The sequence below is a fragment of the Scomber scombrus genome, chromosome 16, assembly GCF_963691925.1.
Source record: "Scomber scombrus chromosome 16, fScoSco1.1, whole genome shotgun sequence".
In the NCBI taxonomy this organism is placed as follows: domain Eukaryota; kingdom Metazoa; phylum Chordata; class Actinopteri; order Scombriformes; family Scombridae; genus Scomber; species Scomber scombrus.
In genome coordinates, this window is record NC_084985.1 from 21863272 (window position 1) to 21935360 (window position 72089).

General features: G+C 39.6%; 5 protein-coding genes across 5 annotated transcripts; 3 read left to right on the plus strand and 2 right to left on the minus strand.

Moving 5' to 3' along the window:
* The first annotated feature begins 6629 nt into the window (after positions 1-6629).
* On the plus strand, positions 6630-9393 carry irx4b (iroquois homeobox 4b). Its single transcript, XM_062435457.1, has 6 exons — positions 6630-6674; positions 7126-7314; positions 7633-7745; positions 8198-8354; positions 8568-8721; positions 8816-9393. The coding sequence occupies exons 1-6, from the start codon at positions 6630-6632 to the stop codon at positions 9391-9393; spliced, it is 1236 nt and encodes a 411-aa protein (XP_062291441.1).
* Positions 9394-15650: 6257 nt separating this feature from the next.
* On the minus strand, positions 15651-18082 carry ndufs6 (NADH:ubiquinone oxidoreductase subunit S6). Its single transcript, XM_062436040.1, has 4 exons — positions 17918-18082; positions 17555-17608; positions 16668-16790; positions 15651-15790 (listed from the first exon to the last, which is right to left on the minus strand). The coding sequence occupies exons 1-4, from the start codon at positions 18059-18061 to the stop codon at positions 15722-15724; spliced, it is 390 nt and encodes a 129-aa protein (XP_062292024.1). The 5' UTR covers positions 18062-18082; the 3' UTR covers positions 15651-15721.
* Positions 18083-18313: 231 nt separating this feature from the next.
* On the plus strand, positions 18314-20451 carry mrpl36 (mitochondrial ribosomal protein L36). The gene is made up of 2 exons (XM_062436250.1): positions 18314-18462; positions 19968-20451. The coding sequence occupies exon 2, from the start codon at positions 19979-19981 to the stop codon at positions 20345-20347; it is 369 nt and encodes a 122-aa protein (XP_062292234.1). The 5' UTR covers positions 18314-18462; positions 19968-19978; the 3' UTR covers positions 20348-20451.
* Positions 20452-23750: 3299 nt separating this feature from the next.
* lpcat1 (lysophosphatidylcholine acyltransferase 1) lies at positions 23751-44982 on the plus strand. Its single transcript, XM_062436171.1, has 14 exons — positions 23751-23837; positions 33394-33533; positions 33852-34066; positions 35334-35446; positions 35723-35783; positions 38580-38638; positions 40586-40620; positions 40865-40919; positions 41040-41122; positions 41260-41385; positions 42328-42481; positions 43745-43843; positions 43925-44066; positions 44652-44982. Exons 1-14 carry the CDS (start codon positions 23751-23753, stop codon positions 44783-44785), a joined length of 1503 nt encoding a protein of 500 aa, XP_062292155.1. The 3' UTR covers positions 44786-44982.
* Positions 44983-62271: 17289 nt separating this feature from the next.
* nrsn1l (neurensin 1-like) lies at positions 62272-64484 on the minus strand. The gene is made up of 3 exons (XM_062435363.1): positions 64425-64484; positions 64166-64318; positions 62272-62676 (listed from the first exon to the last, which is right to left on the minus strand). The coding sequence occupies exons 1-3, from the start codon at positions 64482-64484 to the stop codon at positions 62272-62274; spliced, it is 618 nt and encodes a 205-aa protein (XP_062291347.1).
* Between the last annotated feature and the right edge of the window lie 7605 nt (positions 64485-72089).

Here is a 72089-nt window from a genome sequence, read left to right on the forward strand (position 1 = left end):
ACGCACACACTCTGTCATTCACGGCGCACACATACACACACACAGTTTCAGAGTAATGTGAGCCCTCATTCATCTGCCCACGTCGTTTAGGGTAATAGAGCTTAATGGAGTATATTAACCCTGTCCAGCTTGCATCCCTTCTCAGATGTGTATGTGTGTGTTTCCATGCACGTGCACAGGGAAAGGGGAAACCTGCCAACTGTTTATCAGCAAGACACACACACACACACACACACACACACACACAGTGGGGGAGCAGAGATCTGGTTTCCCACTGTCACAGATGCTTACCCGCCTCTCCATTAGTGATGTGATTGGAGTGGACATAGAAAACCAGCAGCCTCGTTCCCACAGGGGCAATCTGAGGAAATTATTGCCCTGCTCCTCTCTCGGGAATGTCAGCACTCCAGAAAGAAGCACTTAATCGACTACTATCATACGCAACTCTGTCAACCGCACAGCGTTTGTTTTTGAGCATTTGGTGTGGATTAATACTTTGCGGAATGGTGTTTGATGGTACGTGATCAGTCATGGCACAGTGAGAGGCTCGCGGGAGCTGCAGGGGATCAGACGCTCAGCAGCGTTTACTGGGAACGTGACAAATAGATGATCACTGGAGAATGAAGATTGATACAATAGTCAAGATCTCTACTCTGTCTTTCTGTGTGATACAGGGAGAAAATCACTCAGAAGAAGGATGTTGGGGTGCACACTGCTGGTGGCCTAAAGTCCTGGGAGGTCCAGTCTTATATGTAACATGAAATCTACACACACACACACACACACACACACACACACACACACACACACACACACACACACACACACACACACACACACACACACACACACACACACACACACACAGTGTGTTGTCTTTGGTTGGTCACGAAACTATGGGTGACCTTTTCACCCCGGTCAATACAACTGCAAGGTGAGCCCGCTGCACTGGATGAGACCATCACCGTCACCATTACGTTGTAGTTCCCTGAACCACCAGAGGATGGCACCTGAGCTCTAAGTAGCAGTGCTGCAGTACTTTCTCTAAAGCACAGGGGAAAATGTATCCCTGAATCCACTTTCCATAATATTCCTAATCTAACAATCTGAAGCGGACACTGCTGCAATGTCCTGAGATGAAATGTGATCTCTAAGTTCCTAGGATTCCAGGATTGTCTTGGCTAATTCACTTTCAACTTCCATTTGTCTTATTCTATCTACTTCATAAGCACATTTAGATAATTCTTAGTTTGCTTTGATCTTATTAAACAAAGAAAGAACTCAGAGTACAAAGATTTACATATGATTTAACCTCAGTCATGTTATTAGAGTCTAATTGACCTTAAACATAAGTAACATTACTATGTAGGATAAGCATGATGTGCATTTCTTTGTTGCAAATGACTTTTTGAAATATATTTCTTTTTGCTTGCCCTGTTAAACATATAGGCCTAAAACATGAAATATTTCCTTATTCTGTCTAATAATAAAGCTTTATGGTCATTTCTTTATTTTGCAACATGCTCAAACACCTTCAGTTTTCAAATTTACTGAGGTCAGAAGAAAAGGAAAAACAATGTTTTGAATTAAATGGTTGATTTTGAATTTATTACTCTTATTATTATTATTTCACACCCACACTCAACAGTGGGATCTGTGAGACTCCAGACAAAAAGGAAGTGAAGGCAATGTTCACGTCAGTGATCGAGAAAATGTAAAAATTATTTTTAAAATGACTCATACGAGCAGAAAGAAGATAAATGGCCAGAAGTCAAGTTAGACCAAGAGAGATAATGGACAAATAAACAGATAGAGTAACAGTCTGAGGATCAGTGGAAGAGTTAAGGTAGGTTAAAGTGTTTGTTAAAGGCTGTATTGGTCCCTGTGGACTGAGGCTTGAAGAGCTGAATAATGTATGTCTGCTCCCAGAGTAATGAAGTGGAAGTGATAGGGAGGAATACGGCTGGCCTCTCGGGGCTCAACGCAAACTGTACACACTCTTAAGAGCTGCCTGTAGCCTAAACCTGTCTCCCTCTCTGCTTCTGTCTGTCTTCGTCCACTTTTCTTTCTCTCCCTCTCTCTCTCCTTCTCTCTCACACACACCCACACGCACTGCTCAGCGGCTAAAAGGGTTAGCTTGTCTCTGTTCCCGTATCCTACATCATTGATGAGGAGGACCAGGGCATTTATAGTATCCCACACAGAACTCAGCTGCTCCAGATCTTCCATGAAGCTCTTATTAGACAGGAGCAGGGCAGCAGCAGATATCACTGCTGGGGCTTGGCGATCAGACAGGTACTTGGTGTTTGCAGCCTTGTTTGTGGATCAGATCGACTCTGCTTTGCTCTTGTATTTGGTTAGTGTTATTGCGCTAGACGAGGGGGCCGCTGTAGGCCGTGTCTTGTGGTGAAAAGGAAGGGCTACTTTCTTCCCTCATTATCCTTTTATTGCTTGTCCTCCTCTGTCCTCTTCTTTCTGTCTGAATAGGCTTCCTGTTTTCTCAGAGAGCAAAAGCTGGGACTAAAAAGGTGGAAAAAGTTACCTTGTGTTACCCCTTTGTCCGTTTGTCTAAGGGTAAAACACTGCGAGCAGAGGAGGGCTTGCATGTTGAATTTCTCTTGCATTTCTCTTCATTTTGTCTCACTTTAGCCCAGAACACCTTAAGATTTATGATTTAACATACCCAAGAGGAAATATTCCCAAGAGCAGTTTTGTTGTTGTCAGGCCTATTCTGGTTCTTGCTTAAAGTTAGATGAGAAAATCGATATCATTTTAATCTGTTCAATACAATATCCGCCTTCCAGCACCTCTAAAGCTTATTAATTATTGTGTTCCTGGGGTATTATCATCATAGTGAGGTCCCCAACAGTTGGCGAGACTCCAGGAAGTCACTACCCCTGACTGACACTGTCCTCCCAAGAAAAATGACAGCATTGGTCGTTCCAGCAAATCCCCCAAAAATGTCCTATGTTGATGTTCCAGTGACAATGCCCTCCAGCTGCCAAAATGATGAGTCTTGTCTGTCAGGAGTAAAGGAGGAACCTTTGTGACTTTATGGAGACACAAGGTCTACCGAGGAATGAAGTTGGGGTAGATTGGTAATTCAACAAAAAATTAGTGGTTTCTGTAAATCCCCAAAAATGTCATGTTTACATTCAAGTGACAAGTGACAAAGCCCTCTAGTGGGCATAATTATGACTCTCTTCTTTTGGGAGCAAAGGAGGAACCTGTGTGACATTGTGGAGAAACAAGGACTACCAAGGGACAAGGTTGGGGTAGATTGATGGGTCAACAAAAGGTTGGCCTTCAACGTGGGTGATCACTGTTCTGAAGGGCAACAACAAATGAGGAGGGCTTCATCCTGAGCTAAGAAATACTCTGGCACATAACCATGTACAAAACCACAAATTGTAATTTGTACTCGTAGATTTTTGGATGGCCTTATTTTGCCCAGACAGAACCATGCTGGCTATTTCTCCCCTCTAGAAACTAAAGCAGCTGGTTTTAGTTTACGGTACAAATTTAAGAATGGTATCAATCTTCTCATATAACTCTTGGCAAGAATTTCAAACTATTCCTTCAAGTTTTGAGACATAAATATCATCAAATACCACTTTTCTTATATTTCGTAGTTGTCAGACTATTGTTTTGTTTTTCTGACCTGGAGGCTATACAAAGAACGATTATTTCCTCTCCAGTACAACTGTCTCGTCCAAACTCAATAGACAATGAAACCATGTTTTCACTCAGGTTGGTAAAAACATTCTCACTTCAATTTGGGCCCATCGGCACAATCCACTTAGATCTGTTTTTAAGGTGAAATAGCTAAAACCGAGATGAAGGCTCAAAAAGCATCTACATGTTAAACAGCGATTAAAATTGCATAGATTTCATACTTTACGGCAGAAAATATTCAAATGTGTTGCACTGTGATTGAAGGAACTTGTGATTGGAGTTGTTTGGCCCTCTCTTTCGCACACTCTCCGCAGTGCCTTGCCTTCCACCTCCTCTCACATTAACATGTTTCTATCATTAACCCCCATGCCCCACCTACTGCATAATAGCTAGAGCAGGATGCAGGGAGGAGAAAATAAGAATGTGTTTCCTTTCTTTTCTTTTTTTTTTCCTGTGGAGCATCTTGAATGAATGATTGATGTGAGGGGAGTAAGATCAGAAAGATATAATCACGGTCTAACGAACGCAGAGCCTTAAGAAATATATATATGGAGGAATGCCATAAATTTATAAACACAATATATATTAATATATAAGTAGTCCATTGAATATTCAAAAAGAGGGAAATAACATAATCTATGCACCTCTTTGTGCAATGTATGCTTTGTATTCATTCTTTGTGTACAAGAAGAAGGTAATAAAAGCTTGGAAGTTAAAACCATGACTCTATAGTCTGTTCATCTATACCTCACAACTCCCCCCCCCATAAATTATAAGAAACCAAGATTAAACACAGTCATGTTCATTGTCACAGGCTAAACAAATTGCTATTTTCTTTGAGTGACATATGTTTTGTGTGAAGACGCGCAACGTCGGCACAGGAAGATAACTTCATTTCCAAGCTTTGAGCACAGATGAGGGAGAGACAGTTAGTCTGTGTTCAGTATATGAGCACCTTTCACGGGACAAATGGAATGTCAATCAAGCGGCGGTACACAGATGCCTTCTCCCCGGTGGGCCCGGAGATGCTTTCTGGTGATGCAGCTCTGTTGTTCCAGCCTTACTCTGGGTGCACTGGGAATATTTTGTCCTTTTACCCCTCCACATCCCCTTGCTCCATTTCAGATCCCCTGACTATTAACAATTTCTTCTGCTCCCTAAGTTTGCCTCTTTAGGTTTTCCCTCCTCAGCACTTCCATTTCTTCATGTTGATTCCCTTACATGTAAAGGTTGGTATCCAACTCTCTTTACTTCTTCTTCCTCTGCATAACTTCTCATGGTTTTCCCATTTTGATTCTCCCCTCCATTTCCTCCAATATAAGGGATGGTACAAAAATTATCGGGGTGGGGAGTGGGGCAGAACAGATTTACTGTATGTTTGAATTTATAAAAAAGCAGGACCCTCTCAAAACATTATCAATATTTCCTTTGGACCTTCCTCTTGACTTACAAAATAAAAACAATACCTTCCTTGTCAATACCACAAAATAGTATATTTATGGGTACAGAATGAGCTCTGTGGCTACTGATGGAGTTGAGCAACGCAATATTTTCCCCAAAACCTAAATACAACTTAATTAAAAAAGTATATTCATTAAATCTGATGATGCTAATGCCCAAAATGTATGCAGTCATATTACTTGATGCTTGCGTTACATGGCTGGGCCCATTTCTTTCAGACAGCATCCAAAGAGCAACAAAAGTCAAACATTCTCTTTAACAATTTGATCTTCTTGTTGTTTTTTTGACAAAAAAAACAAAACAAACAAAACTTTCCCCTTTATCTGATCCCCAAATAATTTGTGTACAGTTCCTAAATCATTTTCCCTCTGTCTTTCTGTCATTCTACCCCTTTCCTTCCTTTAAATTCTTAACTTCTTTTCCCTTTTGCACCAATTTATCTAACGATTTTTTCCCCCCACCACATTCCCCTCTTACATTTTCTCCATCCCTTTTACACTTGCCCTATAGTCTTTCCTCCTCTCCTACCTATAAAAACACTGGAGGTGGATTGAGAGGAAACGAATCAAATGTTTCCACTTCACCAGGACGGCTTAAGACTTTATTATTAAAAACATGACAAGCCATTCAGTTGGTAAAGGTGCTTACTCAAGGGAATGCAGAAAGTGTTTATCCTTTGATTAATTTGCTTGGAGGAGACCCGAAATTTCCCCACTCATGAATATGTGGATGACAGGGAGATTTCTCTGTGGTGACAAGTTATCTAAACTACAGGGCAAAACGATTATGCTAATATCAGGTTGTAGTCATCAATCATCTTGTGTCAATGTGGTGTCAACGCATCACGTTCCTGATCCCCCCCTCTGGCCATAGCTGTGTGTGTGTGTGTGTGTGTGTGTGTGTGTGTGTTTGGAAAGGAGAATTGATCACATTCTCATTACGCCTGGGGACTGTTCGGAGGGGGGGGGGGGGGGGGGGGGGGGGGGGGTTGCACTTGCGTCGAGCTGTTCTCCTGGATAAGGGCTAAAAGAAAACTGGGAGGGAATTAATTAGGTGAGTTTCTTCTTCTTGATGTGAACACCGGGCTAAAGCGCGCAGGGTCCGGGCTGACGTCAGAGAGGCGCGCCTTAAAACCAAAGAGCGCATCACGGAGAGATGCATGGTTTGATCACACACTCTCTGCTTTGGATTGTACGATAGCAGGAACACTGTTAAGGCTTCAGTATCTAAGCGAATGAAGAGAAACTGCAAGGGGAAAGCCGGGAAGTTACTTTTAAACTCGGTTCATCGCGGTGCGTAAAATGAAAGTGGTGCGTAAATGTATGCGTGCCTCTAATTGGATACGGTGGTAGATAATATCCAAATTTTACTAACTAGAAAGTTTGGCTGGTAAACTAGCTCTGAACTAGTGCCAGAGGGAAAAGTCTACCTTTGGCACGGATGCTGTTGGATGTCTGCGCTCCTGCTTTTGCCTATTTGATCTCATTTGAGCCATGGCTTACTCTCAGTTGGGATACTCCTACTCCACTACACCGCAGGTATGATACATATTATAAGCATGTTTTTTGTCGTTTAACTTGTTGAGTTATATCTGACATTAATGGGATTGATAACCTGATCTAAATACGAGGAATGGTTCATAGACAACTCACAGAATAGCCATTCACACGCCTTTCGACTCTTTTTTTTCTTTACAAGATATGACCTCTAGCATAGTTGCAGTTCTTTCCTGTACACGTTTTAATTGTTTTTTTCAAGAATTAACTGAAATTATAACATGTCGTGTTATAATTTCAATAACATAACGTTAACATTGTAGATGTAAAACAGCAAAATGTAAAAAGGTTTTTGTAGTGTAAACTAAAAGTTTGTTGATTTTTTTTTTTTAAGTTTTAGTTTGGAAGAATTTTTTTTGAAAAAAAATCTTTCTCAGTGAAGATCCTGTCTGACAAATTAAGTTAATCTGACAATTCTCCTCTTATCTCAAAGTTTCTGATGGGCTCCAGCCCCCTGTCCGGTTGTCTGGAGCCAGGAACGACTGCGTCCCACCCGGTGCTTCGCTCCCCGGGCCACCAGCTCACCACTGGCACCGGCATCGGTGTCTACAGCGGCCCTTATCCAAAGAGCCAAGGTTACTACAACACCTGCACCAGTGATGCCACCGCTCTCTATTCCAGAGTGAGTTTCACCTATCATTTATAGTTTATTCTTATTCTTATTCTTTTGAATTCATTTAAAAATGCGCAATTGCGCAGATGTCATTAATGACGTATGAGGGATGAAAGGAAGAAAATGTTTTATTTTTTAAAGAATTTTTCCAGGATCATAAATCATTACCTGAGATAGAGGAAAAACACTTCACAACAAATAAAGTCACTTTCTGGCTAAAAACCACTCTTGAGTACAGAGTACACGCTTATGAAAATACTTTGAAGTATTTTATAGTTTGATTAGACAGAATGTACACTAATGTTACATATTTTCCAATATTTGCAGGGACCACTTGAACCCAAAGACAGAGCTGCCTCTGTGCATGTGGGGACATCTCAGACTCCTGCCTACTATCCTTATGATTACACATTTGGACAATATCCTTATGACAGATATGGGTAAGTCAAAGTCTGTGGTTTGGCTAATAACTGCTTCTATTGCCTTTAAATCAAACATTATTTTCTAAAATCAAAACTGTAATATCATATTATCAGACATTCTCCCCTTAGGACTGCTGACTCTGATGAAAATGTTATAGTGTTTCTCTTACAAGTTCACAGTGACCATAATGATGATCGTCAATGTCTTGGCATCAATACATACACACTATACACAATAATATCCTTAGTGGGACTTAGTTTCTGGGACTGGTACAGGTTATGCAGTGTGGTTTTATTGTAGCCTATGTGGTATGTGTTGTCTCCTAAAGCATCATTAAAAGGTTTTCAGGATTTCAAAAGTCAAAAGTTCCTCTTATTTCTATAAAATTACGAATGTATTTATAGCAAATGTCTTCTTATTATTTCTAGAGAAATAGTAACGTAATAATGAATGTCACTATTTTTTTCAGGTATTCCTCCTCTGATGGAGCATCGCGTCGTAAAAATGCCACCCGTGAGACGACGGGTACCTTGAAAGCCTGGCTGCAGGAGCACCAGAAGAACCCCTACCCAACTAAAGGAGAGAAGATAATGCTTGCTATCATCACCAGGATGACCCTTACACAAGTAGGTCTTAAGTGAAATATTGAAGATTTAAGGGCACTTTTTATAAGTTTAGTTGTCCGATAATGGGTATATGTCCTATATCTGCACCTTAATATTTTTTTTCCCTTTGTCCTATTTTGTTTCTTTCTCCCTTAATTACTGTATAACTTCTTTCCTTTTCCTATACCTATGGTTTTATTTTCCTTTCTGACTTCCATTCCTTCTCTCCCTCAGGTGTCAACGTGGTTTGCGAATGCCCGCAGGAGGCTGAAGAAGGAGAACAAGGTGACGTGGTCACCGCGAGCTTGTAAAAGCTCTGACGACCGAGGCTGTGATGACGACAGTGATGAGGCAGAGAAGCCACTTAAAAATGACAAAGAGCTTCCTGGTAAGCGGGACCCAATCCCTATGTGCTTGGCCTAAATCAGCTATTTGTAGAAAGTTTCATTAGCATACTCAGAGTTTTCTGCATCATTCCTCAGATCAACCTTGTGCAGACCTGCAGAGTGATCTTGAAGACTTCGACCTACTGGAGTCTGATGCTTCTGACTGTGAACCAAAGCCACAGTTTCTACCAGAGGACAATGACGCAAACCCAAGCACAAACATCCCACATGGGCATCTCATACACAACCCAGACTCACTGCATGGTACAGAGAGATTGACTCCTGACTGCCCCAAACTCACATCGGTCCAAGACCAAAACAGCGCCTTTTATCCTAATCCAGATGTCCGAAACTCTGACACCAAGCCAAAAATCTGGTCAATCGCTCACACTGCTGTGTCTTTGGATCCCAGCTTGCAGCTAGAATACCCTCCCTGTATGTTGTCGTCGACAAGGTCCTCATCTCCTGGGTATCCATCAAACATGGCGCTAACCAAGGTAGACACGGAACAGGATTCACCAGTCACCACTCTCAGAGAATGGGTGGACGGAGTTTTCCATGGCCCCCCTTTTCAACAGCCCAAACCAGCTACATTGTGGAAAGGCTTAAATGAAGCCATGATAGAAAGCAGAACACCAGGACAATCCTTTGTTAGGTCTACGACATCTTTGTAGTGCAACCAGGCACCATAAGTGGTGTTTTTCATAGACTGCTGGACTTAAAACATAAAGTATATATTTTGTTGTTGTGACTTGATAATTGACTGTTCACTAAGCTCCGCCCTCCTTTGGTTACTGTTGCTAAGGTGGGAAATTTATCAGTCTGTATTTTTAGTAATTTTTTAAACAATGGGTCTTTCATTTCAGTCAGGTACATAAAAACAGGTTTCTCATTTCTAGCAAACAACAGTTGATTTTGCCATCTGTATCGACAACTATTTGTAGCAGATTTTATTAGTTTTAGTTAGCCTGCAAATTAATGTTAATTAATTGATTTAAAACATACCAATTTACTTTTTAATATTTCTAGCTGACTCATTTTGAATGAGAATCCTCTAAAAGGGGTCTTAACTATGCACTTAATGACTATATGCATATTATTGTGATAAAAGACTGAGACTAAAGCCTCATGTCCCACGCAGCATAAGTCAGCATCCCCACCAGTTATAAAAGATGTGCAGGCTTTTAGGAGGAGGACATGTGTGGAAAATGTATTGCTATCTTTGTATGTTGGCTGGGATTACTGGAGTGTAAATTTCTCCGAACCCAATGAAGGGCAGGACAGAGCTGCTAACATTAAACCAAACTCTGATAGCATCCTGGACCAGCTTCCACACAGTGGATGTGCTTTTCATGAACAGGGCGTTTTGTAATGTAACATTAAAACCCTAAAAATTCATGTATGTTATTTATGCTCCTTGGGTTTGGAAGCATTATCAGCTTCTGTCAGGAGTAAACTAGTTAGCTGGACATTTTAACGATTATAGCTCAAATTGGAATTGGTTAACGCACCATTTAATCTATTCCTTAAATGTTTCTCTTGGGTATTTGGTTTTGGAACGACTTTGATACAATCTCTGAAGTCTTCAAATGTCAACATCGTTTTTTACTGCTGTCCCATGTGCATCGCTTCATCAACATGTGGGGAAGTCTAAAGCTTGAAAGGCATGCCATGTCTAGTTATGGAAGCGAGGATCGGACAATTGTTCGGGGTAGGGGTTTAGCAAACAGTCAATTGACAATGTATGATCCTACTTTTGCATTTTGATAGGCCCTAACTCTCTTGGGCCCCATTAATGGTCAAATGTCTACAAACTGTCACCACACACTTCCCTGCAGTAAGGTTGTACGGTTCTCACACATGAAAAATATACAATATTGTACACTTGCACTATAGCCTGCACACGCACTGAGTCACAGAAATAAAAGGTGTATTCCGTAGCATGGCAAAGTTCTCTGAGTGTGCCCTTATATTAGCTGTCCATTGTGCTGAAACCTCTCGTGATATCAGTGTAGATGATGTAAATCCAGTTCAGGAATAGTGGAATATACCTATGCAGTCTTGAATGTGTATGCGAGTGTTTATATGCGTGTGCGTGTGTGTGTGTGTGTTTTGAGGGAGTGAAAGGGGGGAAGTGGATGGTATTCAGCCGTGACTAATGGAAACACACAGAGGAGGGTGCTGCTAAATTGTTAAATCGATGCCACTTCCACCCCGGCTCCAGATATAGCTGCAATCAGTGATGCGTCCCTTTTCATTAGGCGGCTCTTGACTTTGTCAACCTGGGACTGCAAGAAATTCCGCCACTTGCAAAATGCTTCATAAAACTTCTTAAGTAATTTTAAGTGAGTGTCATTCTAGGCTCATTGACATATCTTCATCCACTTCGGTGAGTTTGAAATACAACCAATAATAATAAGAAACCTAACAGAAATAGAGAAATAATGCTTGCATCATTAGCCTTAAATGGTTTATAAAAAATACATTTTCATCGGCTTCAATTATTAAAGAAATGTTGACAAATTTGGCACTCGCACCATTACAAAGCAACACTTTCTAAAACAAAGGACAACAAGAAGAAGTGAGAAGTTTTTTTTCCTTCTTCACCGTCTTTCTCCTCCTGTTTTCGATTTAGGAACAGTGATAAAGTATTTATCAGAACAGAGGAGGGATCTGCCCAGGCTTTGTATGGAATTAACCATTTCAGATTAAATAATTCAGGATGAATTCAACCGAGAATTTCATTCTCTTTCTGCCTCATGAATAAGTAAGTTTTGAGATGATAAATAATGACATCTGACTTCTTATTTTTGTAAAGTTTTCTTTCTTCCACTTGCTGTCACACAGGATCTCATTGTGGTAGGCTGCAAATATATCTTTTATATTTTTGCCCACTTTTTTTTTTGCCCTTTACAAATAATACAACTGCTTCCTTTTTAGAAAATCTTGAGTTGAATTTGACTTCAAAAGGAGAAAATGCAGAACTCGTAAAGGATACTGAATGGCAGTCCGATAAGAGGTTGACCCAGTGCTGAGTGGGGTTAAGAGATATAAGGTTATACTTGTTCTCACCTTCAGCTGTTTGTGACATGACGTCTCTTGAGCCTAAAGCATGAGGGAATATGCACAAGTACATATATACACATTAGCATCGACAGTGTTCTTTGATATTGGAGTCAGATCATTTCATTAAGTTTTTAATGAAGAATTTTCTTAATTTTCATCAATCTGTGTCTTTCTAGTTTTTCTAAATAACATTTATTTTAAGAGAATTCCTCAATCCATAGAAATCAGTGAAAAAAGGCTTCCCAAGCGGGTCATTGAAAAAAAGGAGTGAAATGCATAAAAGCAAGAGGATGTAATATTCTCAATATGTGCATGAATACAGGCACTAAATGGCATGAAGAACACAGAACAGCCTTGGATCTGCAGCTACTGAAGAGAATCCCTAAAACTTGAAAACATGTATTATCAAATCTTGCAACTATTTCAATCCATCAAAATTTTGACTTAATCAATGATCGATGAAATTATTTGCTTAGAGTCACATTTTAAAGTGAGATCAGGCTTAGCTGGGACTTTAAACCTGCAAAAGTGAAGTGATGGAAGCAGAAAAAAGCTCGACACACTGGCACAACACCTTTTAAGTTGACATGGGCAAACTTGTTTGCAAGCAGACCGACAGACAACTAAGACACAGAGCAACATTAGCAATCATTCGTACTGAGCAATAGTTTGGATTTGTATGCAATATTTTCGACACGTTCACAGGAAGTACTTCTGATGTGTATTTTTGATTCATGTATTGAATTACGCACAACTGAACAATTCAGGCAAGCCTTCTGCAGCCAAAACAACCCTATGAGAGCTGTGGGACTCAATCAAAGACCAATATAGCTATATGAGCTGAAAGATGCTTAAATGTTCCATTGAGCTGAGAGGAACTACAGAGTTTGTAGTACCATCAATATGAGCAACATATTTCACATAATCAGGTGGCCCATTGTTAGTATAAAGGGTTCAATCCCTTACTTTTGAGTAAGAGACACTATCCATCCACAAATAATATTGTTTTCCACTTACAGAAAGTATAGCTGTATTAAGCCATACTTTTAATTGCAGTACAAAATACAGTCAAAACTACACATAGACCAAATTTTTGGCTATCAAAAATTCCATGTTAGATTTACCCTCCATCGTCTCTCTCACTTCCACCTTTCACACCTTCTAAGTTTCTCTGCTGACCTCTCACACTTTTCTCCCCTTACGACTCCCAGCCATCCCTTCCCCTCTCTCTCCTCAATCTTTTCCTTCCCTAACCCACATCCCTCTCTCATTCCTCATGCTGCATACCCCTCCTCCCCCCTTTTCTCTCTCTTACTCGTCTCACCTCACCTCTGTCTGTTCTAGACACACAGGCGAGCCACTCAACAGCCAGTCTGACACGAAGGCCTGTTCCCTGGGCCATATAATGTGATTAAGCCACAGTGACTTGCTGTACAGGTCGGGGGAATGTTAGACCCGCTGTTTATTTGTCTGGCTCACACCACCAGCAGTTATTTGCCCCTTTGAGTCTTGTGAGAGAATTGATATAGAGGTGAAAGGCAAAGAACTTTTTTCCCACCCAGAATGATGAAGGTTTTTCTTTGAATTAGATTTACATTTTGACTCATTCCTATTCTCTTATTCTGTGCACTGTGACCCCTTTTTCTGAGTCGTGTCTACTTGTTTCAGTTGGAATGCCCACACAGGAAAGTATTGACAACTTCAAATTACTCCTCTCTGCCCCTTCCGTCTGACACCTATTTCCTTTCAACACTGTCTGTGTCTCTGTCGCATACCCAAACACACACACATACTGGTATACTTATACACACAGTTCTAAGTCTCTCGCGTCTTGTCACACACACTTTGGTTTTCCGGGGCTATCAAAGTGCTGAGTGCAAACTCTCTCCTCCAAAAACTGTCACATGTCGCCAGAGGTGTCTCGCTCCCTGTGGTAACCCTCTGAACCCTCTGGCACAAGAACAAGTCATTATTTCCATGGTAAAGGTCAGAAGCTCTGTCACCTGACTCTAAAGTGGAGCTGAGTGGAGTCGCCTCGAGACAATGACCAAAGGTCAGTTTTCTGTTTTGCCTCCAAGTACAGTAAGTATAGATTTGAGGACGACGGGCTGCTCCCAGATCTGCCTAAAGCCCCCTCTGGTCCCACTGGCTTCCAGACATGGAGGTTCAGATAATTGGCTGCAGGGAGCTTCATAATGAGCCTGAGGGTTTGTAATATGACACATCTTCAAGGAGAAATATTTTAATGGGGCAATTACAGCAACAAGGAGGATGTTTTGTGTAGACTGACTGATTGTTGTGGAGGGGCGCTGTGTTAAGGAATTCAATGGCATTTAACTCCATTATCTATCGGAGAGATTTTCAATATGAATACGGCCTCATTTGAGCTTATCTTTGTCTGAATGGTCTGACCTAATAGCACAGGTTGCATTATGCTTAAGAGTTGTATTTGCAATTATTATCTAATATTATGCAGAAAGGAAGTGGATAACTGGATGTAGCCATGGACTCATCTGGTGATTTGACAGTTCAAGGTTGAACCCATGAATGAGATCGTCTTCAAATTGGTTCGGTCTGCCTTCATAAACTGGAGTTACTTGACATATATGATGTTAAAGAATATTCTATTATGCCGGCTGATGCATTTAAGAACGGTGAATAATTAAATAGTGCAGTTGAATCCGGCACAAAACATAGCGCTGTTTAATGCAGCACGATTCATATGCTCAGTTTCATCTGAAGATTTTGCCCCTGGCAATGCCTACAACTCAACCAACCACCACTTCTGAACCACCGACCGCAAGACCAACCAGTCAGCTCTCTGACACTGACCCGGCTTCCCTGCCTCATTTTAACAATGCACCTCTCTCCCCCTTCAATCATCCAAAGTGGTCTGACTATAGATGAGGTTAACTACAGCGTAAGCCTCACTTCCAGAAGTCACCAGGGCCAATTATATCAGCCTGACTACTCATACCCAAACTGAGCTCTATGGTGTGGAAAATGCAGTTCCACTGGCTGCATCACTGGGGACAGAACAGGCTAGTGCTGTCTGGAGCCTGAGCCAAGCGCAGGCCAATTTGGCATGCAGAGGTCTATGGAGAATAAGCCTGATGAAATATATATATGATCTTCTTCAAACATGTATTGTTCCGCGCTGCTGTGTCTTATCAGGCTGGCTCCCTCCTGATGTCTTCCAGGCTTGGCAGAGCGAGACTCTGCAGCGCAGATTGTGGGGGGGCCGATGCACAAGGAATGCTAAAGGTTCTCTCAGTGCTCCTTACAGTAAACAGCAGAGACGAGCCATATCTTGCCTACTTATTGATGAAAGCAAGTTCAAAGCACTGCTGTCTTGAGCAATCAGTTATTCATGCAGCCAAGAAATAAATCAGAGTCATGCAGACAACAGAAGAACAGATGACACAGGTGCACTGTAAGATTAATCAACTGTCTTACTGTGGTTCAAACCAATTTAAAGTTTTACCATGAACAGACCTTCTGGTGTCATAAAAACAGATAGCTTTGGTCTGTTTAATGGGAAATAAAGTCTGAAACTTGGCTTTCACTGCTTTACCAAAGTACATTGCCTTATCTTTGTGCTCTCAGACCAAACACATCTGCAGGACACTGCTGACATCTGCTGGTCAGATTGTGGAACTGCATCTAAATAGTACACTAGTAGTAGTTATATTAAATGGGACATGAATCTCTACAAATCACACATCCTTAACAAAAATAACCCTCAAAAACATTTTTCACATATCTCAACTGATGATGGAAAATGCATATTTAAGCTCAGGACAACGTTATAAGTCTAATTGTTGCAATGTTTATTCCAACAGGCTTCAACAAAACAAATGCACCCTCAGAGAGACAGAGATAATTTATTAACCAATATGGCAATTTATACAGAGAAGCAAAGAAAGAGCAATTGTTTCAGTGGTGATGCTTCTGCTTGAATTGCAATCCACAGTAGCCACATGTGCCCACTTTTGTATCTTTATCCTGGAAAAAGAGAGAGAGAAAAAATAGGAGTTAGTATCTACATGATTTGTGACCTTTGCATGAATAAAATAAATGCATTACACAGATAATAAACCATAATTCATCAACACTTTATCTCAACTGATACAACTACAATTGATATCAGCGGGAACATTCTTACCCTAATTTTGCTATGAAAGTTTGAGTTCATGAATCCAGAAAATAGGTAAAAGATACATTTTCATGCATTTAAAGAAACAGTGTGTAGAATTGAGTGGATTTTATAGGTTGCAGAGTACAACCAGCTGAATTACCCCACCCTTCCCCTTCCATGTGTGTACGAAAACCTATGCTGGCCGTAAACCTTGTGAAAAATATACAAAAGTCCCTTTCTAGATTCAGTGTTTGGTTGGTCCACTGGGCTACAGCAGAAACATGACAGTGCAACATGCAGCCTACATGGAAGGTCTGCTCCCTACCTAGATATAGAGGGCTCAGAGTTCTGTTCTGCCAAATGCCACTAAGTATCATGGTTATTTTCACCCTATGTAGCTGCTCATTTTCTTAAAGGTTGTGTAAATGACAGTTTCCTATTAGAGTAACAGCATTTTCTAATTCCAGATGTCACTGATATTAATACTGCTTGGACTGAGGGGTTCTCCTGTATTTTTATGTCTCTATCTGACAGAATGGTTCTGTTGTGATCTGAACAACACAATTAAATCCACATAAACCTGGGAACATGCAAACTAATCTGATTCACAATAACAAACGTTTTGTCTGCTAGTAAACATCACTGACCATAATAAAGCACTATTTGCACTGATCAAATTTGACATTTTGACAAAAACAGGACACTTGTAATTATTTGAGAACTTTTATATCCGCAGACTCTTACCAGGTTGATATAGACTTTGGGGTGACCCAGGGCTCCTCCACCTCCATCACAGGACACCACTCTGGCCCCGATGTCACTCACTGGCTCCTCTGCCACCAACTTGATGGCAAAGTTCTTATTCACCTGCACACAAATAATTTGATTTCTGTAATTATCTCCTTAGTAAAATTTGGTAAAGTTCTATGTAAGTAGGTTTATACCGGAAGCAGATAAGGCTTTTTACAAACACTACAATGAGACTGTCAGGTTGTGCATTCATGATGTTTTGTTGGTTATAGGCTATCTCTCATGTGTACCAGTGATTCATTCATTTGGCATAATATTCATTTTGATTAAGCAGTGCTTAAGGAAGGTTTTCAGCATACAAATACACTTGTTTTTAATGTAATGTTTGTTGTAATGTTTCATGGTGAAATGAGAAAAATACACGATATTCGATCAAGCTTGTGATATCTAACAAGATTTCAACATTAGTTAATACAATTCAGAAAGGTAGCCAACACAGGTTATTTTTTCAAATACTACTGTCATGTTGTGCTTAAATGATGTTTTGATCACTTAGGCTATCACTTAAGTGTACCACTGCTTCAATGTTTGGGCAAAGATACAGATTTAAAATGGGTTAAGTAGTGAGCATGTGAACTTGTTTTAAAGGTCACATTTGTGTTTAATACATAATAGTTGAAGAACATGGTGAAGAGAAGAAAACATGGATTTTAGAACAAAATGTTGGTGTTTGACGAGATTTCAACATTTGTCTGATACAGTACAGAAGTGTGCAAATTCGAGGTCATCAGCATTGGTGAATGGCTCTCAACACTGGTGATGCACACTCCCAGCCTAGTTTTTAAATTCTTGAGAATATGTTTTAATGTAATGTTACTTACCTCTTTCTGTCTGCCAACGAATCTGGCTCTCCTGGGATCCTTTTCATCATACACCTGAATACAGAAAACACGTATAAGTTACAAACTGGAGAAGGTAAACCGTGACTATAACATTCACCTGTTTGCTAATGCTATAAAGATGCATTTATGGTTGTGTTTTAAAGCTGTGACAAGAAGCAGACACACTTCTTACACACACAAACTGTACAGTATAATGTATAAAGGAATGTAATTTAAGGGGTTGTCCGATAATGGATTTACAGGTGCATCTACTAGCGACACAAACACAAGGCTATGGATTAGCTAACGCTAGGCCACCCAATAACACGCATAGAAAAGATAAAAGAAAGGCTTTAAACGTACCTGGCCAGTGTGAGTGATGACCTCTCCGGTGCTGGACACATCTAAACTGTAGCGACGAGCAGGTACAGCAGATAACCTCAAAGGTGAAACAAGCACCTTAACATTTTTACTGAAGGACAGAACTCTGCCCGCTACGGCCGCCATGTTTGCACCAGCCTGTCTGGACTTCCGAGCTTGCCTGATACATTTATATCAGTACCCTGAGTTTTGCCTGTCAGGTTCAACGTTCAACGGCAGTGTACCAACTCCAACAAGGTTTTCACTCAAATTTATGTGTTTGGGTTTAAGTTATAACTTAGTTATGCTCAAAATTCAGCCATGTTGGAGTCAGGATTTAATAATGGTGAGTGAAGCAGGATTTGAAAGAAATCACAGGGAGAGAAAAATGACTTGCAGGCAAAATTCAGGGCAACACTTTTCCTGTCAATTTATAGCTGTCGTATCCTCGCTAGCAAGAGGTAGCATCACGGTCGCGTTGTGGTGAATAAAACGCGACATTCAGGGGTCGGAACCCCTGTTTTGAGTCTTCAAGGAATCTCTGAAAGGTTTGTTCACATTGTTTGAGTTTGTGTCAATACCGTGTTTCACTGGGGACTTAGGTTAGGGCTGTGTTCATGTTTGGTAATGAAGCTAGCAGGTCAACTCTGACATGCTCGTCTCCTCTGCATGTTGCACAGCCGTGATGCAGTGTCACCGGGCCGTGCTGTTTACATGTTATATTGCACTGGCTTTAAAGCATACCACTTTTTTTGGAAAAGGTTGCTCAATATGGTTCTATAATTTAGGGGTACAGTTTTCCGGTGCTCATTTTGCTCATTTAAAGTATTTATGAGCAGTATTCATAGTAAGTTAGGTTGTGCGGTATCTATTTTCCCCCATACCTTCCTGATATATTACGGTATACGGTATTTGCGTTTATTAAGAAAATAAACGTAAAAGCTGAGCTGCTGGTGATAGGAGTCAGTGTAGCGTGTATGATACAGTATTGTTTAGAAATGATGCGCAAATATTTTTAAATATCTGCACCCACCCAACCCCTTATGTAAATCAGTCCACACTGCCCAACCTGTAAGAATATCTCAGTCAACCACCCAAACCGACAGCTGCACAGAAAATACGTTATGAACGCTTAGATGGAGGAAGAAGAGAAAACTTAGTAGAGAAAACTCGTAACAGTGTCTTACCTGTTCATCTGGTACTACAGTGGAGAAACAGTTGAATAAATGTCAGGAACAAAGTTACTGAAGACCACTAGATGAATATTAGCTCAAATAAAGGGAAAGTCTAGCGAGGTTAATTCATCCCAAACAAAACAAGACACGACGAACTCATATTTTGGCTAAAGTTTTTAGCTCAGGTAAGAAGTTTGATTTACTTCTTCTGCACTCTTAACCTGTGTGGTCAATGAGTGAAAACACGGGACAGCGCCACCTAACTATTGCAACCCACAATGTGGCCAGAGGGTGGATTACATGATGCCTTTAGGTTCTCCTCGTAAACTCAAGCTTTACTCGGAGTCTTTATTTTTGAATAGTGTTGAATATCATACCCTCGCGATTTCTAAATACCCAGGGATACCGTAATACCGCCCAACCCTAACTGATACTACGGAATGTCAATGTATGGTAACTATGAGTATGCATGTTGATAATGAGGCAATATTTAGGCAGTTTTGTGTTCATGCAATAGTTAATTCAAATTAATTCAATGGATTCGATTCAAGGAGAGGAGAAAATGAGTTAAATTACCTTTTTCTGGGAAGAAAACATGAGACACATATGAGACTGTTATTAAAGCAGAGTAATCTTTAAATGTCATGTCTTGATTTTGGGTCGATTATGTATTTGCCCCTGGCAGGGGGAAAAAAAGTATAATAGAATGGTTAAGCAGGTTAATGCATTCAAGGTTAATATATCTTAGCCATGACAAATATGTTTAGAAACTATGTTTCATGCTACCTAGAAAAGTATAGAAATGCAACATTTAAGTTTCATGATGATATTGAAACATGTACTTCTTGTGAATGATCTGTTTCTGTCCATCTCTTCAGGCTTTGACATCATGGCGTCCCACCTGTTGAAGCACATGGGTACCTCCCTGGCCCAGATCAGCCGGTTAACTCAGACCTTCTCTTCACCTGCAGCTACTGCTTACAGATGTCTGCACACCCTCACCACAGCTCCCCGCACACTGCTGCTGACGTCGGCCAGGGTCAGCTCAATCCAGATTCCCTCTATTTGCTCCTCTGCTCAGTGTGGATCATCTCTGTTGGGACAGTGTGAGCACCTTCCCTCGATCCAGCCCTCTGCAGGAATGAAAACCAGGTCTGCCCTGAGAAGGCGCTGCAAAGACTGTTTCTTTGTCCGACGAAGGGGAAGCATGTTTGTGTACTGCAAGACAAATCCAAGACACAAGCAGAAGCAGGCCTGAAATGTCTCATGTTAAAGGAGTATGAAGAAAAATGTTTTGTGATTATGGAGATTTCTATTTACCTGAACTGTACTACAACAATAAATGGTTTTGTTGACATCCATCATAGCTCTTACTACTTCTGTTTCTCTCAGCAAAGATGCATCAAAATTGTGTGTGCTCAAAAATAGTGAAGAAATGATGAATCCTCTTATTTTTAACCTTAAGATAACTTTAGGAAATATATGTAGCACAAGAATTAAATAGTACCATACACAGTAATCCAATACACTGTCACTATCCAATTATAACCAAAGTAATCTCAATGAGATTAGAGCTTTGATTACCTAAAGTGATTAGAGCATTTATTAGTGCTGTCTACAGGATAACAATTTATAACTTCAGCCTTACATTTTATTGATTTTATCACATGTTATTCCATCATTCCGCCACATGGGGGAGCTTAAGTCTTTGATACAAAATACAGGAGTCAACCTGTATGGGTCCTTTTGAGGGCCTTGTGCTCTAACTACAGGTAACCATTAGATGTTGTCTCTTTTATCCTCTGGTTTCTACATATCAATCTTATCTGGGTCTTTTTAACAGTCACTCATTCACTATTCAGAATCTTGTAATGAAAGTGGTCTTTCCTGTGCATCTTAAAATATATGGTCGCCTTTTATATTTTTACTGAAAGACAGAGAAAGTTCAATTTACTCAACAGTATTGACATACTGTAACATGCAAACTGTGCAGCCATGGAAACCTGGCTGGTTTACGTAAAAGGTGTTTGGCAACAAACACAGACCTAACCTGCTTGAATAGGTTTCCTGAGGAGTAATATTTACTTAAAAAAGAACAACGGACAGCGAAACCTGACTTTTTGTACTACATTATTTCATTCAAATGTTTGTTTTACTGTCAGATAGCACAGATGTGGTTTGTTGCCTCTGGCATTTCAGGAAAGCATAGTCATGAATAAACTCATGTGTTAGTAAAATACTGTAAGATGTGGAGGACATCTTGAATAACAGACGTTCACTGAACCCTACAATAACAATGGTAGCATATACATTTTAGTATGCAGTTGATGAACAAGTCGGCCTCCGGATACAGTGTAGATCTACCATCTGTAGCTTTCAGAATCACATAATGAGGAGTTTCTGTCATCTGGAAAATAAAAGGGGGTAAAATTTGATGGGCGGATCAAAAAAAGAGGAAACTTGACTTCAAATACTGTGTGATACTGCAGGCCAATCACCCTAAACATCTCAAACATACATTCCATTGAGGGCTTCAGAACTCTTACTATGTGTGTGTGTGTCTGTGTGTGTGTGTATGTGTGTGTGTGTGTGTGTGTGTGTGTGTGTGTGTGATTGTCTCTTAGATAAGTTGACCCCACCCAAGCTTCACAAATGTCAATTTAAAAAAAAAAAAAGATAGGATGTATTCTCAAGTTGTAAAATGCAGCTAATTATTAATAGACTCATTAATTTACTATTCCTGTAGCCAAAGTGAAACACCCAAATGCAAGATTTAAATGAGTATTTTCACAGATAATAAACATGTTTATGTTGGGACTGAGCTCTTTCTTTTGTCAGGAAACCAGGTTTCCATATAGAGCACCTTATGTAAGAGTAAAATATACCTCAGAATAGAATAGAAGTGCTCCAATGAGCAATCTGTAGATGTGTAAACATAATCATACCTTTTCATACAATGTCTTTTGCATTTTCATTACACCGCGCGTGCAGCTATATATTGGTAGCGCACGCACGTGGAGAAAAAAACACTTTTCATCGGAATGTGGATTTTATTTTGAATCCTTCAACCGGAAGTCAAGGTATGTGCCCAGAGTGGTGTAGACAAACAGAGTTGCAACATCTCAGTTGACTATCAATCACCTGTTTGACAAGTCAAGATGTCAGACGCCCAGAACATGTTTCTTATTAAGCAATGATCATTTTACACTTATATTTTAAATATATTTAGGTAAGTTCACCTGTGATAGATTTAGCCTTATAGACCCTCTTTTACTACAACCTGTAAAATGTAAATATTTTGTAAATGGGGTACTAATGATTTTTTTTTCATTAATAAGTGAGGAATATAATTACACTAATTTGTATTAGTACAAATTTCACAATAATAGCACTACCAGGCTATGCAATAGTAGATTTGGTGGCATCAGGGACGGAGCTCCTCCTCAGCCTCTCTGTATTGGTCTCCAGGCAGCGATAACGCCTTCCTGATGGGAGCAGACAGACAAGACTGTTACTGGGGTGACTGAGCTCCCTGACAATTTTCTTGGCCTTTGATCTGCATCTCCTGAATGTCCTGCAGGTTAGAGAGGGTGGTTCTGATGGTCCGCTCAGCCAAGTGGACAACTCTCCTAAGGGCCAAGTAGTCTTGCTTGGTGCTGCTGCCCATCCAGGTGTTGACGCTACCACACAGGATGCTCTTGATTGGGCATGTGTAAAAGTTCCTACGCACTCTGAGAGGAAGCTTGAAGTCTCTCAGGCATCTGAAGTGATAGAGACACTGACTGGCTTTCTTTAACAAGGTGATAATGTGGTGGGACCAAGACAGGTCCTGAGTAATGATGACTCAGAGATATTTAAAGCTGTCCACCCTTTCAACCTGATCCCCACTTATCCTGGTGTTGAGGGTTAGGGAGTGGGCGAAGGTCCGAGTGGGCGAAGGTTGCGTGGAGCATGTATGTGTGCCTTTTTGGTCTTTCAACAATGAGACTGAGCACCCTGATGCAAAGAGGTCTCTTGAGGAGAACAGCATCAACCATCAGAGATGGGATCCAGGAGGCTGAGGCTCGGGCTGAGTCTCGTGGAGGTGACATACACAATTAGAGGGATGGTAATCACTTGACAAACCAATCAGCAATGGATAAATATTAATATTCAAATCTGAAAATCTGAAATATTACAATGAAATATGACACAACTATCACAGAGGATGGAGTAGCCTGTTGTCATGTCTTACTCACCTGTTTCTATCATCGTTAATAGTTTAATACTACAGATAAACATTAATTGTTGATACACAACAATATAATTAATTCACAAGGCTGTACAAGTCATTACAAGTCGTTTATTGTGGGTAAATACTGATGTTCACCATGGAAAACAATCTGACTTAACAATTTTGCAACAGTTTGAAGCTACACCAGTCACCTGATCGGCTGTCGCAACTCCTCCTCTGCACTACTCTGGATGCGGCCAGCTGGTTGTAAATGGTCTAGTATCCTCCCCGCCCAGCATCACACACCAGTCTCTCCTCTTGTGAGAGGAAGGCAGACTGACAGCGGAGGACACACTGTCCCTACAGTGCAACACGACGAACTCAACGAACGTTTCGGAACATTTCAGACACGACTTTTCTTCAGTTTTCTGGTGTCAGGTCGTCGGCAATGAAGTCGACAGACAGTCGCCCATCCAGAGTGGGTAGAAACCCCTTCGCCCACGAGCTGAATTTCACCATGACAGAAAAAATAAAGGTAAGAGCATAAAGACAACACATGATGAAATATGTATGTTCTCTTGAATGCAGACTGCAGACATACTAACTCTACCATTTTCCCTGGATTTTTTCCGTATTTTCACACCATCTCCCGCCGTGTTCCCTTTAATAATATCCCCGTCAATTTCCCTATTTATTTTTTTTCCAGGGCTTTAGTGGAGGATAAAACACAATTTCCTCACATTTTTAAAATTCTGAAATAACATTTTACGACTGTCCATCACTTTGCAGCTGTTAGCTTGGTCTTTATACCACAGTGTTGGATTTTCGAGGTGCGCTCGTTTTAGTGTCAGTCTGAACACTGTGTCGTCGCATGAGACACGGAGATAACTGTTAGCTACTGTTAACACGAAGCGACCAACAAACCACCGCCCACCCGTGCTATGCGGCTGTAAAAACAAACGAACCGTGCTGAAGCTAACAGGCAGACAGGGGGCTGCTTTCATGTGACCAATGAATCACAGTTCAGATGATCATATGTGACATTGACTGACATGTACGACATCAAACAAGTGTGAGTGAAGGAATAAGGAGAGACATTAGGAAGAAAGAAATGAGGAAGAATTGCAGGATGTAATGGTGTTGGAAGAAAAACAAGAAGAAAGTAGAGAGGATCCAGCTGATTAAAGATTGAAAGAAGAAGTTTATAGAGGCAGCTCAGATGTCAGGTGATGGAGAGACATGAACACATGCAAAGCAGGAAAACTGTTAAGGAACTTACACCTCTATCTAGATTAATTACGGCTATGGTAAATGTTTTTCAAGGCTCAATCTGTCTCAAAGCACAAGATTGAAACCTGCAGTAAAAAGGACTCACAGATCTTAAATACAGGCACTAACACTGCACAACGACTCTATTGACATGATGTTTTCTTAAGCTGTTAAAAGGTCGTTGACCTCAGTAACTGCACATTAATGAAACAGGTGCCAGCAAAAAACCCACAAAAATGCAGAGTAAAACATTTAGATACTTTGGAGACTATGTTCCCATTCCTGACATGTTAGGAAACAACCATGCGTTTTGCAAGGTGTGCAGTGTGGGCTTGAGTTTTGGTCATGGTGGGGGAAATGATGTTAACCAGCTTGCCAGCAAAGCAAGCAAGAAGCCACAAAGGACATATTAACCGTCACTTCAATTACAGCAGGGCAGGAAGAGTTAAGGCATCTGGTGATTAGATCTCTGGAACCGAGAGAGGAAACCCTTTTTCATAATGTAAAAATTATAGTCAGGTGGGGTCCCAGAAAATCTCCCTCATTTTCCAAGCTAAATGATGACTGGTATGGTATAAGCAATTAAGCAATATATAAAGAATGTTAAATATCTTCACTGATTTGTTGTATAACTACACTTAAAGTTTAGTCTATCCTTTTAGGGGCTGACTCATTTTTATGGTGCTGTGATTAATGAGTCACTTTATTCACAAGAGAGATAATATGTAAACATTTTATTACAAAATAGCAGAAGAAGTGCAGCAGTCTGCTAGTCCTGTGACTATAGAGTTTCATCAGTGTTTTCAATGTGAGCAGTCTAGTCCAGTTAATTACAGGATTAAATTTCTGTAATTTCAGTTTCATTATATGGCTCATTATCGTCAATCTGCCTGATAATACATAAGATAATGGTTCTAGAACTTTGTCATTATCATGAACTAACACACAGATGAATGATAATAGTTACGCCACCAGTTTGGAATGTCTAAAGATGTCTGTGCAGATTTAGAATGAGTTCATATTGGTAAAGAAGGATAACAAATAGTATCAAGTTTCTTTCATATTTTTTGGTCATTCAGTTCATGTAACTGCCACGCCTCTTCATACGCTCCATTACCTGAAACTTGTGGTGTCATTATAGGGCAAGACATTACCCCACATTTACCTGGAAGGATTTACCAGTCCACAGTTGAATGTTGATTGTCCAAATTTGCATGTAAGACATTTGCATTAGATTTTCGGTGATGCACCTGCTGAAAATGGTAAGAGTTTGCACTAAACATTCCAAACAGCATTCTTTTTTTTCTTTCTACCTCATTGCACCATTTACCTGTCAGACCGACATGTTGATGAGTGTGTTGTGCACTTAGCTTCCTCCCACATTGTCCCTCCATCGGTCGACACTTCTCTGTTTCTAGTTGTTTCATTTGACTGTCAAGTGACTGTAAGCACACATACTGTACAGGGTTTACACTTGGGTGTTCACCCTGTGGGATGGCTAACTGAAGCCCTTGTATACTCCAAAGAGTCCACATTACAGTGGATCACTTTGAGGGAAATGGTTTAGGGGACTAATGGTTAAGGTTAGAATAAAGTTAGGGTACAGGACTGTACAATTAAGGTCTACTAGGTTGGATGACTGACACTTAAATAATGTGGCAGGACATTTAAAGTAGACACCAAATGAAGTATATACTCATTACAGCAATTTGTGTCCGCTTGGCCAAACATGAACATGGAAGTAGTAGCATAGATACTCTTAAATGGTTCTGCTTCAGATGGACAGCTTTGTCTACAGCCTAAATCAACCGTTTGAAATTGATGGAAGCTCTCTACTGGAGGACGCAAGTCAGGCTGAGATCCCTCCTCATCAATCAACCAATGGATCAATGGACTCCCATGCTAGGTGATTGGTGGGGTCTCCTGATGGCATGACTCTCCTGGAGACACACTGCTAATGTAGTCTGTAGTCTCAGCTGAAGGAGTGATTTCTAGTGTTATACTAAAAGAAAAAAGAAATGTTGTACTGAAGGCCAAATGAGCTTTTTTTCCCAGTGGAAATCATCCCCTTACTGGTGCATCAATCTATGGATGGCAATCTCATTTAGATGGTTGAAATGTTGGTTGGTCTGTCCTTACTTTATCTCAACAACTATGAGATGGACTGCCATGAAATTTGGTGCAGATATCCATGGTGATGGTGCCTTGAGGATGAATCTTACTGACTTTGGTGGTCCACTAACTTCTCATCTAACACCACCAGAACATCAGATTCTTACTTTTCCTATGAGATATATCAATTGCCCCCTTTTACACCTGTTATTAACATGCGTCTCGGGTGATCCGCTCACAAGTGGACAGCCGAGACACATGGCTGTTCACACCTGTCTCTGTTATGTGTCTTGAGCTGACCGCTTATGTCCAGATTCCGTTGCTGCCTACATCATTTCCACAAAAAGGTCAAAGGGCCCTACGCACAGTTATTATGTCATTCAGACAAGTACCAGATTTGTTGTTAGAGTGGGCTTAAGTGCTATGAAAAATGTTTCAATAACTAATATACATGTAAGGACTATTCCAACTGTTCAGATTACACCAACCATGTTCATCTGTGCTAATCGCCATTCTTTCAAGCATTGTCACTCGCTTCTTTCCTGTTAGGTCCTTGCTGGAGACGCATTAGGACGCAAGTGGTTTGATCACAATGCGTCTTGGTGGTTGTTAACACTTGTATTTAGCGCTGTCCACACACATTTAAATGTTAGGTGTAAACAGGGATTTATTTATTTATCTTTAGGTAGGGTAGATTAGGATCATGTGGGACACTTTTTGCAATTCTGACTTGTTTACCTTATTTACATATGAATCCAATACATTATATCAACACCTTATATCATTATGAAATCCCTGAGATGTTTGCTTGTTAAACCAGAAGTCAATTTTTGAATATTGTACTCAAAAGGAACATGGCACTTATATGAATGTTCCTCCTGCCAAATTGTTTGATTTTGTAACCTGGGACACTTGTTTTTAGGCCTAGAAATACTTTGATTTATACAAAGCAACCTTATCTGCCAAAAACTTTCTGTGCGTACCCATAGTTTAAAAACTAGTACCCTGTATGTTCACATGTAATTTTAAACAATATAAAGTACACAGTACACATATACTAGTTTAAATAATTGAATAGAAGAAGAGATAAATGCACTGGAGCTTAGTTGTCCCACATTAGTCAATTTCCCATATTACCCTAATTCACCCTACTTTGATTTATTTGATTTATTGATTATTTTGATTTGATAGCTGTACTTTGTCTTTAGTGCTAATTAGCAAATGTTAGCATGTGAAAATTCCAAACTAAGGTGGTTAAAATTGTACGTTATACTTGGTAAATATCATCACGTTAGCATTGTCATAGAGAGCATGTTGTCATTTCTACATTAGGACTTTTAGCATAGAGCATTGCAGAGCCTAAATACAGCCTCTCAGACTGTAGATTTAGTATGACTGTAGACTCATTTTTACAAAACATTTCTTGAAACAAGTAAAAGCGCACTGGAAACCAGGAACAAAGATGTATTTTTGTGTAGAAACTCACATTTCATTTTTTTTCAATTTGCAGCCATACAATCCGACAAGAGTAGGAAGTACACTCCCTCTACTCTACCCCATCAGGTTGATCTGTTGTGCCTTTTTCCCATGTCCCCAGGGCCCGGAGGTGCCTGCTTTCATTCACAGTAAAACATACAAAGCAAAAGGCTCAGGAAATTGGCCTTTATGTTGGCGCAGTCAGTTCCCAACAACAATGTTCCACTGAGACAAGTGGTAAACCCGGGCCGCTTTTCTCCTTTGAATTGTGCATGCTTTCAAGCCTGGCTTTGGGAAAGTCAACAAACAACCTCAATCGGTTTCACTTAATGCTGTAACTAACTTTTTTTTTCTCCCAATGCTGTTGCTGGAGGAATGTATTATTAGTGAATATCTTACTCAGTTTTTCCATTGGAGTGTGCAGTAGATTGTAAACAGTTGAGTGTTTGTCCGTTAAATCTAAGTTGCACCATGTGTGTCTCTGTGTCTGCTTCACACCTCCCCACTGCCTGCTTCTAATGTAGCAGCGAGGTGTGTTTTTCCACTTTGGACACGTGTGTGAACCTACGGAGTCTCCTGTAAACAAACACGAGCTCTTGAAGAACAAAAATATGACTCGCTGCATGCTGTGGGCTTTAAAAACTATATTATGGCTGTATGCTGTGTATGTCTGACTGGGTGAAAATGTGTGTGTTTGATACATAGAGAAGTCCAGCGCTGCATGATGCATAAGCACATTCCTCCCCCTGGCACTTGTTCTTCCCGGAATTTATTTTTTCTTTCTCTAACTTCCAACAAATGTGATCAGCAGTAGTGGACCAACTAGGTCAGCAAGTGAAACAGACAGTAGTGCTCATTACAGCTGAGTCACACATTGTTGAACAGTGAACACCATACAGACATAGCTGCCAAAGCCCACAGACAAAATACCTGTGACATTTGATAGAACTGCAATAGACCGGATTAGGACCTTTCTCACATCTCACCAAATACCTAAAATAAATCTGGGGAAATGGTAAATTGGATATTTTGGATATCTATATATACGGTATCTTGGATATGGATGTTTTTCTGTGTGTGACAGATTCTAACACCTTTTAACACACACAGCCCAGATCTGTACACCAACAACATGACAAACAGTGGGAGAGGTCGAGTGCTTCCTGGGTCCCCAGGTGGTAATCAGAAGGCACTTCCCTCCGCTCATTGAAAACAATTAGCTCGGTGCAATTATCCCTCACTGCAGGGTAGAAGAGCAGTTAAAAATGTACTGGGCCTCATTGCACAAGGGAGTTGGGTGCCATGCGGTGAGCCTATGGAAAAGTAGGTAATAGTATGTCAGTATAGACCTGAGAATATTTATTTCATTGTTTTTTTATAGATGAATCACAGAACATGATCAGAGAAGCATATTGTAGGATTCACACAGTTTACAGTGGCCTTTTTCAGCCTGGATATGAATATAAAAATACCGTTGTACTGGTCCCCATGGCAACAAGTCTCTCGCAAGTTCAGGGACTTGAAAAAGACATATTTTAAAAACTTGTTGAAATTGGTGCAGCTGAGGTCAAAATACCCTAACTTTTAGTTTCTAGTGTGGGTCAAACTCCAAAAACACAGGAACACTGGATCCTACATTTCCCATAATGCAACTTTCATAAATACTGCCTAGTAAATACCCACGTATTTCAAACCTAATGCCACGATGCATGAGTTTCTGTTATATATTTTTAAATGTCAAACCCAAACAGTGATAGGAAATAAAAAATAACTCTGATGACATTATCAGGGTAATGTTGCATAAACTTTAGCGAGCTCCGTTTAGATCCACAGAAAATGACTGTTTTCAAATAAGGTTTAAACACATCACACTGTATGTATAACCAACACCTGCATATACCTGAAACTAATGTAGCATGTTTCTACTGAGGTGGATGTCCTTTCCTGCTTGACGAGATGGTTTCCTTAACATGTGACCGTGTGTACATTTACAGGTGACAGTGTTTGCTGTTGTCTGTTAGCACTTGCATGTCAGTGTTTGCATTACAGTGCAGCTGACTGACATATAGAGCATGCATGTGTGTGTTTTAGAAAGCAGGAGTGTCAGAGGCTGTAGGACTGGGCTGAGTGACTTGCGCCTTAATGGCCTCTGACAGCTTTAACGCTGCCATATGTACAAACAGATGTGAGTGTTTCAAAGAGAGACAATGGGTCCATCATTGCCTCACAGTCTTCTGAATATTTTAGGCCCAACAGAACGGCCTAACGAGCCTCTGAATTTTACCCTCTGGTGTTTTTCACTCTCTCGAAGACATTTTCTACTACGTCACATTTGCTCTCTGCCTTTATACCTAAGGCAATTTCACTTCTGTATAATATTGCACGTACATAATTAATTACTCTTAATTTCTATAAATCACATTGTGTAAATCACAAGTGTAAAAAAGAGATCTCGGTCATCTTTTTGGACATTAAAGAGAACCATAGCATTCAATATAAATAAATAAGGTAAGAAAATCATGATCTATGACTAAATAAATACAATATAATATAAAATATAAATGTAAAACGATTCAATACTTTTTAATATATATTGTATGTATTATCGTGAATTGCTTTATCTGATTGCCGTTTGTCTTGACTGACAAAGACTTTGTGATCAAATGCAACATTATTGGATAAAAAAAAACATATTTGGAAATAAAAACAGCTGGAATTGAAAGAGGAAAAAATGCCCGTATTGAATAAAGATCCACGAACACTGGACCCTACAATTCCCAGAATGCAATTCAATACTGTCTTTCAGACCATACCTGCCTCAAAAATCTTTAAACACCACGCCGTAACTCAAGCTTCCTGTTAAAAAAAAAACTCAAGCCCTATTTAAAATACATTTCTCAGACGTTGTAAAGTTCCTCTTCAGATTCTTAGAAAACCATCTAAAACTGTTATGACAGGCTGAGTAACTCTTCCCCATGACAACTAAACTGATCTTCATGTGTAAAATCAGCTGAGTTCCTCTTTAACACACTGTGTTTTCCCCAGTCTAACACATTAGAGGAAGCTTTTGAGAGATGGTTTACTGTCATGGATGCGTTACAAATATTACAGCGCTCAGAGAATTTAAAAAAATCACTTTTATAATAGATTTAGTTTTTGTGGTACTTGACAAAAATATCCATCACTTTGACAAATGAGCTCAGCACTGCAGAGGCGTATTTTTTTTTCCACAGCAGATTGTGAGTTGTTAGCAGCGGGTGGACTACTATACTCATAAAGTACTAGAAATTGCTCCCCTCCACCGTGCCCTAACTCATTCTCATGCCACCTCCTGAGAAAATGTCAGCGGATCCTCCCAGATGGATTCGTTAAGCTCTGATGATGAGTGCACTGTGCGTCAGACGCGCGGGGGGCGGGGAGCCAGGAAAGAGGCGTTAGAGCATTATAAATCACCCCCATTACTGTTTATTTATTAATACAGCCCTGCAGTGTGCACCTGGGCTCCTCCATGAAGAGAGAGAGAGAGAGAGAGAGAGGCACTGAGGAAAAGAGGAAAGATGCTATAGGAAGGAGGGGGAATGGGAGGAGCCGCTATGATAAATGAAGGTGCAGCTGGGCAAATAGACATGGAAGTGAGAGATTGATGGACGGATGGATAGTTGAGGAGAGAAATTCCTCCGGGACGGGATTGAAGATTACTGTAAGGCAGGCCCAGGGATGTTAATGAGGGAGAGGGACGAGGGCAAGAGATGAAGAGATCGAACGGAGGTCGGACAAAGGGGAGGAAGGGGCTTAAAATGTCACTCGGTCTGAATTTACAGCGGAGGCCGTGACTTTGTGACCCTGCTAGTGCACGAACATACCACATCTCTCTCATTACACAGTAAGAGAAAAGGCATGACAGGTTGGTCAGCTGACTTTTCAACTCTGCTGTGGCTCTCCTTCAATAAACTTGAGTTGAGGACTCGTAGAGGTTGGATTTAGCCACACACTCTGTTTACAGAGTTGCCTTATCTTATTTCCGACTCAACTATTTACATAGTCAGTTCTTACTGGTGTTATGCAAAAAGCAAAAGCGCTTTTCTGATAATAGAGAACGGTCAAAAAATCCCCCTCACATCCCCTCTTAATAATACATAATTTCAAGAGGGTCCTTCAAACAACCTACATAGAAAAAAAGACAACATGACAAATAGTAAACGGAAACAATAACAAAATTACTACCCACACCCAAATCAATCAATGCTCACACACTGCACATAGCTGAAACGTCTATGCATTTTCCCCCTGAGCCTGTATTGGACGAGTTAAATTAAATAAAAAAAGATTTTTTACTTGTGCTTTAAAAACTGCGTCACATAAGCCGAGTAATTAAAATGAATGCATGCAAAAATGAAAGCGAACAAAAGACTGTTTCTACTAGCATTTAAAGACAACAAATTAGCTTCATACTTTTGGTTATGATGGAGCTTTTTAGAATTAAAATAAATCTACACAAACTATGTTATGTGTATAATCCAAAATAGGTTGCAACAACTCAGTGACAGACATTTTTTCTAAGGGAGACAAACCATGTTTGGACTCATAAAGAATGCTCAGACCTTAGTTTGCAGTTTCTATCCCAGCATTTATGTGGAGGTTGAAGGAAAGTCTGGAATCATTAAAAATAACATCAGTATTTTATGGAAAAAACTTGTCATGAATTAGATGATTCACTGCATGTAATTAAAAGTGTTTTTAAAGATCTGTTGGTTCTGTATTCAGTGCAAAGAAGTGTACTTATTATTGGTATAAAACCACCAAACTCATACTGGTGAATACTGAATTTTCTTATATGAACTTTTAGATACAAAACACATTCAAATCTATATTTCCTAGTGTAACAATAAACAGCTAGTTATACGATATAAACCTGTGTGTGTATATATAGGACACGTAGGATTCTAAGCTCCAGGGTTTCCATACCAGGAATGTGTCATTAGACCATCATCATGTCTTCAACTCTTAGGTGGATGTTTGTTTCTTCCTGAGTGCACAAATGGAATGTGGTCTCCTCTTGCTGTCACCCTAGAGCGTGAATGAGTGTTTCCCCTGCCATTAAGGAATGTACAGTATGTTGAAGGCATACCATGAACAATGGTGGAAACACAGCACAGTAGTAAAATTGTGACCGTGCATATTACTAGCTCACTCTTTATCTTGCTCACATACACTTTCTCTGCCTCTCTCTCCAGATAGGACTGATGTCGGTCACAGTGTTTCCAGTGCGCCTGCTCCTGGTGTCTTTCCTCATGCTGCTGGCTTGGCCCTTCGCTTTCACAGCCTCGCTGGGACGTTCTGAGTTCGTCGTTGAGCCACAGTCATTGTGGAGGAGGTGTGTAAGAAAGTATTAAATGGTTTATATGCTACCAAAACACATAGGATCAACCACAGGGGTTATATTTTCTATGTATTTAGTATTGGAAGCATGAGGATCACATCAAAACAACTGGCTCCACATGTGATTGGAATGATGGGAGTACTGTGTAGTCCTAAAGCCTAAACTATACAAACCCTCCATTTTAAATACACAGGTAAATGCAAACAAAGAGAGGACGTTGAAGAATAAACATTTGTGAAGGGTGTGAGATTAGAAGTTGAAGGAGACCATTGTTTGAAACTTTCCATTGATTATCCACATGTCCTCCATCAGGTTCTTAGACCTGAGTCTCCGGGTGATCATGCGAGCCATGTGGTTTTGCGGAGGTTTCCATTGGATCAAGGTGAAAGGGGAAAGGGCAGCACCCTCCGAAGCTCCCATCCTCACCGTGGCACCACACTCCTCATATTTTGATGCCATCCCAGTTACCATGACCATGTGTTCCATAGTCACCAAACTGGAGAGCAGGAGCATTCCCGTGTGGGGCAGTGAGTAATACACATAAGACACATTTCCATCACATCTACTGCAACTACAGTAGATATAAGGTGCTTTTAATGGCATTCTCTCAATGAGTTTGTTGAATAAATCCATTCAATTGTAGGTTTTAAAGAGATATATAACAGTAGTGTCACATTTCTTGTCCACATTTTATGAATTAAGACATAACTAACAACATTATCTGCTGTCTATAGACTGTTGGACAACACTGTTTTGTGTTTCTGATGAGTAATTATAGTTACACACATATAGGACTATCACTACTATATGATCTGCATTATAGAGAAGATGCCCTGCATGCTTGAGTCTGTGCTCTGCCTGTGAAGTAAGACAATTGATGGACAAAGGACTTGTTTAGCAGATAGGTTTCACATACAGGCATTCAAAAAATGTAACCATACATTACAAAGCAATCCATAACTGTCACACGCAGAGTGTCGAGTGTGCACTAACGAAAACACCAGTACAATTTTTTTTTATACAGACAGGCTATGAATATTTGACATGTTTTGTATGCTGAATGTATATACTATAACATTTCGCATTACATATATTTATGTTTCCTCTGAAATGTTATCTTTCATATTTGTTTTATCTAATTATTATTGCATGTTAACATTTTTAGCACATCCTGTAGAGTATGCCCCCCCCCCCTCACCCCCATTTCACTGCACATATTGACAATATGAGTATGTAACAAATAAATCTTTTAATCTTGACTCTAATTGAAATAGAAGCAAATGAGTAATATGGTAAAATCCATAATACAAAAATCATTTTCTCTTCAGAATCTGTCTCTGCAAGCAATTTTTGAGCTCTTTTTGACGTAAGATGACTTTGTTTACTCTTAACTATGATAAACAGTGTCTTCCTGCAGCAGGAAACATCAGCCTTTGGAAGTATTAGGACATAACTTCAGCGCCTCTACAGTGTCCTGCCTAGTTTGAGAACTGGTTGCATCAATGACTCTTAAGATCTGACAATATATCTACAAATTCTTAATGATCCTAACATGATTCTCTAATGAACCTTCTGTAAATCCAGTGTACAATTGACAAATGCCGCTGCTTCGTTTCTTCAAGCTGATACATTCTGAGGATTCACTAACTAAGTGTTTGTCTGTTTTTCTCTTTTTCTGGCATTCACCCAAAATCTGCCTTTTCATCCCCCTCCTCCTCCTCCTCCTCCTCCTCCTCCTCCTCCTCCTCCTCCTCCTCCTCCTCCTCCTCCTCCTCCTCCTCCTCCTCCTCCCAGCTCTGATCAGCTACATCAGGCCAGTTTTTGTGTTTCGCTCGGACCAGGACTCAAGAAGGAAAACTGTGGAGGAAATCAAGAGGAGAGCCCGGTCTGGAGGGGAGTGGCCTCAGGTAAATGAAAATGCACATAAAGGCATATAAGTAGACACACACACACACACACACACACACACACACACACACACACACACACACACACACACACACACACACACACACACTGATCTGATCTAGCTGACACTGCAGGCGAATTGAAAGGTGATAGTATAAACACAATGAGTCACGCTAAGTTCACATGGATCCAGGCCTCTTAGAAACAATGGGCCATAAGAGCCAGGTACATTTGTTTGTGTGTTGTGTGCCTTATTGTTTATTTGTTTATTCCAGATCATGATATTCCCAGAGGGGACGTGCACCAACAGGTCGGGTCTCATCTTATACAAGGCTGGTATGTGTTCAATATCCTTCTTGCTTTAGGCTGATCAGGAAACCAGGTGGAGGGTTGCCCTGTGTGTGTGTGTGTGTGTGTGTGTGTGTGTGTGTGTGTGTGTGTGTGTGTGTGTGTGTGTGTGTGTGTGTGTGTGTGTGTGTGTGTGTGTGTGTGTGTGTGTGTGTGTGTGTGTTACAAAAAACACATTTCAGTGATTCCAACACTTCTCATCTAGCCTTATCACTTGTTTTAGATAGAAAACCAATCAAATTCTTTAAGCAGAGCTATAGTGGACATATCATGACATTTGTGGTGCTTCTTTTTCCATAGGCTTGTCTTTGTGTGCTTATTTCTATGGACCCAAACATTACAATTCAACTTCACATGTTTATTTTTAGCCACGCTAGCGGCGCGGCTCTATGAATGGCTACGTTGGCCACTTTGATCCTGACTGGCAACAATTGGACGGATCACAATGTAATTCACGCTCCACAAAGGACAAATCCTACTGACTTTGTTGAGCCCCTGACATTTCCTCTGGCACCATTAGCAGGTCAAACGTTATCATGCTAACGTTTGACCTGCCAATTATTAATTCCCCTGCTCAACATCTCAGTTGAATAGGATAAATATTACAACTTCTAAACATCAGCACCCAAGCAATGTCACTGAGTATGTTGACATGCTGTTAGCCACTTTAGCTGCTTTCAGCTTAATGCTAAGTATAGCCTCACGGAGCCACTAGCATGGTTGTGATTTTAGCTTAACCTTTACACGACCCCAAGAGAGTTGTTTTCATGTTGTTTTTAGTTGTACATGCACATTATATTGCAGCCTTTTAATACTACATTATAGAAGGTCATAGTGTTATTTTTAAGTAACAAAACCAACAGCTTTTTCCCAGTAGTTTCTTATTGTTAAATCTCAGAAATTATCCACTAGCCTAAATGAGAGTTGCTGTCCGCTAAAGTAGCTAATAGTTGTGGGGGTTTTAGGTGAATTCCAGCCTGGGGTGTGTTAAGTTGTGTGTTATCACTTTGCACAGTTTTGCAGCTAGTGGGTCTGTACTTGTACGTAATTATTCAAGCGTGGAGTTGGCTGTGTAGCTCTGTGGGTGCGTCCAGGTGTGGGTATCAGAGCACATTAATCTGATGCTGGCCCAGCAGGTTTAGGGGGCTCGTGTGTTGCTTGAGGCGATCTCAATGGGACACAAAACCGTTGCACCCATCTCTCTGACTTTCGCTTGTTTTCCTGCTTTTTTGTTGTCCGGCAGTCGCCTCCATGTGTGTATGTTTCTGTGTGTGGATGTGTACGTGTGTGCTGCATTAACCAAGTTATGCTGTCAGCTATTGTCCCCCCTGCCTGCTCTGTCTAATCCCCTTTCTTCCAGTCTGTAATTCTGTCATTCTCACTAAGCCCTATTGGTCACACTTTGTCCTGCTTTGTGTGTATGTGTGTGTCTGTTGTGTTTGTCCAGCTCGATCTGTCTGCTGTGTGTCCAGTCCTATCTGGATGTGTCTCCTCTTGTTACGTCTCTTCACTGGTTTCCAGCACAACAAAGCAACTGCGTGTATGGATGCGTGTTTATTTATTTATTTATTTTTTTAAGGCGTGCTTGTGCCACCTGTGCCATGACCGTGCATTGCAGATACCTACAGTCCTTTTTTCTTTTCCTTTTATAATACAGTCATCACTTTCACCTCCACCCTTCTCCTCCTGTCTGTCCTCTAATTACAGTCACATTATTATTCAGAGGTTGTAGCAGTGCTCATTCTCATGTTCTTTCATAATCTCATATGCAGATGCAGATGTTTGGCCAATATTGTTTTTATTAAAAATCAAATGTCAGCCAGTTGTGCTATGCATATTGGATAATGGGGATTTCCTAAAATATTCTCTATTCTTGACCATAGTAAGTTGATAAGACTCAGTTCTGTGGTGCGAGAGCATTTTTACTCCCCCACCTTTGTCATGTGTGTCATGTTAAAGTTGTAGTGAAACTGGTCACACCCTGCCTTAAGGGACAGCTTATATGTGTACACACATTTAAGATAGTTTAGTTGTGTTGTTAGCAATTGCATAACTGGATATTGAATTTCTAGGGAACACTGAAGACATTTGATCAATGTTCAAAGACTTTACATGTTCATGTCTCATATGAAAAACGTAGAGATACACAAACATACAGCTGACATATGGTCAAATATACAATTTGATGGGGACACACTAGAGGTCATTTCATTCACAAAAACACTTTGTAAGATACACATTTAATTAAACTAACATAGACTGCTCATATTAGCTTTGGCTGATACTAGAAAGAGAACTTTATATGACCAGTATGAGAAGAAATACTATGGTCACAGCCCAAAAAATATTAGTTTTGGACACAAAATTCCCCCCTAAGTCTGGTCTTCAAATATTAAATAATAAGTAGCGGACCAGTGTTATACAAAGCTGACTCAGTAGGCTGAATAGGGTTTTGTCCAGTAATAAATACTGTATGGAGCTTCTGTCAGCTTGCCTGTCATCAGGAGGACATTATAGTCTCAATAGAGATGCTGTCTGCCAGGTCTGAAGGTTATCCTCAGGTTGGGAGCTTGTCACTCATCTAAACTAGTACACATGACTCAACCCAGTGTGTTGGTCTGTGTCTGTGCTATGTGTTAAATTAGACAAAATCTGTACATATGTTTGTAGTAATTCAATAAAAATCAAATACTAGTAATTTCAAAGTGTCTTTTATTTTTTATTGACAGACATAAATGGTTATCAGAAATAATATTCTTGGTTCTCCATTGTCCTCTTTCTCAGGTGCTTTCATCCCAGGGCTCCCAGTGCAGCCAGTGGTGCTACGCTATCCAAACAAACTGGTAAACACCTCGCATCCAGTCATACCCTTACTGTTCTGCTTTCTTTTCATCATTTCCACATCTGCTCCACACATACCTGTAACTTCTGGATATAGTTCACAATTAGCCTGACTCCACCTACACCTATGATGTAATGGTTTCTTTCCCGCACGTTAGTATGTGTTCCTCTTGGGATGAATGACTTCATGTACTAGTAGGATGATATTTCATCCTCCTCTTCCTCCGTCTATACACACGCAGACACACACACAGGTGTCATGTCTCTCTCTCCGCACCTCTCTTCACTCTCTTATGAATTATGCACTTCTTATTACGTACCCAGTGCTTCTTGTCTGTTTCCCTAAAAAGCTTTTGTCACTGTTTCCCTTATTGCTGACTTTAGTCACTGTGCTCAGCTCACTTTGGTGACAACATGGCAGTACAAGGCAGTTAAGTGAGGCAAAGAAAACCTAAATAAACTGCTCTAACATGGTAGACTTGTCTACACTTGTATAATTCCATCCAAAGTCTTTATTTTTACACAAGAAATGTTTCCATTCTGTCTGTTTCCATCTGTTCATTTAGTTGGGAATGGAAATGACTACCCACAGCCAGCCATGCTGTTTAAAACAGATTACACAACATACTGATGTTCCTGAGCCAAATCAAAACTAATTTGTCTGATGTCGAAACTCTTGCAACCAACAAGCATGAAGAGAAAATAGCATCATCTGCAAGTGAAGCTGTCCTGCATGGGCCTGTTGTAAATGTGATGTCATCTTAATTGTCTTCAATTCATCTGGATGCTGTTGGTACCACACCTGAGCTGTGTTTACGGCTGCAGATTGGTTTCCTTTATACAGATCAAATAATATGTTGTCACCCTTAGGCTTAAGGCAGTTTAGTGTTTACTTTAGTCTATTACACATGAACAAATAGATGTAGGATCCTTGCACTGACAGGTAGCTGATGGCAGTTTCGGTCTTCCTGTGGCCCCACAGTTTAAAATTAAAAGACCTGCACTATTACAGGAGTATTTTTTTTTTTTTGCATATTTATGCTCTTTTAATATACACGTACCATTCCTGCTGACCATTATCCACAGAATACTGCACCTACTGCCATTTATCATTCACTTTCTTTAAGTTTGGGGCCTCACAAGTGACGCAAATGTCAAAATTGATGCAGCAGAGGCTGTGATATGCTGACTTTTAGCCCAAAGTATGGGTCAAGCTCTAAAACCACTGGATCCTACCTTTCCCACAATGCAACTTGATAATTTGTTCCATGTGTTCCAACTCCCCATGCCTCTTCTTTGAAACCCCACCCCTCAAGTTTTCTGGAATTTCTGTGAAAATATGATGTTTCAAGCCCAAACTTGAAATGACCCTAATCATACCATTGAGGACTCCTCCAGAGTCACAGAAGACATTATACAACAGTTTTCACAGGATGAGTAGTACTCGTCATGATGAATAAATTGAACTTCATATGTAAAATTAGTGAAGTGCCCCTTTAATCAAATAGCAGGAACTCTTACACTTTGTTTTAAGTGTCAGGTTATAATGTGAATGCTGTAATGTAGTTTTAAGTGCAGACTTGCCTAAAAGTTTTAATCTTTTACACTATTATAAACATGCAGTAGCACGTTGATTCCAGTGACACAGCATTCTTTCACAAAGTGTAAACAATGCCTAGTTAATGCTTTAGTTCTTGAGCAATATAAAATCATATCAATAACAATTAAAATGTAATTTGGGTTCCTGACTAAAAACGTATTGCAACATCCGAATCACAGATCTGTACACACAGACACACACCACTGAGAAACATAAACCACAGTTCCAGAGGGTAAATAAAGTAATAGGAAATTGACTTTGTGAAATGTGTGTATGTGTGTGTGTGTGTGTATGTGTTTATGTGTGTCTTTGTCATGAGCTATTTCCTTTCTCCTCTTCCTCTCCACAGGATACTGTTACATGGACATGGCAAGGTCCCGGAGCGTGAGTGTAACACACTTAACACACTCACAAACACACAGCTTGTACTTCCTCCTCCTAACTATGTAGTTAAAACACCAGTGACCTGTTTTCCTTTAAAAAAAAAAAAAAGGAACATGCAAGATGCTGGAGGGGAACCTCCATTATCTCCACTACCATCTGTTCAGTCTTGTCTCCATTTATCATATTATTTCACTCTTTCTGATCTTGTATTTTCATGTATGGACAAAACTCCTCTGTTTTCCAGGTTCAAAATCCTGTGGCTTACTCTGTGCCAACTTCATAATCCTATGGAGATAGAGGTGTGTGTGTGTGTGTGTGTGTGTGTGTGTGTTTTTTTAGGCCAATTGTGTGAAAATATATATTTTTTTTCGTCACAGTACCTTAAGTACATAGTGTCCTGACAGTCTTTCTCTCCATAGTACTTGCCTATTTACCATCCATCAAAAGAGGAGAAGGAAAACCCTGCTCTGTTTGCCAATAATGTCAGGAAGCTCATGGCTAAGTAAGTATGTGTTGGTATAAGTGTCATTGACCAACATGTTATCCGTCAGTCTGCCTTTGCTTGTTTTGTATTTCCATATCACACAGACATGCTGCAATATTAAAGTCCTGACTAATGCGTCCCTCCTTCCTTGACAGGGCGCTGGATGTGCCACTCACAGATCTATCATTTGATGACCGTGAGATCAGCCTATCACAGGGCCCGCTGCGCATTTATGATTACAGCTCCCTGCTGGAGTTCAACCAGCTGGTGTACCGCTTAGGGTGAGTGGAGGGGTGACTGGACAGACTGGTTGGACGGGTGGAGAGTGGGTGTGAGTCAAGACTACAGGGTGTTGATGGTGAGATAACACTGACACCTAGTGGCGGCAGGGCGGAAACACATGGACCTCTGATTTAATCGATTGAAGTCGGATGAGGAAATATTTGTAATTGTATGTTCTGCAAAGAGTAAATATGTTGGATTTTTTTATTGCCACAGATATTAGTTCTGTTTAATTATGTCTTACTTACTATGTATTGTCAGGGGATTAATTAAAATATGAAAATAGTCAGATATCTATAAGCATCTTTTCTGACTAACTTAATTAGAGAATATATCTTACTGTTCTTATAAAATGATCTGTTAGCACATGTTTACCGATTAGTTCTAATATGTGAGAGTAAATCTTGATAAAATGCTCAGTGTTACTACTCTATAGATAACATGCGCAACCAGTAATAATATTCTTGTGATCATATACTGAGCATGAGGGATGAGAGAGATCATGTGATTCTGACTGAATCATACGACTCATTTCATCATCTGAAGAAGTACACAGAGGCAACCAGCTCTTTTCATCATTAATGCACTGCTTTTTAAATGTGAGTTTTTATGCAGAAAGAGTTTTTATTCAGTGATATTCTCAGAAATAAGCCAATAAGTGGGAAAGTATTTTTAATTGTATATATAGTGTATGGTTTACTGTAGATTAAAAAAAAAAAAAACATGAATTAGAGTTAGATGAATTTGATGTATTGAATAGTTTTATTACATAAAAGTGAAGGCAAATCTAATCTGAAACAAATCTAATCCAAAAGTGTGCAGGATATTTGCAGGCCAACCAAAGTGAAGGTGACAAACCTTTAACAGCACATGCAAACTAATACATTGTTGCATTATGTGATTTCTTGGTGTTTTTTCTTTATTCCACTGTGTGTTAACAGGCTGAGAGCAGGGACCACAGAAAAGGTGCTTGAGGAGCAGGCCAGAAGAGCCAGAAAGCTGCAGGGAGACATGCTGAGTGTAGAAGACTTTGCCCAGTTCTTCAACCTGCCAGTTACAAACACACTCACACAAGTCCACAGCCTCTTCGACCAGGTAAACAAACAGAGTTATATCTATGAGTTTTGATTGCTTAATATTTAAATGAATACAGGTAAATATAAAGAAATAAGATAAAAGCTGCAGAGTGGGACTTTTGTCTCCCCCTTCTGGAATTGGGAGTAATTACAAAAACACTGTCAATGCTGTCAGTGCCTGCATACAGGTAATCTAAATATAGAAGAGTCACAATGGAAAAGTTAGCCTTTTAATATTGGCGAGTAGGCAGTAAGAGGCCATTATTAATAACTGTGAGTTGGGGAGGAATCTTGTTTTTACTTTTATGACAGGATCACTCGGACATTTCTAAAATATGATTACCACATATCTGTGGGCAGGGAGATATTATGAATATCTCAGATATTTAGGCTGATTGTACCAGTGACCTCAAGCAGCAGTTTGGTAGTTATTGGTAAGTATATATTACCAGTTGACACTGACTGATCAGCACCCTCATGTGGAGAATCTGCAGCCTGCTAAATGCTTGAGTTACAAGCCAGTTGAGAAATCAAAATTATTTTTAATGGAGCTACATCAATCCCATTCTCTTGTGAATGCGATATCTCAGGAATTCCCTCAAATTTGGCACAAACGTCCACTTACTATGTCACAATGTGAGAATGTCATGTACCAGACACTTTTATCCTTGCTGAAAAGGTTTGCTCACCACTGTAGCTCAGAAAACGGGTGAAGAATCAGGGTTTAAATACTTGAGAGGTGAAGAGCTGATTGAGGCAGGTGTTGGATGAGCTAAGTCACTTTGTTCATAGAACCGCAACCCAAATCACATCATGGTCACTGCTGATTTGGAGGTTCTTATATGAGTCCACCCTCTTCAGTTCATCTCCCTGGGTGACAACCAGGACAAGGGACCTCCTCTTCCTCTGATAGTCCACTATAATCTGATTGTTTTTTCTCATACTGAGTTTAAGGTGATCATGGTTGCACTATGCGATGACGTTCTCTATCAGTCCTCTGTCCTTCTCTGTAAAAATAGCCTCTAAGTGATGATAGCATGTTTCTCACCCGAAATTATTCACTGGAATCACACACGTCAATAAAGTGATAACTCCCATTATGCTAAACAAATGACAACTTGACTGGTTGGTGAAGACATACAACCATGAGGTGGTATCTCACTTTTAAAGATGTTATGATGTGCTTTATCCACTATGTGATTTTAAGATAGAAATTAGGATTTTTTTTTTTCATAACAGGATCAGATTCATTTTTTTTCTACTTTCCTCATTTTTCCCACAGCATGGAGATGGGCAGATAGATGTCAGGCACTTTGTCATTGCGCTGTCGACTGTTTCCCGACCATCAAAGTCAATGGAGACCCTCAAACTGGCCTTCAAGGTACAGTGAACACATTTACCATCGAATCTGGTTTGAAGTAGGTTTCAACATGTTGCGCTAAGGATACATTTTGCTGTGCAGATGTATGAGAGCGAGGAGAGTGGGGAGGTCCTGGAAGAGGAGCTCGCCTCCATCTTTGAAATAATGCTGGGAGTGGAGGAGGTGGAACTTTCTGTGCTGTTTTTAAGTTTGGAAGATCCTGACAAGGAAAAGATCACCTATGGTAAGACCCACTGTTTGTTTGTGAGTCATTATAACAGCGACAGTCATTATAAAATGCTTTTTAATTTAATTTTTAATTTTTAAACATCAGTGCAAAAATGTCAAATTAATTACTGTATCCACGGCACAAATTATATCATGATGGAGATGATTGACGGGATCCAGCTCTGTGGCTTCACTGAAGAGGATAAATACAGTCTGGAAGGGATTTTTTTCCCTGTACCATCTGCCTTTTTTTTGGAAAAACTCTTCTTTTTTATCTTAAAACCAATCCTAATCCAGCAGCTTTCCTATCTGCACAAAGTACAGAGTATATAAACATGTAGAAGCTGTAAATCTCTATAATGATCTAGAATCACTATAGTAATTAAACTGATTCATAATTGCATGAACAAGCTAATGACTTATTGATGTTAAAATGCTTCACACTGCACCTTAAATTAAAAAAGTGCTTTGTTCCAGTTGTTTTTACCATAAAATTTAAAAGATACTATAATAGTGTAATATAAAAATGCAAATGCCTAACATTTGCAGACAGCGGTAATACCATTTAACACCTGCTTCTATCTCTCACCCCTTTTTCCAGATGAACTCTGTGATTTCATAGAGCAGCACCCACGCTTTGTCATGGATTACCTCAATTTTAAAACCCACCCGCGCAAATTCTGCTTTGGCCGACCTAAGAGCTGCAACGGCCAGAAGCACGACAAAGACAACTGAATTAGGGACTTGAGATATCCCACTGCTCCATTTATCTTCACCGTCTGTCATAACGACATCTTCACATGCTGCAGATCGCCTATCGCCTTTGTGCCTTTTTAAGTGCAGAGAGGGAGAAAAAAGGCGAGAGAAGTTGGATGTGAGGAGAATAACAGAGTAGGAAGTGTAAGGATGAATCATGGCAGCATAGATGATGATGGAGATGGATCTCTTACTCCCATCAATCCATCATCTTTTTGTTTTGGCATTTCTTTGTTTTTAACCCTGTATCATGATTTAAAGAAACTTGTTTTATTAAATGATCTGCAAATATATTATTTATTTTAAGATTATTTTCTTATGTATTAAGTACAGATATTTATCTGATTAGCTTTTTTTTAAGGTTTTGGTTAGCACTTTTTTTGATCTCAGGCAAATGAACACAAGCACATCGCCCTTTTCCTGCTGCTCTTCATTAACTTACTGAAAATTTCAGGTTGAAAGAAAAAAAGAATCAGGATACTCACCATGCTGCCATTCAGACTGAGCCTGGGACGTTCATACCAAGCGTGTAACACCAAATATTGCAAGAAAAAAGCTAAATCAGCCTCTTAATCCAGAGATAATCATTCCTCACTTCATGCAGCTATCACTGCCGTGGTACACAAACCAAAAAACCTTACATAAAAAGTTTGATCCAGGGATGATTAATAAAGACTGACATATTTTGTCCAGTTATGTTTTTCTGGTAGTATGATGAGTAATGTAATTTGCTCAATTTTAATGTAAATGCTGTTTTAAAAAAAACAACAACCATTCTCCAAAGTAAACGGTAGTCCTGTTTTTTTTTAAGGACAGTACTCCTTAACATTTATAAATCACCAAATCTTTCCAATAAAGAGATGAAACACGTCTTCACTTTCCTAACCCCCCCTGTTAATTTCTCTGCTGGTTGACCTATTGATCTCAGATGGTTTACACTGGACTGACACATTTTTTTTGTATCTTATTACTGGAATGGTATTTTTTTCAAGTACTAAATTCTCAATAAGAATCTCCAATGCAGTAATACAATATCAAGGCTGCTTGCTTTTATTTTACAAATAAAATGCTTTTAGTTTTGTTTGGTTGTCACTTACTGTCTCTATCCACTAGATGGTGCTCTGCTTTCACACATGTGCCTCAGGGGAGGTTTGACATCATTGACTCTCAAACCCACTCAAAGTACTTCAATGAATCAAGTCAAATATTCTTACTCATTGTGGTGCCGTCATTGTTGGAATTTTGTCAAATGGGGTATATATTTACTGGCTCTGTTACATATTTACATCCATGTTATCTCTCAGGTTAAGTTCTTTATTTGTGTTTCTTTGTTTATTCTTGGTGATCATCAAATAGTAAATGGCTCACAAGCAGGCTGCACCCACCTGCTTTTGCTGTCATAGTGGCTCGTCTCGTTTGAGTCCACATGGTGGTGCTAGCTCCCTAAGCTATACGCACACCACAGAGAGCATGCACCACTGCCCACCTGATGGACAGGAAAAGCATTACCTCATCCCTTCCTTTCATTCCTTCAGGTAAAAATAGACAGATTAAGTCTGGGCTTTGATGAGAGAAACCTACAGAGGAGGTGTGGAAGCAGGGAGAGAGGGATAGAGATGGAGGAGAGAGACTAAATGGATCGTTCTGCTCCAAATCCAATTCCTAATAGCTGGAGGGAGGGTGGGTGGGAGGAGGGAGAAGAAAACAGTCAAAGAAAGAAGAGAGGGAGAGGGGGAGTGGAGATATCACGTCTAACAATTAAGACCTGCCTTCGGGGTCTAAAGAAGAAGCTTTGTTGAGAACATATAAATTGCTCATTGAGCAGCGCCTCTCTGCAGTCTCTCTCAGATACTCCTGCCTCAAAGGAATCTGCCATAAAAGACAGCAGCCTGCAGCCCACCACATAGGAAGGCTGGAATATGTTCACAGTATTTGGGGATCCATCTCCAGCCGCTATCCTGTCCAAGAAAAATCCCCCCCTCAACGGTAAACACAAACCTGGATGTAATCCCAGGCAATGTAGTTAGGAAAACATCACAGTGAATCCACTATAGATCCCCAGTGGTAAGTGTACTTTTAGGGGTCAGAGATCCAGCGCAGTTAACAGTTGTCTTATTTATTTTTGTTGTACAGGCCAAGTGGATGAGCCTCTTTATAGTCTGTGCCTGGAAATTAGTCTGTTGGTCTTTTTCTGAACCAGGTTGTGGAGGTCAGGTCAGTACTGGCAATATAATGTTTTAAATCAAGGTTTATCATCATGGTATGACAGGAAAAATGGCTTCATAAAATATAAGTTTCTTGAAGTCCACTTTGAGAAATACTGCTAAATGAACGAAGTGGCTGACAGTACATTTACTGTATGTGAGAGCGCTTGAGAAAATTTGGGGATTCCTGCCATAAATTCCAATTAAAAATAGACTAATCAACCATTTTGCTGTCAAAACCTCTCTCTTAATAGACCTTGTAATTGTAGCTCTGTCCTGACTTTGATTTTACCAATGAATTCCTGTTCGGCTGCATTATTCAGTTGGATTGCCTTTCAGTGGGTTTTAGCTGTGACCTGATTCTGCTTAACCAACTACTCACTGCTTGTGTGAAATGTATTTTTGGGAGAGTGATTGATGACACATTTGAGTGAACATGTCAGCCTCTGCTGCCACTCAGCTGTGATTTCATCAGCCCACCCAATTCATTGACAAAAATAGTTCATCAAATCATCACCAGTACATTTCTGTATATACTTCTTGTTTGTTTTATTGTTTTGGCCAGTTTGCAAAAAGTCAGTCTCTAAGAAACAAATGCTTCACATAATACTACACTGTTGTTTTAGGTTTTATTAATTACTGCATTTATTCACTTTAGAAATAACGTTTCATACTATATATGATAATTCATTCAAAATCATTATTTTGTCATCATGAATCAGGGCAAGTATTGTAAAATAGGCTATAATCTTGCAACTAAGCTGCAATTTGGTACTCTTTCTTTTAGTCAAATGTTAATGTCAGAATTACAGGTCATATAGTGTTCAATACATATACAGACAAATCTCTACAACAACTTTTTAGACTGACTTGACAATACTGAATCACTATAGTCACTGACTGAATCTCATGTCATGTTTCCAACACTGATGACTAAAAGCATTGTGGGCAGCACAGTCGTGATAATAACGTCCTTGTTAAAAGCCAATGAAATTACTGTGAAAGCCACAAAAACAAACATAATCTGATTACTCTTTCATAAATAACAGGCTGCTGAGCTATTAAACTTACAGTATGTACAGTGCTTGTGTGGGCTTGCACAACAAACTGAACTGAAGAGTCAGAATCAGTGCTAAACGATGCATTCACTTACTGGTATGTGTAATGAAGTGCCCACTTGACACATAGTAAAGTGCATTTTAGCGGTGATGCAACTGCTTAGCTTGGGGAAGCAAAGTGAACTAACTCCATTGTCAGTTATGATTATGATGCTTTGAACTAAACTGAACAAAATGATTTACACCTCTAGTTAGAATGTTAGCCTGCTAACAATGACAATGATAACATGCTGGCGTTTAGCCGGCAATGTTTACCATGTTCACAGTCTTAATTTAGCGTGTTACCAGGCTAACACTTGCTAATTAGCACTAAACACAAAGTACAGCTGAGGTTAGTCATGTAGGTGTTCTTAGTCATAAACCAAAGTATTGAACAAATGATCAGAATGTCATGTTATGTTACCCCTAGCTTAATCGTAAGGGGAATATTTCAGTAAAACCACAACTGCTAACACCATAGTGGCGCTAGAGGAGGGGTCACGGGATCACCAAAGTCAGGTGTTTTTTGGCAATTTTATGGCAATCCATTCTTCTAGCCAAAAATACAATAAAAAAATGTACCCAGAGCTGCTGATGCAATTTAACAACTCTACTTAAGCAGTAGGAGGCAGCTCCTCCTCGTCTGTTTATCTCCATCTCCTGTTTTGTCAATGGTATACTGTGAATTTAATAACAGAACATTTTGGCTTCAGGTTGATTCAACCCACTTTGCTCTGGTTGAGTGTGAGGAGCGGCACGACATCTGTGGGCTGCTGATATTCTTGTTTAGGCTTTTTGCCTCACACCATAGACAATATTCCTCATTTTCTTCTTGATAGTTTTGTACACTGCCTGCTCCAAAAGTGGAGTGATGTAGGTGTTGAAGGAGGGGTGCACGCTTATATCAGATTCCTCTGAGTCACTTTTCATGTTTTCATGGTCCAACCTGCTCACTTTTATGAATTCCTCCTCCATGTTTTGCCTCAACGTGTTTTGTGACACATCAAATATGAAAAGCAAGACGCTAAAATTATTCCTTTTAAAAAGGAACAGACCCCCTGCTGTTTGAGTCACGGTGGTTTTAATATGCCAAAATCATACCAACACTGGAGGCAATGCTCCCTTTTGGAGAACTTTCTGTTGCTTTTTCATTCCCATTTACATTACTGCTACAATTATTAGATGTATTATTGATTAAGGACACAATAAACTAGCAGTTATAATTGTTGACATGCTCAGTGAATGTGTTTGGAGTGTGTTATGGAGTTTTGAAGAAATGGACGGCGTTGACAAGGAGCTGTTGAACCCTTTCAACCCACAGCCATTTCAAAAGGTATCTATGTAAAGTAAATGGATATGTCCAAGTACCTGCTCTCCGAGTGCTGCTGATTGATGTTTGACGAGGTGAACACATAGAATACTTTCATACAAGTATAATTCATCCTTTGTTTCCCCCTATGTTGCATATATGTGGCATGGAAAATGCACTTGATCAAGGAACCCTCACTATAAAAGACACACTGTGCTGTATGGAGTCCATTAGCCATTGAGACAAGCAGGCAGGCAACACTTGCATTCAGAGATTGAGAGATGTAAAGAGGGTGAGATTGTGGCTGAAAGGTTCAAGGCGAGTACCAAGAAAATAAATCAGAACTTGGCCGATGCCATTGTCAGCATGCAAACGCGATGTAGAGCCTATCAGGTAGAACAGTCTGTCAGCAACATCAGAAGGCAGCCTGGGCTTTCTGTGGTGGAGAAACAGGACAATTACAGTGATGACAAATGTTATAAATGGAGATGGGGCACTCTAGACCTGGATACAAACACTCTGAGGAGGGTTGCTAAAGCACCATACATGCAGTGATTCGTGTACATGCAGTGTTTTAGTCCATTTACTACAAATCACAAATCCTTTACATTACTACTACATGCAAGTCAAATGGTTGAGATTGGACTGCACAACCCATCACACTGAATGTTAAGTCTATATTTTTTTTCTTGTCATGTTATAATTTTGAGGTACCACTGAGTTGAACTGCATTAAAAATAATAGATGATAATGATGTTCACTATTATGGATTGAAATTTAAAGATTGAGTTTGAAAAGTTAATTATTTACCATTGAAAACAGCAGTCGCACCAAAACAAATAAACTTAACTCAAGGTCCACTTACTTGCTTTTTTTCTGACTTTCAACCACATCTCATGATCATTCTCTGAGGATATTTTGTGATATTTCCGTTCGATATTTCATTTTATCCGACATTTTTGGTTTGGTAAGTTATTCTACTTTTTGTGTAGGTTTATCTTTTCATTTCTGTATTATTGGCCCTGAAATTTTAGAAAAAGAAAAGAAAATCAATCAGCTCTTTGCTTTAAGGTTCCATCTGCAAAGCACCAATCAGTGCTTGGAATGCCAGCTGACATTGGGCAGGAGATGAGGCATATCCTTGATAAGTCAGGGCTAACATGTAGTATAAAGGCAAGCAACCATTCACACTCACATTCACACCTACATGCAGTTTAAAGTCACTAATTAACCTAACCTGCATGTTTTTTGGTCTGTGGGAGGAAGCCGGAGTAGCTGGGGAGAACCCATGCAGGCACAGGGAGAACAGGCAAAAAACACAAAGAAGGGCTCTAGCTGGCCAGAAACCCAGAAACCTCTTGCTGTGAGGCAACAGTGCTTACCACTGCAACACCATGCTGCCCTCCTGAAGATGTATGAATCTTTAATGAACAGCCTGCAAATATACAAAACTGTTTTGTTTTTTTAAAGGCTAACTAAGAGTATTGTGTTGGGGGCTAGTTTCAGCTGCAGTCTAATACATATGGTGTTTTTTAAAGAGTTTTCACAGCAGACGGATGGTGAATATGGGATTGAGTCTAATAAACTACAGTCCATGTTCATGGTAATGAATGTCACCCAGTATTATTATATTAATATTACGTATTAGAAACACAGACAATATATGGTAATAGGATCAATTCATTGTTGGTTTTGGCGTTTTCACCGGCAAGATAAGACAAATATACTGTCTGACTTATTCTTTATTTCTTTCTTACCTTTTACCAATAGTACTTCCTGTTTCCATTGAAACTATGATGTATTATTCATTTGGGAGCTTTAGAAAATACATCACTCAACATTTTACAAACCATTGTTAGAAAAATAAAGGAGCCTTTTTGTCCAACCCATAGACCACTTCAAAAGCTGTTAGGAGGTGTGACGTTCAATGTGGCATCCCTGTAGGTAATATAAAACAGGGTGAGTTACATGATACGTCTGATTAGAAAAACAAAAAGCTTTTCTTTTTTTCATAGTTTTTGTTCCTATTGGTAGCCCTTTGCATCATGCTGCTTCTTATTTTGAGGCTCTTTATCTGTTTTTTTGTTAACATGACATCACTGTGAATGTCCTGTACTCGTCTGGTATTGAATATTATAACAGGTATGCAGGTTTTTTAAAGCTGATTAGAAAGAGGATGCAAGTCTAATTTATCACATCCTGTTAGCAGCATCCTATTCCCATCGCGGTGCCAAATGGACAGGTTGTCATTTTGCCTGCAGCAGCCTGTCAGTGGGACTGAGGCCTCTGTGTGGTTGAATATGTTAGTGTGTGAGCGTCCATCCTGCCTTCAGCATCAGTCCTTTTCACTGCAGCCATAATTACCTCTGTCTGAAGGTAACCAACAGTGGCGGATCTCATTATGCCATGATATGGGTCGCGTCTGCATATACAGGCGCGCATACACTACTTATTTACATATGAATGTATCCAGTTTTGCACACACACCCACCAGCAGGCGCACACTCATCCATCCACCCGCCCACATGCGCACACACAAACACAGCATTTACATATAAAAGCGTTAATGTGTGACACACACGTTTACATACTACACACACACAGCAGCCTATTCATACATGCATCTCACACATATGGGCTACTCATAAATTTAGACACTTCCGTCAGAAGGCCCTTGCCAGCCGACAGGGATATGAACCCAATATAGCATCCCAGAGATAAGCCAGTGACTCTGGAAGCAGAACTAATATTATTTGCACGGTGTCGAACGTTTATCTGGCGCCGCCTGCAAAGTGATGGTTCGGTGTCACTTTTGTTTAATAATGATGTGCCAATAGTAATATGCCTGCTGGCTGGAAACCTATTACAGTTCAAAAGATTATCCAAATACAATCTAATTTGGAATATTGCATTTTGACAGCCTGTGACTGGAGGAGGTGGGATGGTAATGCGATATTTTCTTTCCTTTTTAAAAATTCCAATTAACATTTTTAATGCTCAACAAACCAATGGTGACTGCAAATATGCAGAGGTGTTTGACTGTGCCAAATCTCCTGATGGATTTCAGACAAAGGAGAGAAGGGGAAATAACTTTTGTACAATGCAAACTTTTGATGAGGTGAGCGCTACGTTAGGGCTCTCCCGTCAGTTGACTTTAAATTGACATGTGAAACAGAGATAATCTTTAAATATACTTTAGGAGGGGAAACACTGTCAAACTGTTAAAAATCATTTTACATTCATCATTCTTATCAGGAGCAACAGAGTTGTCCTGTCTTGTCACACTAAGTGGAGTAATCTTACATACTACCTACCACATACTGTAGCTTCATCCACAGCCTGATGAATTAGTATTATGCAAATAGTGCTCACTGAGGTTACAACTCGTGGGTCGAAATAAAAAAAGGAGAAAATTAGTTTAGCGACACAGAAGTTGATATTAACACTTCCACTTATTACACAACACATTTCTCTTAGGACACAATAATCTCACAGAAATGGTTCTTACTGTACCACTAATATCGCTTTATTAAAATCTGTCTCGGCATACCTGCAGCCATGAATTTAGCTACCTTATTATAACCTTCCTCATTAATACTTAACCAAGATAGATCAACACAGTAGATGAAATTGTTGGGGGAAAAAAGGGAAAGATTTTCGCTGCTTAATAAAATTAAGTTATTAAAATTGAAATTAAAATTCATCTCAGATCATACAACGTTATTATATATCATCAGTATCTAATGTTTAATGTATTCCTGGAGTTAGTTTGTGATCAAGTGTTTTAATATACTTTTTTACCCCTCTGTTTCACTCCTCCTCAACAGTTTGGGGGGTTTTCTGCATTTCCATGAATGATTTTTGACAACCGCCAGTGAAGCAGTGAGTTGTTGCTTCAATCAGAGTGGGTGTATTAATATGACGCTGGCAGGATTATAAGGGTTTCATCTGACTGCTGGAAGGTTTTATGATGAGCTTTGAAGTTTTTACATTTGTAGACCTTCGACTTTGTGCTGCCTGTCTGCTTGTTTCTCTTTAACACCATTTCTCTGTTTTAAAAAGGTCTTTAAAAATGAAAGTGGTAAACACCTAGTATGAGTGGAAGCTGTTAGATTGCCTGTTCACAGCTTTGCTTCTGTGTTAAGTTTAGCTTATTGGTTCTGCACCTGAAAATAGCAATGGTTTATCTAAAGCAAACAAACAAAAACACTCTGTAACGCTGTAGTAGCCTTCGCAAGCGTCAACCACAAAATTCAATTTCAGGTGGTACCTTCAGATATAAATTATACTTTGTGGATTTTTTTTTTTTTTTTTAAAAGAAGAAGCTGGTAAAACTGCATCAGTAACAGTAAAAGTACTCTGGCATTTTTTAAATCAAACTGAATATCTGTTATGACCCTCTAAAGCAGTGGTCACCAACCCTGCTCCTGGAGAGCCACTGCCATGCATGTTTTAGGTGTATCCCCACTCTAACACACCTTCTAACTCTAATAATTAACTCATCATCAAGCCCCTAACAAGCTTCAGCTGCTTGATAATGAGTTAATTATTTGAATTAGAAGGTGTGTTAGAGTGGGGAGATACCTAAAACATGCAGGGCAGTATCTCTCCAGGAGCAGGGTTGGTGACTGCTGCTCTAAAGCAATTTGTTATACAAAGAAGTCCAAACATGATTAAAAAAATCAAGAGTGTCAAAAAATTCAACCAATCTAATAATCTACAACTTCTATCAAATACGGAACAAAAAGAATGGAAGACACCAAGACCGGCCCACAAAGGACTGTAGGATCTTGGCTCTCGCTTCTAACCTAAGTCCACCTAGAAACTAAAACGAAATAAAGCCATGGAATACAAAGTTTTCTGATCCTCCAATTAGGTAAATTTATTGTGACACTGCTACTACTGCTAATAATTACTCAGCAAAAACAAATTTAAACTCCCTCTTCTCTCAAAAATGTTTTTCTTCTAGTTCCTTCAGTTGGATGTTTGAGCATCACTGTGCAGGCATTTTTGTGACGAAGAAGAAAATTAAATCAGAGTTAAATGGCGTGCGCCTGTGAGCAGGATTTGTGACATCAAAACTATTTCGGAGCAAAGGTGGTCCAACTGGAAACTTACACAAGTGTGATGTGGTAACCTGAAGCTTCCAGTCCACAAACACTGAGATTGGAATTTTTTAATGAAGAAGAAGTTAAAAGTTTTAAAATGAAACATATAAAGTACAACTGCACTGACACCAATTTGAAACAGTGATGATGGTTAACCTGACACTGCTCTGTGTAACAGAAAATATAATGGTAAGTGCTGAACTTTTAATTTACCTATTTGCTTCAATTAAAACTGCCTTTGTTTTATTGAATTACCCAGTAAGTTGAATTAACTTTAAAATAAGCATTTCTTTCTTCATTTGTAAATAAAGTGTGTGATTGGAAGACTTGTCAGCTATAAATATCGCTCTCTTTTTTTTTATGTGGGAGGATGTGCTCTTGTAATGAGACTTTTTGGCTGATGAAATCGGGTGTTGGTCTGCCCAACAGATCTTGTTTCATCTTCAGAGCCTCTAACATCAACCCATCAAAGCTTGACTGGTTGTGGGATGTGGAAAACAGAGTACATCTGAGGGCTGATACTGTCAAGAAAAAAAAAAGGTACATGTTATACTTCTGAATGCTAAAGAGCAAAACTGGAAGTTTTTACCTTACGTCATACACAGAATGTATGGACCTTTTCAGTCTGATTCTTACAGTGAAATGACACCAGAGAAAGATTTTCAATAACTGATATGACTCTCTCTCCTCCATTACTGTGCGTACTGTCAACTTCCTTCACACACATACGGCTTGCAGTGGAGTATTTCATGGTGATGGACTGTATATTGCGCTGCTCAGATAAGAATTTGGCCACTGCAAATGTTTAGATTGAGTTGTGGTTGTGGAGGGAAAATCACATCTCTTCATGGCATGATGTGTGAGACATCAGCATGGTCAACCGTAACCATTCTTCGAATTTTGATGATTTCATTGGCGATGTGATTGCCGATGCGTTCTGCTGCTGCTTCACTCATACTTGGAGTTATGTGCCAGTTCTTGCAGGGGGGAAAATGCTAATTTCAGCCTGAAGGCATGTAATGACAAATGATAGTGAGGTTGTCTTTGCTAGCACTGTCTCTTCTCTCATGGCATTTTTCTCAGTCGCAAGACTCATATTCCCTGTCCAACTCTTATGTTCCTCACAATGGTCACATCTGTCTTACAGTGGCATTTTAAAGTCACTGCTGAATCCTGCGTACTGTTAATGAGATGGTAATATTAGGCAGTGTTGGGTGCTTCTTCATTTTTTTCTTGTAGAAAATTACTACATTCATGACATATATTGTAAAACTCATTGTGCTTTTTTGCTCTGCTGTTCACTCAGTGACACTTAATATCAAAGGACATTAATTTCACCGAATGGATATTTGGCTACATTAGACTAAAAAGCCTCTCTTAAGGTTGCTCCCCGAAAGAATCCAAGCTGTGCAGGATCGTGAGGAAAAGCACATAAAATCCCCCCAAAGGGGAACACACATGAGCAGATACCGATCACTGATATATAGCAGGCACATAAATGCACAAGGCAACAGATGCCATTTTAAGTGTGGTAATAAGAAACTAGACCGGGGAGTGGAGGCTGAGGTGGTGGAGTGAGGAGTTGGTGTGGAGGGTATAACAGCAGTGAGGAGCAGGTAGGATGATGTCAACACTAACAGCAGCAGCGGTATGAATGATTTTCAGATGATAAGCAGCAGCTCATTGACTTGTTTGAGTGTGATTGGTGATGAATCATCTGATTGTGCTCAGCGTGAATGAACTTGATGCTCCATTAATGTAACACTGCAATGGGGAATTTAGAAAATAGAATTCAGCTTATGTAAGACCTCTGCAGGCATGAAGTTTAACATGAGAACAGCAAGAAAGGATGTGAGTAGATGATGATAACAACTTTCTTAAGGGTCTGAACAAATGTTTCAAACTTGTACCTTTTCTTACATGTGTGCAGTATTCGATGTAAGGGATCACACATACGTTTAGGCCCTATAAACAGCATATTAAAATGAGACATTAGAATTTCAGTTTAACGTCTTTGGTCTGTCTTATTGTAGTCTGACTTTTGAAATCTACTTGCTGATGTTAAACCATGCAGCACGGCTCTGGGGATGCCACTGTTGGCAGGTGGGCTGGTCCCATACTACCACTTTGAACCATGCTCCAATATTTCAACAACTACAGGATGTATTGCCATGACATTTCATGCAGACATTCATGGGTCCCAGAGGATGGATCCTCATGACTTTACTAATCTCCTGACTTTTCCTGTAGTGCCACCATGAGGTTGACATTTATAATTTTCAGTGAGATTTATAACAATGACTTTGGTGATGATCCCTTAACTTTTTCCTTTAGCGCCATCAACATGTCAAAATTATGATCAAATACCTTCCAGAATGAATATTAGCAACAGCTGTGCCATGTGTTTATCGCTAATTAGTGAATGTTAGCATGGTAACAGGCTAACTAAGACGGTAAACATGGAAAATAGAGCTGGAAACACGTTTTTCTGCTACCAACCTATATGAAAGCTTTGATGTAAATATGTCAACATGATGTCAAATCATATGCATCTTCATATGTGTGAAAAGGAGCCAACACAGCTGTTATTTCCACTTTTATTTCCCTTTGAAAACTGTATCCAACACAGTTTGGGCCTGTAACCTTCATCAAGAAGCTATTGTTGCTCTTAACCTGACAGTTTTTCATATTTCATTTTGCTTTATGGTGGTGTTTTTTTTTTTTTTTTTTTTTTTACATGTTCTTCTCACACAGATATTCTGTCCCAATCAAATTTCCCTGCTTAAGTTGAAATAAATAAAAAATGGGCCATGCAACTGATTTATTTTTTTCCAGACGACTGGCAGAAGAACCATTTTTGTGCGCGGAGTAGCTTCCCAACCCCACACACTAGCTGAGAGACATTCCAGCTTCCTATCTGTGTTCCACAGCAGATGAGATGTTACAGTATCATATCAGTGCAGCAGACTCTCAGGCACCCGGAGATACAGCACCCACACACACACACTGGGATGGATGGGTCTGCCAATCAGCCGAGCAGACTGCAGCCCAGTCCTCGGCTGTGCGTTCTCTCGCAAAACAGTGTGACTCACACTCAGCTTTGCAGTCAGTGGAGCGTATCAGACTCCATCTTCACAGGAAACACTGCTGCCGCTTCCACTTTCTATCTCATTATGCACTTACATACACTTGCTAATAAACCCAGCATGCTTAAATCAGCCATGCAAACATGCGCCGAAGGTGTGAAAGGAACATGTTGACAACAAGGACAAAAAAAATGTTTCTGTGATGGCACTGAGGCAAGCTCATAGGCGGGCATGATGTGTTAATGATTTTGCCACAGGAAGAAAGAAAAGGAGGAAGATCTAGAAAACAGATGAACAAACCTCGTGTATCTTGGATGAGGATGATTTTAGGGAGACAGTTAAATAAATAGATTTACTGCAGTTGTCAGGGGGGGGGTCTCCTTCATAAGAAAGCTTTAAAGCACCCAATATACAAAACTTCAGTGTTTAAGACCATATTCACCTTGCTTATGATATACAGTATGTCCAGCAGTCCAGCAGTTGCATAATATAGACTACTTCAGAAGGTTTTGGAACAAACCACCAGTAAAAACAGCATGAAGTTAAAGTGCTGCAAAACAAATAGACTGTGATTATGTGCTCGAGTTGTGACCCAGAACAAGTGTGTGTATGTGTGTGAGTGTGTGTCTACTGTCTTGATTGCCGATGCTTGGTGGCCCTCCTGTTAGTGTGTGACTTGGGAGACAAGATGAGATGAGTCACACTCACAGCTGTGACTCATCTCATCAAAGTAACACGATGTACTCATAGAGACATAAGTACAAAATGTACACACGCACACACGCACACACACACACACACACACACACACACACACACACACACACACACACACACACACACACACACACACACACACACACACACACACACACACACACCCTCCTGCCCATGTAGCTGCATCTCAAATGCAGATTTCATCAGTATGCTATGTATATGTAGTGCTCACTGTTGCACTTTTACTTTTATTCACACTACACATTAGCGGTATTCGCAAATTTGGACCCAGTCCAACTTCGATCCCAGGGTCAGTCTGGGTTTATCAGAACTTAATGGACTCATGAAGACCTCTGTTCCCTATATTTCTTACTGACTAGTTGATTATTTCATTCTTCCTCTTTATTTTTTATTTGAAAAATACTAGAAATGATTGGTAACTGTTTAATTCAAAGTGTATGACTGATAGTTTCCCGCTTCTTTAATGCCATTTATATCTTTAGGGATTAAAAACTCACAGATATAAAATGTCACTTTTTCAGGAGTTGAGAAAAACAGGTCATGTCCTAAAAAAAACTTTTATTGACTGCTAACTCATACATTTGAAAAATAAGCTCCACTTCCTCACTTTTTCTTCAGCTTTCAACTGCATCTTCATTGTCATCACTAGATGCAGTTTGCTCTGTTGCCAAGGAGAGGTCTCAGTATAAGACTTACTGTTAACATCACAAAGACAATGCATTTTAAAGCTCTGCACAAAGCAAATAAGTGATCACTGAGTCAAGATAAGTTTTGACTGATGAATGATGTAAGTACAATTTTCACTTGCTCTGGTTTTTTTACCAGCTACTAAGAAAAACATCTGTCTTTAGGTTGCTAGATGTGCAACTTTTTTTCACCGCCCACTCATGGCAATCTTCTTTTTTTATGTTGGAAAAGTGGCACACACTCAACTTGTCTGCTGCAAACAGCTGCCTGTAGTGTTATATAAGAGGGCTGTAAATGCTCAGGCTGAACCATAAAGTCAAAAAGCCTAATGCTGCAACATTTTTATCGGTTTTTTTTTCCATACAGCTTGCTCATATCAAACTTACCTGCACACATTTCTCATAAATGTCTTACTTCAGCTTCATGGGAGCCATCTGTAAATGAAGAGGTGCATATTCACGAGATTAGATAATTAGAATAATCAATGCTCGCAAATTGTCAGCAAATTTCATTCACAAAAATGTCACCCAATAGTAAAAAAAACAACAACCTCTCACTGTAGAACATTGAGACCAGTCAGGAATGTCTTAAGGCAAACAAGCGCTCTTCGTCTTTGGAGAAACAGACTATACATGTCTTGGATGACAATGCCAGATTCATTCATTAATTCTGTTCATATGTAAAGTCGCCTTTTTTTCTCTTTTTTTTTCTTTTTCTTTTTTTTTTTTTTACAGTGTGACAACAACAAGCATGTAAGTCACATTGTGCAAAGACGCCTATAATAAAATCTTGGTCACAGTCTGTGTCAGACTATATGATGTTAATTTAAAGGCATGTCAGATTGTGTGCTGAATGCATGGTGAATTGTAGCTCTGCGATGTAAATGTGAAAGTAAATAAAAGCAGAGGCATTGCATCAGCTCCCATCATCCATCTGCAACGCTCATGTGTCTTTAAAAATGCAGCAAAGTCACAACATTTTTTATTTTTTTTAAAATTTCACCTCCATTATTTTGGTTTTTGTATGCCATTGATGTATTTCGCTGCGTTCCATTTACCTCGGAAGTTGGGAGTGATGTCACACCCGAGTTTGATTCATTCCAGGTAGAAGTAAGAAAACCAGTTATAGCCAGGTTAGCCAGGTTGATAGCAATACCAGTTGAAAAAACACATTTTGCTGTATTTTGAACACTGTAACAACACGTCCACAGATAGAAGTTGGACAGTGTTGTGCGCACGACTGATTTATTGAGACACAAATAAGTTAGAAGTACTAATTAACAGGATATTACCACAGCTTTCACACTGTTGATTCACGGGGTTATCATCTTGGATTTTGAGGTCGGGGCTGGTGAGGTTCCTCCAACTTTCCGATTAAGACATCTGACTTCAGGGGGTGTTCCAGTTGCAATTTCCAACTGGGAAATTGGAAATTCTGACTTCCAAATACAACTGGAATGCACTGTTATTACCCCTAAACTTTATACAGAAATTGCACTTATGAAATGTGCCGGCCAGTGTGGTCTGTGTCATTTGCATTCTGATTGGTTTGTTTGTAGATGTGGGTCATATCAGCAGCGGCAGTGTAAGAATTTGCTCTTAAAATTGTCAGAATTTACACCCTCAAGCTCCACATCTGTTGTCGGGGGACCTGTCATACATACAGTATGGTAACCAAATATTTTTCACATTTCTCACTGTATAAAGGCCCCTAGAGAAAATCCTCAATACAAGAGCATTATTGAATGGCTCAGATTCTCTTAAATCACTTGAACATACCACCTTTTTGCATGAGGTCCAGTGTGTTGGTTGGAGAACCTAAACAATGAGCTAAAATAGGTTAAAAGCAGCATTAATATCCCTTAGTACAGTTTTACACTCTGGCCTCTGTGGAACACAATGATAAAATAGAGCCAAACACAGCTATAATTTAGGTATGCAGATCACAAGTTTATTTTAGTCATTTGCTTTGCACCAGAGACACTTGACCCTCATTATATTCCAATACCTTCATGATAGCCATTAACACAATAAAACAATGAAACACCAATAATAACATCCAGTGGACTTAGCAAAGGTAACCAACCAGGACATCATGTTAATTCAAATTTTTTTTCTTTTTTCTTTCTTTTTCTTTTTTTTGCATTCTCTCTTTTTCAAACTAATTTAACTAAACTAGAGGACCGATCCAACAGGTGGTCTCTGAGGTGCCGGCGCTAATTCCTTTCACCTCAGTAGTTCCCCACTTACTCGCTACTACTGTGTGTTGCACCTGTAAACAATAATCTGATTGGTGTGAAAATCAAGAAGGGGAAGTAATGGACCAATCAGAAAAGAGTCTTTGTTCGAAGTTGAAAATAGAGCACTTGAAGGCCAACTGTTGCCTGGAGACACAGATTGCAGGCAATTACGAAGCCAGATTACAGTGGGGAGAAAATAGGTGATATTGTCAATGGAGCACGAATTTGTGTGGGTGTGTGGGTGAGTAGGTGAGTGCAAGTACGTGTGGCTCTGCATGTGTTCAATGGGCTGAGCATTAGTAGTGATATGTGAAAATGTAGATACAGACTTGTTTATGATGTTTTTTTCCCTTTAACCTCTTCTGAATGTGAGCACCTGTCTGAATGTCCACAGATCCTGTTACGAGTTATTTAATTTAATTCATGCAATATCATTACTTTGTCAAGCTACTTGGAAAGCTGATACCATCGCTATTTAAAAAAAAGAACATTGATAAAAAATATATTGAGCAAAAATACAACAAAGAATATAAAGTGGGAGGTAAAAACATATCGTTTCTACCATCAGTCATTAGTATTCTGCTCTCTGAGTATCTAGGTGGACATTATACACTGTATTTTCCAAAAATATAACACTAGTGCACTGCACAAACACAGTCTATGGTCAACAACTACATCCCTATGCTGCAGTACAAGGTGTTGTTTTTTTTCTGGTTGAAGTCTCAGGGCCTCATTTATAACATTTATTTGGATTTATTCTTACACATCTAGATCAAGTGGTGACTTTAATGCCTGATTTTTGCCTGATAAAGTAATATAACTAAGAATTATGCAACAGTAATATCCAGGTCATAAACAACACCCATACTATGTGAGTAATCTGCACGCTAAAATGTGTTTGCTTCTGTATGGATCAAATTTAATGCAAAACATTGTAAATGAGGCCCCCGGGACTAGAACAAGAGCCTGATCACCACGTAGCTCAGCAGGGATCTTTTTAAGAAGTAGGCTGCACATTTTCCACTTTCGACAGTGTCACGGGTATCTTCCCCTCCTCTGTACCTGGAGGCTTGGTGACCACATTCTCCGCATGCCTAAATCCTCTCCACTTCGAGCCCACCAACTCCCCTTTCCCCGGTCTCTGGAAGAGCCTCTCTCTCAAGTTGGACCTGGGAAGGATCCAAATGACGACCCCCATCGCTGTCATGGCCGAGCCCAGGCAGGAGAGCCAGATCCCGGCCGCGGTGCTGAGGTGGAGCCCTTTGTTGAAGCTGATTGCTTGGGTGTCCACAAAGAACAGGTCTCCCTCTCCGAACGACTCGATTTTATGGGGAGTGGCGTAACCGACTGACAGGCTGGCGATACCTGCAGTCAGGATCAGGAGACCCAGGGCCAAGGACACCTGGATGGAGAGAGAGAGGAAAAGATAGAGCCCTTAAGTGTGCCATTTTCTGCAAGCCAAGGCTATTTTTCAATACGTGTCCCACTTTACTCAGCACTCTTCACTTGTTATTAGGAAAGGTCATTTTGCTCTTTGTGATGGTGAAAAAACCCCAAATTGCCAAATAGACAGAGGCTTACATGCACTCACCATGTGGCTAGAAATAGCACAACACTACTGCTGGCACTTTATCATGCAGAGACAACAGCTTAAAATGCACTGTATGCACAATTTTATAAATAAATAATAAATAAGAAAGAATATCAGAATTCTTACAGTTGTTGCTGGCAAGTGAAAAGAATGGCAGGCCCGGCAGTTACAAGTGAACGGGCAACTGGCCAATTCAAAAAATCCCCAATCATTACTCCCCAAAACAGAAATAGAGTAATTTAAGTATCTTTCCTACAACTGAATCCTCAACAATGTATATAGTTGTAACTGTATGTAGTTTAATAAGGGTTGCAAAAAAAGCTTTTACATACCCAGTGCGCCTCAGATTAGCACTTAACCAGTTCGATTCTTTTATGCAGTTGCCAAGCAAAGTGCTAATTACATTATGAAGTCTTTTTCTGTCTTTTTTAAACCAATTTCAAGTCAATCAGTCATATTTTTATTACCATCGCAAAAATACAGAACACTTATTCTTTTTCAAGCATGAAAACTTTTGACTATAAAATCAGCTGAAAAGAAACCAGATAATATATAACAGTAATGTAATGGTAATACTGTAATTGTAGCGTTTATTTTGCTTTAACATTTCAAAAGGTAAACCATGTGGATTGCCCTGTAGTTGTTTTATATTGGAAAATATTACTCTAGACATTTGCTTTCATGCATCTATGTTCAGCTTATTTAAGGAAAGTTAACTTGCTAAATGACTGATATAACTAAATGATGGCATACAAAAGCTTGTAAGGTTAGTAGTGAAACATGGGCTAGCCTTGACAGAAAATACATGGCTTGTTACTGGATGTGCATCATTGAGAGTATTGTATGAGTGAGCATTTTAGTCCTGAAAAAGGTTTAATAAAAGGTACTCGACCCCTTTCACTGGGAATGGCACTTATTATATGTTTTATACAAACCTGAAAATAGCATGTATCATTTCCTGTGTGCGTCCCCTGAGACAGATACCAGCTGTGGGATGAATCATTATTATGTTTTATCAGTCAGTGAGTGATGTATATGAAATGTCAGGGTAGGACTGACTAAATTCATACTGTTTACCTTCATGATCACATTCTGAACTTTATGGATGATTATGGTCTATTAAGCAGTGTATATCTCATGGTATGGTTTAATGACCACAGCTAATTGATTAAACATTTGCTCTTACTTTAAAAATGAGTGTTTTATAGGCCTACACTGCTTTTGAATTGAATGTAAAAACAGTAATTTAAAGACACAGAAGGAGAGATATCAAGTCAATTCAAACAGCTGGAACTTTTACCTTCCAGACTGCTGAGTTCCACCACAGGTTTAACCTCTGGCTCTGGACGAACCCCTGATCCTCCGGGTCTCTCTCCCACGCGGAGGACGAACACTCCTCATAGAAGTGGTGCAGATAGGAACGAACCCCAAACTGAAGACAGTTAGAACCCGCCTTTAAGGATTGTGAGGACAATGTGACCAAAGAGAACAAACATGTTGTCAGTAAGTATGGTTGTACTGAAGGGTTTTCCAATCACTCTTTCTTTCATTTAAGTCACCTCACTGCCAGAAGACTCCCCTCCTGAGCCAGAGACACAGGCCTCGGAGCACAGCGCCATCACACCTCATACAGCTTGTACACCTGCAATAAAAAAAAACACACAAATTGTCAGTAACACACATGCAAAATCCGGAGCAGATTGATGTGTGCGCACGTCGGAGAGCAGCACAAACATTGTTTATCTGCTGAATATGGATTTCCCTCAATAAAACCTTCCCCTCAGAGACTCGTCATAAATCTCGGGCCGCGTCGCCAGGTTGCCCCACTTATTGTTGCAGCATGTGAACGATTGACGGCTACCATGGCCCTGAGGTGACTCTATTACCACCCACGGATGAGTCACACATATGCAATAGCGCGCGCACTCCAGTCTTCCTCATACGCATACGCGCACATGTCCTTCTGTTGTTATTCTCATGAGGCGGTTTGATTGATTCCTTTCATTCTCCGTCTTCTTGAAGCTGTCACACATGCCTGATCTCAGCCCGGATCACTCAGTAAGTTACCAAAGCGCAAATTGAACCGTAACCCTGACACGCAGACACACAACAATCACCAAAGGATGTAAAAAAAAACAAAACAAAACAGAGAACATCCTGGTCAGGTAAATTCATAGCTACTGAACTCAGCCTTTATTGCTTAAATCTGGGAAGCTGACAGGATGAGTTGTTACCAAAGTCTGTCCAATAAAAGAAGCTTTTTGTGAGTTTGTGTGATTTGTGTTTACAAGCCTTGGTTCCCCTTGTAACTGGAGATTGTGGGGGTGTATACAAAACTACTATGAACAAACAACAGAATAAACTCTTCATGCCAACAAAAAGAACTTCTGTTCAATACAATAGCAGCAAGTGGAAGAAAATAGCATATACATACTTTGCAATTTCATTTGGCTGGTGTGAATTAGGTCTAAATTACACGGTACAGTATTATCTTCTAAACATAATGCTAGCCAGACTTCATCAGCCAAGAGTGTAATTTTTATAGGCTTTAATATTCCATTTTCATTTTTTCTCTGGGTTAGTTTCTCCTCCAAATGACCTGACCTTTCTGACTTTATTTACAGCGAGCGTCGACACAATTACGAGTGTTAATTTACTAAATAACGAGGCACGACGAGGGTCATAACTAACATAGCGTAACTTTAATTTACATTCATGCTTTCTTTTTAAATACATTTATAGAGCACAGACTTGTGACTCCAGTGGTAGAGAGTAACTACTGTAAGTACATTTAATTTACAATTTTTAGATAATAATAATTTTCCTAAGTATTTCCATTTCATGCTGCTTTATACTTATATTTCACTAAATAGCAGGAGGAAATGTTGTCCTTACTGCACCACTTAGCTTATTTGATAGCTACTTATGGTGCCATGTTAAGTAGTTTTAATTAGCAGCTACAACATTCAAATGCTTATGTATAATGGTGTGTTATTATTGAATTAGACAATGTAATTTGTAGAATAACAAGACACCAAACTTAACAATAAGTACATTTTACCTGCTTCTTCCACCATTAAGTGAGAGTTTGACCATTATAGTGAGTTGGTTAGTGATGTTTGGAGTATGCTGGTCATGATCAGTGTTGGGGAGTAACTAGTTACATGTAACAGTGTTACATAAGTTAATTACAAAATAAATGTAACTGTAATCTGTTACAGTTAATGAGTAAAAATGTGTGATTAAATTACAGGTACTTATGAAAATGTTGACGATTACAAAGGGGGTTACATCTGAAGTCAGACCTTGAAGATTTTGCTCAAGAGGGTTTTTTCATTGTTTTTTTAATATTTAACATGTTATTGAATACATATATTGCTTTTTTAATTCTTTGAAATCAATATTTTTTAATTGTGTAAATAAATCATGATGTGGGCTTATTTGGAGCACACATGGGCTTAAGTGGTGTAACAGTACCAATGAAGCCCATGCCAGATCTTTGACTTTTTTCATAAAATATCTTTATTTTATATTCCAAAATCTACATGAACTAATGAATACATTTTCAAATGAGAGGTAAATCTTTTTTTGTAAGAAATGATCTCACTTATAAATCATGTCAGTATCCATGAAAAACACCTGAACCTGAAGATCTTGGTGCTTAATGGATACACTTACCCTAACAGCTGAAAACATTTGTAATCAAATGTAATACGTTACATTACTTTGATTACGTATTTGAAACAGTTACATTACTTATTACATTTTAAATAGGGAAACAAGTAATCTGTAACCTGTTACATTTCCAAAGTAACCTTACCAACTCTGGTCATGAATTAATGTGACTTGGAACAGTATTCTTTATTAACCTAATCATTCATGAGCTACCACATCCGTCCTGTACAGGCTGTTTACGTAGAGCGCTGTCCATGGTGCTGGCACTTCAAGTTTGCCCCAACTTTCCCCCTGACTCACACGCCACATTAGTCCTGATTTAACCCAGTTAAAATGCATATTACCAAAAAAAGCACGTTATTTCCCTTCTCCTCCTTGCTGTTCCACTCTCTATATTAGGATTTTACATATGATTTCCTGTGCTGATTGCTCACAATAAGACATGATAACTTCTCGACTGGCTGGTCACATTAAATTAAACCAGACAGAATCATAAGGTGGTCATTTCAATCCAGCGCAGATAAACAAACCGCCAGCAATGGACATCAGTGAGTCATCGCGGCCATATACAGCCTCAGTATCCAACACTTTGCTCCATCGCACTTCATCTACAGCGAGTCTCAGGTTTTTCTACCCCACCTCCTTTAACCACCTCAGCTGCCCCCCTCTCCCTCTTCAGCCTAACCGAGTTTTACGACCACTGAAGTACTCAGTCTTACCCCCTGGCCGGAGTGCTCGCTCTTCTCACTGGGGATCCATGTGTTGTCGGACCGGTTGATCTCCAACGATGCTGCTGATGTGAAACAGAGAAGCGGAGGCACTGAGCATGCGTGTAGATGGAGGAGAAAAAAAACAAAAACACATGAAGTTTAGATTATATTTCTCATTTATTAACCTGTAATCCCTTCTTTTTCAGGCACATTCAGAGATCATTCAAAGCGTATCCAGGTGACCCAATTCAGTTAAGATTATATGTTGGTTTGTCATTTCCAAACCTACAGACACACTACATTTATAATATTACAGAAACATATGGTATATGATGTCATTCCTTTAGAAATATAGGTGAGTATTAACCAATGGAGGTCATAACTATTCTTTTTTCTCTGAATGACATTAGGTTTTATTATTATGTCTGTATTATAAGTCAAATTCTTTATTCCTCATTATCTTTACCCTCCTCCTTATTAAAACAGAACTGCACACTTTACAAAACTTTAAAATGCTATAGGAAAAATTTAAAACACAAACCATGGATCTATATACCACGGGAGATTAAAGCATTAGTCACTCTAAACTCACTATTGGGCATCACAGATTATACCCGCCTAAAGGAGTACTGAGAGGTATTATAGCTACGCCAGATTAAGACTCCCTATATATTTGTTACTGTTCCTGTAGCATCAATAGTGTCAGTAACTCAGCTGAGTTGAGCTGTATGATTTTTTCCCCCACTGGCACATTCTGCACCTGTGTAGATATTATCCCTTTTAAGTTAGTTTAGTCCAATGGGCTTTTTGGTGTTTGGCCACAGGTGCTTTGGAATTGGTTCAAACTTTTCTTGAGTGACCGCGTCTTGAACTCAAACCATCCAGCTAACAGACCAACCAACCTTTTTCCCAAACTGCCCATCATCTTAACCAATAGGCTTTAACTGATCATTATGGTCAAAAGTATTTTAACATACTTTTATGTCCTTCTGGTTTGTGGCTGTTTCTCATGGTTTGGACTAGACCTCTAGTTTCCATGAGGGAAATCTAATGCTACTGGATATAATGATATTTTAGATAATAGTGTACACTTTTTGGTAACAGTTTGGGCAAAATCCTTTCCTGTTTCAATATGACAATAACCATGGTACACAAAGCCAGGTCCATAAATAAATCGTTTTCTGAGTTTGGTGTGAAAGAATGTGACTGGGCTGCAGAGAGCTTTGACCTCAACCCCACAACAAATACAAACTAGATCTTAGTGTCCAATATCATTAATGCTCATGCGTGTTCAGCTCCAAAATCTTGTAGACAGCCTGAAACCAGAAGACCAGAGTCTGTTATAGCAACATTATTCAACCCAGTGGTTTTGGAATGAGATATTCAACAGCCACATACGGGTGTGATCTCTGGTTATCCATTCTTTGTTTAGTCTAACTTTAAGAATGAAAATGAGAGCAAATCTCCCTCCCTGCCTTGTACTCCTAAATGTCCATTGTGGTAAATCAATATGCAGAAATCTTCAATAGATTTTACATGTGGGGTCCCACAGGGTACACTTTTGGGACTCAATTCTCAATTTCTTATGTTTTCCATGAAGCTGCTTTATTGTTATAGTGATTCTTTCTGACTTCATTGTTAATAATTTTTAATACATTGAAGGATAAGTTTAGTGTTATTTTATATTTTTTGTCATTGTCAACAAATCCTGTTAGGATTGTAAGGATTAGTGAATACCAAAAAACATGCATTTGTCCATTGCTGCAGACTGCTTGACTTCCCTTCTCCTTGGCTGTGACAGTGAGCCTAAACCCTTTTCATCCCTACTTAAAATGAAAACAGGACATTAATATTTACAGTAGTTGTTTTTGAACATATGGATAATCCCAAGGACTATTTTCAGCTGCGGTTTATTACACACTAGTATTATGCAATTATGGCAGTGGGATTGTGTGTGGGGGATTCACTCAAATTAAACTATAGCGCCCATGTTCATCATTTGTTCAGTTCATTGTTGGTTTTGGTCTTTTCTTTGTTGGCATTAAGAAAGAAATAGCACCGACTTCATTCTGCAGGATTATCCTTTTGTATCATAATAACAATAACCATGGAGTATCAGCCTCAAGGAATACTAAATTACTGTAATGATCTTTTATTTGGGAGGTAGTTTTTTTGTTGTTGTTGTTTTTTTTACACTCTCAGAGTTTCTAAACTGTCCATCAAATGGCAATCTGACAGGATAGTGTACTGAAATTGACTGTTGCACTACAACAGCTGTCAAAACTAAAAATGTCTCTGGGAAAGAAACGTTTTTGGAACTCTCGTTAAAGACAGGATCAATCCAAGGCACAATCCATAGAAGAAATAATGTTAAAAGTAATATCCTCACACACACACATACACACACACACAGACACATACAGACACTTACAATCCACAGTCACATCCTGCCAATATGTGATCTGTAAATATTTCACTGTTTCCTGAAGATGCATTATTTATGCAGACTGTCATAACAGATCCCAAATGAAAAGAAAACAAATACAGTCATTTTCACATACCCATCCGATCTGTGTGTGAACAGAACATTTGCTACCAGGCAGAATAAGTGTGTGTTTGTGTGTGAGTGTTGTGTGGTGTTGCGTGTGTGTGCATAGGGATAGTGGTTCATCATGCCTGCATATTTGTTATTGGGACACAGTATGGTAAGCCATAAAAGGCAGGATAAGACTGTTTCCAAGGTGCCCTGGTGAGAGAAAGACATGGAAAACTGGTCTTGTTTGTCATTCATCTCTGCATGCACACACTACACACACTACACACACACTACCCACACTACACACACTACACACACTACACACACACTACACACACTACACACACACTACACACACACTACACACACACACACATGACCAAGCTGTGCTCTATCAGAGAGAGAAAAAATTTCCATGGTTACAAGTCCAGCAAGGTCAGACACAGGAAGTGAGTGCTAGGTGTTGATTGGCTGACAGATAATTACACTTGCCTTTAAGAGGATGTGCAAACAGGATTTTTTTTATCTACTCTATTTAGAAGCTGTTGTAAAGCATTATCAGTCATTTCAGCTGCATGCCTTACTGCCCTTATTACTTCCCTTATTCATTGGCCTGGGAGAGTTATCCTTTAGTGTGATAAATTATACATTTTGCTGGTCTATCTTAAAAACAACCTGTGCATCAACCCACACCGGCAGCCTATAAAGCCCGCCTGTCAATATCACGGGACACACACGAGCCATCATGTTAATTAGCTGTGAAAAGCCTTTCATTTATTGGCTCGTCAAGTAGAGTGGGTAAACTATTTTCCAAATATTTAGGTTTGATGACGGAGAAGTCTGTCATTTCTCTCTACCCTTATCAGCTCGGCAGGCAACAGCGGCGGCTATCCCAGCATGCACTGCAAGACACTTTTGACAAGTTGGCAGTTCAGCGGAGCGCTAATCGAGGCATGGAGACATTCACACCTATGGAGAAAGTTTCCAATCCATTTCATTTTCCACTCTCCTCCCCGGTTTCTCATTTTACCTCAATTTTGAAACACCATTTATACCTTTTCAGCACATAACATTGTTATTATTCCTACTTGCATTCACTTTTTCTCTCCCCAACTCAACCATGACTGTTTTGTAATCTTACCATATTGTTAAAACTAACTACCATTTTCCTTTTCTTCTCTCTATCTCAAACCCAGGTATACCTTATGGATTCACAAAAGGTATTTCAAAACTCAAAATCATCCTATTTTTCTATCTGAAAAGCAGGGAAGGCTTTGAATTATCTTTTAATTGCACCAGAGGCTTGTTACCTCCAATTCCCTCTTATTCTCTCTTCAATTCAAGCACACAGTCAGGATACATCACTCTATCTCAAAAACAGGCATACCTTTTTAATTGCATAATTAAAAGCTGGTTAAACTCTCTCTGCCGCTCTCTATCTCATTCTTAAAAGCAGGTGCACGGTTACGGATGCGCTCAAGCTGTGTTAAAACCTCAAATCTTTTGTTATCTCCAATAGTAGCTGTGCTTTTAGTAAGCACACATTTTAATTGTACAATAAAGCCTCTGTCAGGCACAAATTTGCTCTCTCTGAGTGTATTATATGAAGCGGAGCTGCTGCTGCGCTGGAGGCAGGGTGATGGCAGTGAACAGTTCAGAAGGTCATTGGATATGTTTGTGGGTGCAGGGCCAGAGAATGGCTGTGTTACATCACGCAGAGCGTCAGATAATGGCACATTAACATGAATAATGCATCCCATGTTGACAAGCGGAGGGAAACACACAGAGTCTAAATATTCTATAAGGAGAGGAATTCATAGAATAGAATAGCACTTTGGGAACTAATGGGCCGTCAGGTGTCACATGCTATGATGAAGAGGCAGAGGAGTGTGTGCATGTGTGTGTGTTGATGTGCGACTGCATGACTGTGTTTCTCGTTATTGTTCAATATGGGCCGTAAACCCTTTTCTCACAAAACCTTTTTAAATGTATTCTCATTTTGGGCTTTATGCTTCTCACTTGTGCTTGTCAGGAAGGTAAAGTCTGTTTTTTAAAAATATTGTTAAGTAGTGCATGTGCAGTATTCACTATAATTAGATTTCCAGATAGTGGAAGTGGAGACGAAAAGCAAAAATAAAGCTGTCATAATGTGCTCATATGTTTTCAAGATGTGGACAGCTACCACTATTGAAAAATGTTTTGACTGGCGCTTTGATTGATTTGTTTTCTGATGTGAGTGGTGGAGGAACTATTAAGATTCTTTACTTTTGTAAAGGGAGTGATTTCACATCTCAAAAGAACTA

Bases quoted from the DNA above. Each gene is read 5' to 3' on its own strand.
- irx4b (XM_062435457.1), top strand. From the start codon at position 6,630: ATGGCTTACTCTCAGTTGGGATACTCCTACTCCACTACACCGCAG. The intron at 7,315-7,632 runs GTGAGTTTCACC...CAATATTTGCAG, and splicing joins CCACCGCTCTCTATTCCAGA to GGACCACTTGAACCCAAAGA. The intron at 8,722-8,815 runs GTAAGCGGGACC...ATCATTCCTCAG, and splicing joins AAATGACAAAGAGCTTCCTG to ATCAACCTTGTGCAGACCTG.
- ndufs6 (XM_062436040.1), bottom strand. From the start codon at position 18,061: ATGGCGGCCGTAGCGGGCAGAGTTCTGTCCTTCAGTAAAAATGTTAAG. The intron at 17,609-17,917 runs GTACGTTTAAAG...TTCTGTATTCAG, and splicing joins TCATCACTCACACTGGCCAG to GTGTATGATGAAAAGGATCC. The intron at 15,791-16,667 runs GTAAGAGTCTGC...CTCTTTTTCCAG, and splicing joins CCAAAGTCTATATCAACCTG to GATAAAGATACAAAAGTGGG.
- mrpl36 (XM_062436250.1), top strand. From the start codon at position 19,979: ATGGCGTCCCACCTGTTGAAGCACATGGGTACCTCCCTGGCCCAGATC.
- lpcat1 (XM_062436171.1), top strand. From the start codon at position 23,751: ATGAAGTCGACAGACAGTCGCCCATCCAGAGTGGGTAGAAACCCCTTC. The intron at 41,123-41,259 runs GTAAGTATGTGT...CTTCCTTGACAG, and splicing joins GTCAGGAAGCTCATGGCTAA to GGCGCTGGATGTGCCACTCA. The intron at 44,067-44,651 runs GTAAGACCCACT...CCCTTTTTCCAG, and splicing joins CAAGGAAAAGATCACCTATG to ATGAACTCTGTGATTTCATA.
- nrsn1l (XM_062435363.1), bottom strand. From the start codon at position 64,484: ATGGCGCTGTGCTCCGAGGCCTGTGTCTCTGGCTCAGGAGGGGAGTCT. The intron at 64,319-64,424 runs GTGACTTAAATG...CAATCCTTAAAG, and splicing joins GGGAGTCTTCTGGCAGTGAG to GCGGGTTCTAACTGTCTTCA. The intron at 62,677-64,165 runs GTAAAAGTTCCA...CTCTCCATCCAG, and splicing joins GGAACTCAGCAGTCTGGAAG to GTGTCCTTGGCCCTGGGTCT.